Source organism: Sinohyriopsis cumingii, unplaced genomic scaffold, assembly GCF_028554795.1.
Source record: "Sinohyriopsis cumingii isolate HCF-2022 unplaced genomic scaffold, ASM2855479v2 utg000552l, whole genome shotgun sequence".
NCBI classification, from domain to species: domain Eukaryota; kingdom Metazoa; phylum Mollusca; class Bivalvia; order Unionida; family Unionidae; genus Sinohyriopsis; species Sinohyriopsis cumingii.
In genome coordinates, this window is record NW_028315908.1 from 1,017,407 (window position 1) to 1,077,746 (window position 60,340).

The following is a 60,340-nucleotide window of genomic DNA, read 5'->3' on the forward strand; positions in this document are numbered from 1 at the left end:
TTCGAGGTTGACAGAAACAATGTCAGAAACGCTTAAAGTGCGATATATTCCAGTTCATATTCTTGGTAACGAAGCTAAAATAACCCACCCATCCCAATGTAAATCATGTCGAACTATGATTAAGGTTGCTGTGATAACGGGGGTACTAGGAGGGATTCTACTTACAATACATAATTCATTATGAAATTAATTAACCATGGGATAAGAAAGCAGAAATATATTCATAAAAACATAGATGCAAACATTCTTGTTGCTTTATTGATGAAATTATAACATAAAAAAGGTGTATTATGAATGAGAGATAGAGAGACAAAGAGTTGCCAGATACAGAAAACATATGAAGAGAGTAAGATGTATTAAAATGTAGATCCATATAATACTTTTAAAAATGTTTCTTAGTAAAATTCATAAATAAACATTACTGACAGGCAAACAGCAGTTAAAGTAAAATAAAAGTTTAACTCATTCGTGAAGAATATATCCTTTTCTTCCGTTTCTGTTGTCTGGTTCTGTTGAGTGTTTGCACCGGCTTTGCGTCGTAGGAACCTATTAATAAGAAGTCAAAGGTTTAAGCCAATAATCGGGATAAGGTAGGGAACAAATGTCATATCCACACCCACCGCCACCGTTCTTGAGTGTCTGATAAAAGTCACGATGTCATCCCTTCGCCAGCATCTACTTAATTGTACTTGATTGTTATACCGTTACAATAATATTCAGTGTCGTCCGATTACTATTATCAGTATTTGGAGTGAGAATTGTCGTGTAAGCATTTTTCAACCTTTATTTTACCATTAATGTTTTAATCAGTACATGATTTTGTATTTTGTTCATAATCAGATGCGTACTAAGTGTAAATGGCGCCCGGGGCGACGACGATGGTCAAAAGAGGTTTGGGCGCCCCCATATCTCTGGCGCCCCCACCCATTAGTACGCTACTGTCCATAATTACAATGTAGTCAATGTATATTTTTCAACCTCCCTTCTAAGGTCCCTTGAATGTTTAGAAATATCGCAATCATGATTAATATTTTATTTAACCAACAATTACCTTATAGAAGTTATATAGTTAAGGTATCCGTAAGATTACTGGTTTGCTTGTTTGTTTGGTTTTTCTTTTGTTTTGTTTTGTTGTTGTTTTTTTGTTGTTGTTTTTTATCTTCTGGGTTTTTTGTTATTGTTTTTGCTTTTTTTACTTTTATAACATACCTGACCGAAATCCAACGACGGAGAGACGATTTTCTGGAATCTTTATAAAAGCAGGAGAGCGGCCCGCAGATGATCGTCACAGCTATTGTTAAGACAAATAACTCCGGAGATGATTCTATATACACACCTGATGTTATCTGTACCAATAAGTATATTAGGACAGCGAGTTTAGTCGACACCTTATCAATTAGAAACACTAAAATTGTTAGGCAGACGAAGAACGAAAGTGCGTCTGAAAATGTCATGACTTTAAAAGCCGTTGTACATAGAGCAATGTGGCTCATTGCACATATACAAAAGGGAAAGAATTGACACCGTGTTCTACACTTGAGAAAAACAGGAAACAACACTATCGTTGCTAGTATAATGTAGGTGAAGATATCTGTCTGATGCACTTTCACAAATTCGTCGACGTCGTGCCATATATAAGACAATGTTGGACTTATAAATGTCCTGTATACAACCATCTCACCAAAAGCCAGAGCAAAAGTTACGACAAATGCATTCTGAAAAGATAAGGATATATTATAATCAGTTGGTATGATACATTTTGAGATCATAATGCATTTTGTATATACATTAAAGGACCGACCATTCGTGGTGGGGGAAAGGGGATTAGATGATGAGGGCCGGAGTTCTCTTTCTGACCCGGATACTTATATTTTATCTCAAGATTTCATTTTCAGCTACGATGATGGATAGAATTAGTTCTTTATTTCTACAAAACAGCGCAAGAGTATACTTTTCAGGCTATACTTCCTATATTTAAGATGGTTTGTATGGATGTACCCACCCCACCCGATATATTTACTGCTCGGGTTTTTCTAGTACATTAAATATTACATTTTCTTCAATAGGTGTCTATAAGCGTCGAGATGTATTTTGTAGCTGGACAAAACCATTTGCTGATTAACAATCTCACGGTGCTCAAGCATCGAAAAACAAATGAAAACAAGACAGCTGAATAGTAAATAGTGAACGTCCCGTTGTCGCAGCTGCTCGATCCACTCGAAGAACTGTGATTTTCGTTTAAGTCGGGGTATTTTTAATATTATGACTCAATATATTGGTTTTTAACTAATATAATCAATAAAATAGGTTGTTTTTCTATAAAAAAAGAACAAGAATATCATTTCCTGTGGGTAGGAAATATTTTTGTCCAAACAAATTCCCCGCCCACTCCCGCCAGAAACAAGATAAACAAATTAAAAATATGATAAGCGAGTGAATAGCGTGAACGTTAGGGAAGAATGATTGTCGTTAGGTGACACCGTACGAATTCAATCTTGTCATGGAATCTGGAATTCCCAGGGAAAATAACAGGTATGTGGGTGGGTTGATGGCTGTACGTCCATTAAACTACGGTGTATGGTATTGTTAAGCAGAACTTGTTCCGTCTTATTTCTAAAGGGTCCAGCTGTTGCGTTCAGCCAAGATGGAGAAAAATGAGAAAAGTGCACAGCTAAGCAGGGTTGTTGGTAAACGTATTTTTCGGTCTCACTTCTAAAGGCTGATATTGTAGTTTATCCATCAGGGATATATATATATATATATATATATATATATATATATATATATATATATATATATATATATATATATATATATATATATATATAGTGTTACGTGTTTAGGCTCGAATAAACAGTAACACAGAGTGAAAACAACAAGCTTTTTAAAATTTAACAAATAATTTATTTCCCTGGAAAAATTCTGTAAAAATGAAAAAATAAGAACTTACGGCTTCAACAATTAAATCCAAAAATAATCCAAGAATAACCCACGAATTAAATTGCAAAAGTCCTAGTAATAAATGTTCTAATAATGTCAAGTCTGAATCCTGATGGAAAAGCCAAGATGGATGACGATGACGTATGATGTAGTCAGTACTGTGCTTATCTACAGTTCCTTGTAGAAATACAAATAATGGCACTCCGGTGTTGGAAATCCAAATTAAATTTGTAAGCATTGTCTTTCCAAAATATCTGTGTGAGCACTCCTCAAAATATTTCCAGAGAATAAAGGATTAATCGTTTTGAAATCCAAATGATCTGAAGATAATTAAAACTATAAATATGGCTACAGCAAAGTAACTTGATACCAAGTGTAACAGCCCGAAAACTGAGAAATCTCTCTCTACACATCTCTATTAAAACTAACAAATGCGTAGTTATGGAAAAAACAGAATTGCGAAATCAAAAGGGGGGTCACGTGATTATGTTTATGTCACGTACACCAAAAATTACCCTGACGAAAACCAATCATTTTCTCAAAGAAATAAAAAAATAAAAAAGTTGTTTACATCTTAAACCCAAAGTACCATCATGACCTTGACAACAACCAATCATTTTAAAATAAAAATAGAACTTTGTTTACTAATTTTGAATCAAGGTCAGCATCCAGGCCAACACCTGGTGTTTATGAAAAGAATGAATCAGGTCAACCAATTTTCTGGAAAAATATCATCTCCAGTGAATAAATATACAATACAATAGCATCTAAGAAAACTAAAATAAAATTTAAAACTGACAAACAAACTAAATTAAAATAAATATACATTAAATCAGATATACGTAAATATATATATATATATATATATATATATATATATATATATATATATATATATATATATATATATATATATATATATACTTTCGAACCTGTTGTGCAGAAATGAACTTAATTCAATATTAATGTTTGTTAAAGGCCTATTTCAAAGTTTGAAGCAATAATATTTTACGATAATTTCCTAAATTTTTATAATTTTATAGTCTACCGATTTTAGGTTTATTAAGATAGGAATAAATGAAATATCATGTTCCAATCGACGCCTTGATATAATTATAAATAAAGATGCAAAGCAGCGTGCAAGTGATGCTTGGCGTTTGCTGAAAATAGACTGTCATATCAAGATGTGTGTTAGAATTACTCGTGTTGAACAACAGAATAGTTGAATATTTAATGTATTTTTAACTCCAGTGAACTGAACAATTTTATAGGTATAATTATTTTTTCTGTACTTTTTATTTGCTAGCTGCACACTGTGGCAATATATCTTTTTTGCATATTTTATTTGTTCCATGAATGATAAATACTCTTTTGTATCTATCGAACGGTTACAAAGCACATTTTAAAACATGTTGTTTTGGAGATGGTTATAGATCTTCTTAAATGGTCAAGTTACGGATGCTTTAGGTCTTTTGCAATACTTGTATAAGTAAATTTAGATAGAGACTGCACAAAGACAATCTGCACGTATTTCGCACATATCAAGAACTACTAGGCAGAGTTTCTTCTAGTCGTCGCAACAACTGCGTATGCACATTTCATCCTCGCAAAGCTATTAGTCGTTAATACCTTACACTACTTATACAGAATATGTACAGTTTGACAAAGATATAGCTATCTACAGATTATAAAAATAGAACTTTTGTCACTTATAGCAGACGGTCTTCAAGCATACAATTGTAATAACAATTACATTTTTCCGTTTAAACGAGTCCATTCTAACCTATCGAATCACTACAAGCAATATTACAACAAAAAAAAAATGGGAATATATCTTCAACATTATGCAAAATTCATTATTTAAATATAAAGTGTCCATGCAAAACAAGAAGACTTAAATTGCATTATTTGATGAATATATATATATATATATATATATATATATATATATATATATATATATATATATATATATATATATATATATATATATATATATATATATATATATATTAATATGAATACAGTGTCATGACATTTATATGTAGGAATGCGCTGTGTTCAGGTTTATTTACTAAACTTTTCAATCAAACGTTCATATAGTGTTTTGTTTAAATTGTGTTATTCTTATGATATAACATTATGATTTATATGTTTGTTTTAGGTGTATAATAAAACTATTATTGACTAAGTATTGAAAACAAGCTATGTCCTCGTTCACGTTCCGTATAATGCCATCTCAAGTTTAGTCATCCTGCGCCATATGACATTGGGCTAAATAATTTTTAATACTCGATTAATAACCAGTATGCATGTAGTAGATGGTAGCTCCTTTGTATAGATACAAAGAGAGAGGTGTGGCTGGAACACGTCTTGAGCAGTCAGTCGTGGAAAATGTGAACATTGGCTCTAGAAACCAGCTAAAGAGTTTCATTACTACAAGAAAATAGTTACAAGATGATCAGGATCTTGTATAGGTAACTGTTTAAGACATGTGGTTGCTTAATGTACGTGACCTTTAATGAATGAGATTTTCTGACTGTTGTCATAGACAACAAAGCGTATAGTAATGTACCTAAATTATTGTGCATAGATGTCAAAAAGACTTTTTTTAAAAATGAAGGTAAACAGATGCCCCGTTTTCAGCTTTTATTCCTAGAAATCTATATATAAGGATGTGTCTGCGCAATAACATTGTTTGACACACATGAAAACAAGCTGGAAAGCGTTGAGATATTTATTTTAAAAAAAATTTGTACGATGACCTTGTGGCAAACATACAGCTCTAAATATGCTTTTTTATATTAAAATCCGTTAAGAATGTACATATATTTAAACTTTAAATTACATTTACCTTTCTCCAGGCTAGAAGCAAAACGTAAAAGGCCAATAATCCAGGAAATAAAGTCAGATTACCAAAGAAGAAAAGTCCTTGTACTACTCTGACCCTGAAATGAGATTCGTCGAGCGATATCAAATTTAAAGATCTCAATACACAATCGCGACACAAAATATTGACACATCTTCAATCATCTTGATAAAACGGCCCTTATGCAAAATCAAAATGCAAAGCTATCATTTTATTTTTTAATGCAGAAACGTTTATTTCGGACTAATCAAACGTAAAATGTCTGAGGCAGCAAAATCCAAGATAAATTACATGGTAGCTTGGATGTTGCTGTTAAGATACAGTTAATTTGGAACAGCTATAGGCCTAATGAAAGAATGCTAGTTGGATAGTTGCTATAAGTTTGCTGGTGATACGTGTAATGTTTTGAAACGATTGGCCAAATGTACAAGTGTAGCTATGATGGCTGGTACACATGGCTTTTTATACAGTTGATTTTTGACAGCCATCTGTCTGATTGTATCGTAAATGGAGTATTGGTATAATGCCCATGATACAGCTGATTTTGGATAGCCATTCGTTTGACTGTATCTATACTATTTGGGGCGATGCTATTAGTTTGCCCACTATGCAGTTCATAGGTGGTAACCCTTAGTCTGAGTATAGGCACATTAGTTTGGATACTATATAAGCTTACCGATGATACAATTGATTTTGAGCAACCATACGTGCGATAAAGCCACATATTTGGTGTGATGTCTAATGTTTATTGATCATATAGCTGATTTCTGGCAGCAGCATTTGCCCGATACAGCCATGCATTTTGATTTAGAAAAAGTTTGATATCGGCTAGCCATCTTCCCGATATATCTAAGGCAGCTTGATCGTTGCCAGAAATATGCCGATTGTAAAGCTGATCTCGGTCAACCGTGAGACTGATGTAGCTATGCTTGTTGGGTTGATGCAGCAACGTTTCTGATGATACAACTGAATGTTGTAGCTATGTGCCCAATGCAACCCTGCTTATCTCAGTTAATGCTTATAGAGACTGACCATAGTTTTCCGGTGATACAATTGATGTCGCGTTGCCAATGCCTTGATGTGACCATATGAACTAGACTGATGCTACAAATTTATCGATTATAACATCTGCTTTATTACAGTTATGGACTCTACGCATTCATATGTATTTGGATGAATACATTCTCTGAGTATTCCGAAGATATAGATTGTTTCAAACAGCCACTAATACGCTGTAGCCGTGTTAGATGAGTTGAGGTTATAAGTTTGCCTATGACAGTTAATTTCGGGCAGCTATAGGCCCGATTTAACCATGATAACTAGATTGATAGCACATTTCAATTCTGGAAGACAGAGGCCTTACAAAATTTAATGCACCTTTAACTAATCAGTGTATGATATTATCAAGGTGTTACTACCACTAAGTGTATCAATCACCATTCGTATAAGTCATCAAAGATTGTCAAAGACGTAAAGCCTAATTGATATAGCAAGAACAATTTCTTTATGACCCATGAGGAATACAAATTTTTCTACAGACAGATAGTGATAATAAACCTTATTAAAGTATTTCTTTCTTAAATGGTTGTTATCTGGACAAATACAAACGAAATGTAACTCATCTTCTACCAAATAAACGTTATTTTTCCGGCTTAAGTAATATTCTCTATTATTCCCATCAATCTTAATAAGCGTACCCGTCTCCTTTCAGCATGTGCTTTTAACACCTGAATTTAGCGAACAACTTCCTTAATACATATGATTATCGACATAATAAGTATTTTTCCGGTTTAAGTTCAGTTTTATACATACTAAAATACACAAATTTATATGAATTGTTATTATCGCTTTGCCAGTTTTCGAAACCCGAATCCTCAGTTTTTTGCGAAATAGTGAGAAAAATTGTTTTTTGCCTGCAACGTCTTGATTTAGCCAGACACCCAAAACCGAGGCGAAATAACGTGCCTTTAACTTCGATGGCCCAGTTGGTTTCATCTAATCCTTTCAACATTAAGCAACGTTGGCATGGGTAGCGAGTTGGAGGCATTCTTATAAACTTCAGTCAGTATTTAATGCATCGTAAGCATACAAGGTACAAAGTGGGTATCTTCCTCACCCCCACCCCCGTGAAACAATCAAGTTATTGATAGTTTTAGGAAAACTGTTAGGAAGCCAGACGACTGTCTGGAAAATTTTGCATTGCTCAGTTTCAATATCTCTTCTAAATTCATATCCCCAAATTTCTGATCCATAGCATGCAATTGCTTTTATCACAGAATATAAAACTGTGAAAATATCCTCTGCTCTCAAACAGCCAAATCGCTGTTGATAATAGTATCTAATTTGTATCTGTCCAAGCTAACTTTAGGGTGAAAGAGCCCATATACTTGTAGTAAGGCACACATTCAATATATCTTTCTTCGAACAACAAACCTCATTTTGCTTATGATATCCCCATTTCTGAAAACAATGATTGTTGCTGTAATGAGATTGACCATCATACCAGTTTTATCACAGAAACGTTCCAGCAAGTTGTCTGTTGCTGCTAGAGCCCAACCGTATCAGCACAGCTAGGAACATCATCAGCGTAAAGCACTGCATAAATATCATCAAGATCCTTTTTGACGAATACGCTACTGTTCCATTCGAGCTTAAGCTTTGTAATCAAATCATTAATAAAAAGGGAAAACGTGACAGACATTAAGTTGCAACATTGTCTTGTACCTAATGTACGTTCGAAATCGATAGTTAAACTTTTGGGTCTTCGGACACAGCTTTCCAGGTTTCTATACAATCTACTAAAATGTTTACTGTTTCATCATTCATACCATTTCGTATCAATAACCATAATTTATCAACTGTACTTTATCAAACATGTTTTTGAAATCTACCACCACCAGCAACAAACACTAAAATCGTCCTTATCTTTTAGAGATATGTTTATGCTCTAAAGTCTGCATGCTAAACACATTGTCATATGCAGAATATATGTTTTCATAAACCCTGCTTATGCTTCCTCCATCAGACCATTATCTTTCTCCCACGTGTATGTATGTACGAGTATTCAATATATCAGTAAAGATCTTGCATGGAGTATCAATAATGGAGATGCCTCTGTAATTGTTTGGATCGATCGTGTCACCGCACTTATATATAGGACATATTATGATCTCCCACTATTTAAGAAAATAGCCGGAATCAAAGATTTTGTTAAAAAGAGGAGCGTTAATGAATGGTAAGATTGTTTCAGCCATGCACTTATATAAACGAAGGCTTAAATATGATTAGATATGAAAAACAAATTCCAAAACTATAAGACAGATGCTGGAAAACATCTTGAAACAGCATGAAACGGTACGGTAGGATGCTAAAGGGACATTTATAGACGGATAGAAGCGATGCGAAGAGAGAACACTACGGTAAGCGATTGAAAATAAAAAGTAAAGAAATTGTACTCGTTTAAAGCTAAATGTTTGCCAATAAGACATTATTTGTTTTTATTGGTGCGTGTATTATGAATAATGAATTCTTTGGGATAATACAAAATCTAAACTTTGTTCTGGTAAACGATAAAATCCGAGAGACCAAATATCAGAACCAGATTTATCTGTAACTCCATCTATTGGGAAGATAACTGACTATGCTAGTTGATTTTGAGAAACCAAAATTCCACCGCTGCAATTGGACCAGTATAATACGTTTGTAGTTGTATGAATAGATGACTGTTAAGTTAATGAAAGGGTTCATTTTGAGTTGTCACACGGGTGTCAAAATATGCATTGAAATGTTTTTTTGTTTTTAATATTAAAAGTTGTTGATTTTAAAGGTTCCTATGGCAAACTGATATAGTTATTATCACTGTAGCCAGAATATAAATATTTTGCAACAGTTCTTAATAGCTTTTGCAGTCAAGACGATCAAGATATGCGTGCTTCGAAATTGGTAATATAATTGTGCAATTCTAGTCCCAGTTAGAAAGGAATGAATTGTCTTACCTACTGAGATATTTTGAAAATAGGCACAAAGAAGATAGACCTGAAAATATACATTGATATATCTTAGAATATCAAATGTTGATATTCAGATACATACATACATACATACATACATAAGTACGTACATACATACATACATACATACATACATACATACATTCGGTACTACAATATTTCGCCTAATAACCTGCCGCCAGCCATCTTGCTTGTTGAAAACATTCTCTGCACGATTGTTATTTAAACTGAGCCAGTTCACTTGCTTTTATTTTGTAGTTGTCAATGTCGCAATCATAAACTGATAAATATGTTTCGAAAGCAATTTCGTTTATATCAGATGCATGCCAGCGACTCATATTTTTGGTCTACTATTTGTATCGAGATCTGATTATTAAGAATGCATGCCCATCGAAGCAAACTCGTCCTATAAAACAAATTCATATTTGCACAATATCGTAAATATGTTACGCTCTACAACAAAAAGCACGGATTTTTACGCAGTCTCCATTAAATAAAGTAATAGCATTTTTTAGGAATCGATATTAACTGTCATCACAATCATAATCAACTTAAGACGATGGATAAATTTGGGATAGATTCATTTAGTGTTGATAGCGAACAGAAACTAAGTGACAGTCAAAATTCGGGTGGAACCGCTGTTATCTAACTAGACTGCAAACCTGCCAGGATCATACAGTTCATGTTTAATTGTAGAAATAAAGAAAAAAAGGAACAAAATCCTTATAGTTGAACATAGCAATCATGGTAAAAATTGATACACTCTGAAGTTTGTAGTATAAAACCGATCGGTGATATTTCTACCTAAAATTAATATCACCTTATTTTTGATGACAACAGTTATTATTTTTTTGTTAAAAAATAACACAATTCTAAGTATTATATGAATGAGCTAAGTTTGAGAAATGTCCATGTTCTAAAATTATTATTAAACTTCGGAAATCCAATGTATCGCTGAAGTAATGCAATACTACTTGCAATGGAACTGAATGGAGAAAAGTACATGCAAAAAAAACTACCTTTGTCAGTAGGTACTGTATAAGGAAATATTCCACCTGTGAAGTGGAAACATTTTTATTGTCAAGAGTGATAATAAATGCTTTCACGTAACTCGTGAATGATGTCCTTATATCTGGTCAGGAAACGTGAATATCCTCTACATATTTAATGACGTTTTAGTCGTCTTCCATTTTATCATTGCAAAACAAAATTTTAAGCCTATTGTATCTTCCTATCTCAAACACATAAGTGACATACACTTATTTTGTATAGTATGTGCACCATCGTAGTACTTCTTAGGACCAGTAGGTACAAATATTCTTTCAATTTAATTTTGCTCGTCTTGTCTAACGCACGTCACATTTTTATTATTGATTGAGCAGTTAAACCCAATAAAGAGTCTACCTATCCTACAATCGATCTTCATGAGTTTTGAATAAATTATCTAACGATATACATATGTGCCAAAACCTTACGATTAGTTTTTCAAAGATAAAATGTATTACTTGTATTTAATATGTATAATTATATCATGCAAATAAACTACAAGTTTACCACAGCTTCCTCCAATATTATAGATGCCTGTGTATTTTATTGACATCAGGCATTTATTTATTCAGAGACAAGTATTAAAAAGTATTCTAAAACCCTTTTATCGTATCTTACTCTGTTCACTGAGACAGTGTCCTGTACAGAGTACCATAAAATGTAAGACTGAGATTCAATGAATTTTCTTTTTTTTCAAGAAAAGCAAATAATTTTATTTGTAAAGATGAGAATAATTGAAATTGGAAATAGTACATATACCAATTGTTGACACATCTCTGAAGAAACGAAACCTACCTTTGATAGACTCTTTAATGATATATTCTGCCTGCCTTCCCATTTAGTGTATGGCTATGTCATAACAAACAAAGTTAAAGCATGCAAAACCATTACTAATTTCTCTCTTACCAAGGATATTGAAGAAAGCTCTGATTGATCTAGCAGAGAAACTGTTCTTTAGGTCCCACCAATTCCTTTTGTCAAACGTTTTGTATTTTGCTTCCCTTCTTATGTGTTTTAAATTACTGACTGCATTTTCAAGTTTAGACAAAAATATTGGGACCTCAAATACGGCATTTATGAACAGTCGGACTGAAAAGAAAAAGAAGGAAACATACGTCATAGTTAAGGAATATAAATTCAAAGACAATAACAAAGGGATGTAATGCCGAAGACAATCCCCTGCCAACACTATATCATAATATGTAACGATGAGATTAACGATCCTCATCGGTTTCTCTCGATCGATCGAAATTAATGCATTTAATGTTGAATACGTTTCCTATTTTGTTGAAGCCGAACACATCAATTCACCTCCTGGATAATAGATATTCAGTGAAAAAATGGAAACGAAAAATCATTCCTAATCAAAACATAAAAGTAATCTAAGAATTTTCCACTCTTGTTGTCATTTGGTTCATTGATGGAAGATTTCACTTGAATTATTATTATGGTATTCTTTCGTGATATAGAAAATAAGTTACATCGTCTTTTCTTGACCAGATACGAAGGAAAAGTTATTGTGATATTTATAGAAACCACACAATTTGGAAAAAACTTTCTGTGTAAGCTAGCATTTGTTTAAACTTTAAGAAGAATAATAACTGTGGTGCAGGTTGGGTGAATGTAAGCAAATATTCCTGTCCAAAGAAATTTGAATCAACAACGTTTTTTTGAAGAATATTAAGTATTATGGTATGGTTTGAGATAGGAGATGGGATCTTGGAGAAATGTACGAGTTAACAAAACCAGGAACGTTTCATTTATCGGTCTAATTTATATATATATATATATAAATATATATATATATATATATATATATATATATATATATATATATATATATATATATATATATATATATATATATATGAACATCGATAAATTTTCAGCAAAACTGTACTCTATTGTTGTGTCAGTCGCTTTGTTTCTGTTAACACAAATATTAAATAACCGATAATCTATTCATATTTGTTCTTGTAAAGATTATTTATAATAATTTGAATAAATATAACAACATTTTCCCTGTCGTAACATTTATTTCTGTAATATATACTTACTAATGCAAGTGTCAATTTATCCAAAACCACGTGATAATATAGCGAGATAAAACGAAAGAGTCGAAAGAGACGAAGTTAAATAGTTATAAGTACAAATTCGATTCTTGAAAACAGAAACTGATATTGTAAAAATGATAATTATAATAAGCCTCGATACAATTTTGCAACATAACTCTACATATACACACGTACATTAGAGTTCAATTAAGATTTCTTCTGTTCGGGGATAATGCAACTTAACACTCAGTCCTATGGTACAAACGTCGGAATGTTACTCATTGAGCTGTAGGTGCAGCTATGTGGGTATAACCTATGAATGAACAGACGGTCGAGAAAAAATGAATCCTAAAATGTGCGCCCACTTTTCAAAACGGATCCGAACTTCTAAATTTTGGATTACCATTCCGCCGCAGTAGTTCTGGGTAATTATTGATTTCATACCGGACATGCAAATAATTCGGTAAGTTACTGTGAAATCTAATCGGCACATCACAACCCAAAAATACAAAATAACTTGCGTGGCTGCAGAATTTTACAGATATTAACTGGTTCAATCGATGAAACTAAAAATAGTTGTTATAAATGTAGATAATCGTGAATATTTGTCCAGAAAAAGACAGTTACAATGAAACTTTACTTACATGTAAACAGTTCATATTGAAGAAGAAAGTCTTTTGACTTTTCAGCTATCCTCCTCTGCTGCTCACTCTGCCTTAATGAAATGGTTAATTCATTACATGCACTTAACAATGCACCCCACCAGGATTTGTAAATTCCAGCCTCCGGATTATTTCTGTTATATATCTCTCTTGTAACACCGTTGCTAAGCACTTCGTATGCTTCCCTTATAGCTATGAATCGCTCTGATCCACCCCAAGACTGAAAAAAAAATTAAATTCGGACCGAGAGTAGAGAATACCTTTGCTCATTCATATGTAACCCGAAATACCTATACTGTACGGATTCCGATTTTTGTGCAGCAGTTCACTCAAACACCAATTTCAATCACCTATACAACTGGTATTGGCTTTACAAAATGAAATTAACATGCATAAATATAAATTCTTCCCTTAGTAATGTAACACTTTTATTTTGCTGGTGTTTCAATTAACACATATTTTGTTATTGTTCATTTATTTCCCATGTCAATCAGAGCACAACCCATTCCACCAACGAGAACAGTGGATCCTGCGGATGCTAAGTCTAGTCTTTAACTATAAAGCATTCCACATATCTCTCGCCGATAATATGCAATGTTATGTTCTCCTATGTGGGTGGGCTTAGATTAAATCCCGCATATACGTATAATACAGTAGGAATATGTCCAGCCAATCTTTTTGTCTCGCTGTGAAAGGTTTTTATTAGTTGTAAATGGTAGAGTTACCTATAAAAAATTTTAGTAAGCAGACATTTCAATTTATACCAGTGATTAAAATTTTTCACTACAAACAACATACCTAAGCTCTTTTCGTATGCTTAATGTCCGACATCATCATTACACCACATGTAACAGGGCGAGATATGAACAACTTTATGATCTGCATTTATATGCACGGTGCTTGTTCAGGACAACACATTTGCAACGCTTCTAACAGTGTATAGAAATACAGCTTCTTGAACTGTAGCAAGCTTAGCCTATCAGATACTTGTTTAATTCATTTGTATGCGAACATCTCGCTTACAACGAGACTCATCCGGTGTATTCATAGTTTGAGACTATATATCAAGTTTGATCAAAATTTGATAGAAAGGAGAGTTTCCAAATGGCTGAAAGTTCAACGGATCAAAGACTCAATCGCCTTAATAACGTGCTTACAAATCGCTCATAATGTAACTCTTCAGACATACATATTTATTTATAATAATAAGCCTGTGTACCGAAGTTGGAGATTAACATCGTCATCAATAACGCCTTTAGACTCATAGTATTTACAGTATCAAACAATTCAGAACACTTCATTAACACGCGCAGATCTCATCTATGCTCACATTTATTATACATTTGATAATAAAATGTTGGTTGGAGGAAATTTATCTCGACATCGTGGTGATATCACTTTTGGAACTACTTTCTTTTACCATTTAGGAAATGTATCTACCGTTATGAATGTTATTCAAATCTTCATTTAATTTTGTATGCCTATTTCATTTTCTTTCTTCTTCAGCTCCTCTCTCTCTCTCTCTCTCTCTCTCGCACGATGAACAGAATTTAAAATGTGTCAGAAAGGTAGACTCTGCAGTATCCATTAATTTAATCAGTAAGCAGGCGCCATCACAAGATGTGCAAAAATGAACTCCACACAACACAAAGTACTGTTGCTATTGATATTCTGTCATCTATGAATCATCACGTGTCTTCTATTTTCTACGACAGACGGTCACATTTTAGTTAAATAAAGTAATACAATTGTTTAAGTAGCGATTGTAACTCTCAACACAACCATAATCATGTTTGTAAACGATGGAGAAATCCGCCAGTGATAAGTATTGATTGCAACCGAAATTAAGTGACAATCGAAATTTGGGTGCTATGTCCGTTACCGAATTTTACTGCAAACGTGCCAAGGCCAAAACTTCGCGTTTGAACCCAAATTCACATAAGTAAACTCACACTCGTTAAAATTATTTGATTGAAGATGTTACACTCTGCAATATGTCGGATGTGACCGCTCTGTGATGTTTCTACAGTACCTCCATCTCAACAATGCTCACAGTATCGATCAGCGTAATAAAAATGTGATAACGAAAATAAAATTATCTTCATGTCCGTTTGAAAATAGTCATTAATTTGACAAAATACACACTTTGACGTATTATTTATGCAAGTTAGATTTGTAAAAAGGCTCTGTCTTCAATTGTTGTAAATTTCGGAACCTTTTATTAATATATTAATGCAGCCGTTAATTGCATTGGCACAAAATGGAGATAGAAATATCAATGCAAATCGAGTGAATTTGCCATAAAAATATTTTGAAAAAACAAGACGTATGATTTTTGAGTAGGTATAAGGAAATATTTTACTCTTGAAGTGAAAAAATACAATGTTTTTAATTTCATTCGCGAAATATTTATTTACATATACTATAAAACAAGACGTAGATATCATCATTTCGCAAAGATCTTGAAGTAAGATTGCATACCCAAAACATATCTGATGAGAATTTTTATAGTCTCTAGAATGGTTAAAAAGTCAACTAATTAAATGCCAGGCAGCGCATTGACATGTGTAGATTTCGCTTATAATCGGTCTTAGATGTTTCTATTCTCCTGAAAGTCCTATTTGATGGAATTCTGATCAGAAAATGTCAAACTAAGCTTAGAAAATCTGATGCATAGATCTCGCTTATAATTTAACTCATTGAAAATCTTACCAATATAAGCCTAATGTACTTTATTTGATCAAACGCTAAAAAGACCAGACGTTTAAATGAAAGACCAACTCATCGGTGTCCGTATATCTCTCTCATAATCAAGATAAATTAACTATAGATCGTGTAAGGCTACTCAAAAAATTTCATCCAATTTGATTGGAAATTAAGCCATTACATTGTCTATAAACTCAGCCAGTCAACTGAAAGTCACCTCATCACTATGCATAACTCACGCACATAATTATGCTGGTTCCGTATCATTCTAACATAAACCATATACCAAAATCTGCTCAGAAATACATCCTCTAGAGTGGTAACAAACTCGGACAAACAAACGTTAGGCCATGTCATCGAAAGTCGTAGATCAGACTCAAACTCATGTTCCAATGATATTAGTAATGCCGATTTTCACGGTGGAAACACCAGTAAAATACCGTTTATAGTTTTCATATGGAATGTTCTATTAGTCCGTTGCCACCTAATAGAAAAAAAATGTTGTAAATATGGTGCGCATTGAATAACGTATCGTACAATAACCAAATATCGTATAGAAAGCTTTATGTGGAAAGCGAATAACCGAGTTATTTGTTATGGGTGGTCAAAGTATGGTGTGTGTGTGTGTGAGAGAGAGAGAGAGAGAGAACGAGAAAAATTTGGATATTTTAAGTAGCTTTAACAATCTTTCAGTCATATCGCAACGATGTCTGGAGTTCAGCAGTTTAGAATGATGTCTAGTACTGGGGGGCTTCATTCTGCATACATGTAGCATCATGTCCCACTCAGTCACATTATTCTGACACCAGCCTGAGCAGTCTTAACGCTAACCTCCTAATGCTGGGCGACAAGGGAGGCAGCTTAAGTACCATTTTTATAAGTCTTTGGTAGGACCAGGCCGGGGTTCGAACCCACGACGTCCCGCATCCGCAGCTTACGCTCAAATCACTTAGGCCACAAAGTACATTTAATGTAAACACAATCATTATATTTAACTTTATCTTGGCTTAATACATTTATCATAAGCCAAACCCCCTGAAAACATAACTGTTCTTACATAGTAGATTCTTACTTATGTTATCTTTTTGTCACTGACAATAGCTTTATTTGCTCCTTTGCAAGGTATAGGATCACATCGTAGCTAATCAACTATGGACTTCTTGTAATGTAAATTGGCAAGTTTAGAGTAAGGGATGCAACATTTCAGCTTCACTTTTATATGAACAGTACATTAAGATTTAGATGAGCTTTGGTGTTACTTTACTTCGGTTAATTTTGCTAGCGCGGTGCCTTTATTGAGAAGAAGTCATCTTGCAAATATGTATGCCTACTGTATGTTTACACGTGTCCAGAACATGGAATTATCCCTTCATCTAAAGAACCAAAACATTACAGTTGTGTTCGCTGTTGAGTGCAGTATTTGTTCAAAAACAATGATGTTACGGAGGACGGTGGAAAGAATGAATGAAAGTTATAAGTTATGGAAAGAATATATTTTTAATCTACATTCGAGATGTGGCAGGAGGTTAGTTTGAGATTTAGCATCGGATATCATTCATCATAGAAGAAGCCTGAACACAGTACTTCAATGACGGCCATCAAGGTAGTAATGATCTGTTGTGCATTTGGACAATTATCTTTTGAGAACTGTTAGGGCGTCATCATTCTAGTAACGGCCTTAATAATATTATGAAGCAAACAGCAAGATATTGAGTTTGATTTTAGTCTCAGTTAGACGGCGGTTGTGGTCGTGGGGCAAGCGTTACACTACACATACCTCGATCCCATCCATTTTATCTGGGTGCCATATTTTGGCAAGACTCTTGAATGCAGAGCGGATTTCTGTCTCATCAGCATGTCTCGGTACACCTAGAATCGCATAATAATCCACAGTCTTCGAAAATACAGGTACAACACAAGATACAAGTAGCATAGCGACTCTCAAATCCATTTTCTAAAGTGAAATTTACCGTAGTGTATAGCTTTTGCAACGTAGAGATCAATCCTACAGATCATACTCCGAATGTATGCCGATATCTGCATTAGGGCCACGTCAGTTATTTACGAATGTAACTATTTTTATTTTCATTCGTAACTTCTAGGTCGATCCTACAGTTAGTCAAATCGTAGAAATAGCCAAGGTAGTCCGAACAGATTGTGGTTTATTACTTTGACCAAAACAGCTGAGGATATTCAGACTGCGTACTATTCATGTTTCGATAGATTTTACTACCTACATGGCAAAATATGTTAGCTGATGTCACAAGAGAAAAGGAAATGGCATGATTGTGATTTTGTTAGTTTAACGGCATTTTAAACACATCATTGGCCATATAGAGCCCAGTAAATGGAAGTTACTTGCCTTTCCCAAGGACACACTGAGACAGCGAACCCAAACTGGCCTGGGCGGGTATAGAACCCGCACCACTTGGATTAGGAGTCGGACATTCTACCAAATGAGCTGCCGCAGCTCCGCGACGAAGAGGTGTGTGTGTGTGTGTGTGTGTGTGTGTGTGTAAATACATAGAAAGATGCTGGTATGAATAGGTAATTATTAATTTGATTCATTCTAGATGACATTTGTTTTGTAATATTACAATCGTAGAAGTTGGTTCACTTGTTGGAAGATTGGAAAGTTTTGGTGAAAACACCTGTACGCGCTTCTAGCTAATACTTATTCTAAATCGTCTTTATTATTTAACCGTAAATCCCCAAAATTAATTTCTCACAAATTTAAGTGTTTTTCTATGCAGCTTATGTTTTAATTTTAATGTTAATTGTCAGCAGAATTGTCATGTCGATTGACGGTAGTTGAAATTCTATAACAAAAGTGACTTGCTTGGGGTGTAGCTTTTTATAGATTAAGAACATCCAAAGCCCCTTTGTGGTCCTCAGGTATTAATAGCTGTGCATAATACTAGGAAGAGAAAACGAAAGTATAAACCTTTGCTATAGTCTGATATAGCTGATCTAAGAGAACAGTTCAAGATCCTAAAATCAGATATCGTTAGAAACAACAACAACGTTACTTTTAGTGTAGTGTATGAAAAACGAAAGTGTAATACGCATTTTGACACTTCGTGTTCACTTACTATCTACGCTTTATATTAAGTTGTGACTGGTGTCGTCCTCTATTCATGAAAAAGCACCGATTGACATGTTACAGATCTATTATATTTTACTTATGTCATAAACATTTTATTAAGAGGATCTCTGTAGGTTCTTGGCCAAATTCTACCCGAGTAGTCTTCCTCTCAATCCTATGTATTCACTTTGCTCCATTTCACATCAGCTCAAACGTTAAGGATCAGTTCCCTTTTCTCTTGAACATGGATTCTTTGTGAGAACTCATTATATAGAGTTCAAGTATTTTTGGCAAGCTGTGCATGGTTGCAAGGTAGAAGGCTGTCGGTTGATCCTAATTTACTCAAAGAAATAAAGGAACATTCAATCGACAGCCGACATATGCATTTACCACTATCTCTCCCTCTATTGTAGGAAAGAAGGATCATAATTATTCCGATTAGGTTTGCCAAATTGTTATGTTTTGGATTTCTTATTAATATAATTTATGATAATATATTTAGTGTCGAGAACAGGTGTTAACAAGGGCGGGGATTGGAATAGGAGGTGGGGATGAGCCGTTGCAGTGCCCTATACCCCTCAAAAACAAATGAGAGCGAGACAACCGGAACTTGTTTATTTACAGTAAGTTTCTTTACAGTTAGATGGTTAAAACTACGCCCTGGAAACGCCATCCATCATGCGTTCTATCCCACATAAAGCCCCTGTGTTTCTTATTTTATGATTAAATGTTGAGTGTGAGTATTTCATTTGAACCAAACGCCCTTCTTCCAATAAGTAAACTCTGTTTCCTCACTTTTCTTTTTACTTATCTCTATATGCAATTTAACCCTTTGTATCGAATGATCCATTAAGTTACATCTAATCGATTCATGGCTGGTGTATACAAAATAGGTAAGTTTGTTTAATTGCTCTGTCCCGTACATGCGGCTATTATCAACACTGACTTCATTAAAAAAGGTGACATACGCGATCCTTATCTATGAAAGATGGCCAAATTTAAGAACTTGATCACTTTGCGGTTTATATCATTGACAAACCTGTAAAAAAGAAAAGAGAGCTACCAATGTTTTGAGTTCCCTACCGAACATGAAGTGTGCGCATTCTTGGGTCATTATTAAATGATTATTTGTTTTTAATTTTTGTATACTACTACTGGAGCAACTATCTGACTTTTAAACATGAGCAGAACGCGTTGTAACTGATTTAAACGATACACGTGGTACAAATTATTTACTTTGTCAAACCATGGTGTATCGCCGAATATTCAATGGGTCACTGAGAAAATGAAAACGTTTAAATGTCTGAAGCCTCCGCCCCCGCTCTCTCTCTCTCTCTCTCTCTCTCTCTCTTTCTCTCTCTCTCTCTCTCTCTCTCTCTGACACACACACACACATTGTCAGAGATCCTGACACAAACAGAGAGAGAGAAAGAGATTAGAAACGATATATCAACAGTTTTTAACAACTAGAAATCACTCTATGTGTGATGCACTTCCCTCTACCTATGTTTGTATATATCACAATAACTTCCCGCAGTTAAAATGACTGATGATTACTTACAAATTCTTTATATGGCACTTTTAACTCAAAATACTAAATCCAGAGTTGCGTTTCGCAGTCTTTAAAATACTTAAATTGAAAATGTTACAACATTAGAAGAAATCCTAACTTCATAAAGGCAAAATTCGTTAGTTTAACAATGTAGCAAATAATTTCACTCTAAAAGGTCAAATCAGTGATTAGGATAGCATATTTGTAACATTTGTAAGATACTTATGAATGATAATTTGCCTGCCTTAGCACTGAATAATTTTTTAATGTAATTTCCTGACATTAAAGATCCTTTTAGCAAGAGATTTACATCAACGTCTTTACAAGAGAAGAAATACTGTAATATAGTCGGATGCACCAAATTCAATCATGTTAGATTGTAAGAAGGATTGGATTCCAATAGTGTGTTGTGCGCATTTCCACCTAGTATGGTCAGTAGACGAGTGCGCGATGGTCGGTTGAATAGTAAGTGTAGTTTTTACATTACAGAAGCTAAAGAGACCCAATCATATTAAACCTATGACGTAATGTTAATCCTGTTAAAAGTTGCATTATTCCGTTTGAAGTCAACCACTTTAGACAATGATGTGCTCTCGACGGAACAAATGTCAACTAGAGATTCATAATGTTGAACCTACGAACAATTTTAACATTTGATTCCCATCTTGACGCCCAAGTGCTGCATCATGTTTAACCGATGGACATTTTTAACATCGGATTTCCCCTTGTCCAGAGAATAATAAAAAAAAACTGTTACCTAATGTTAATTTCCCATTACTCTTTTAATTAACCGGGATGGTATACCCACCGGTGGATTTTCATCATATTTAGGATGAAATATTATAGGAAATCAGACATGTAATTTTATGGACTCGTCGTTCCCTTAATCCTGAGGGAGTTCTTGAAGCAAGAGCCGGAAGAGCGAGGGTTTCAGCAAACCCGAGGGATTTGGCAAACGTTGATACCAGATTAGACAAAGGAAAAAAAAGCAAGCAAGACAAAAACCACGCATGATCTCTATTCTTATATTTTTTAATGGTTTCAAATCCAATTGAAAGCTTCCATGGTTATGGCACCCATCAGGTTTGCTTGCTATACTTATTTCTTTTTAGTTGCATCGCGTCCATGATCAGCTGATGTAAAACTGTTACTATTCATGAGCATTTAAAACAGAAACAACTTCACACATCTATTGAGAAATAAACACTTTTGCAAATCGATAAGCATAATATCTGTCCATTCTAAAGAATAAAAACAATTGCCAGAATTCTGGCAGGTAAATACGTGCAATAATGAAGATTCTCGGTCATATTTTGACACACACACACACATGAGAATACTCATCGGTTATCTTGGAGTAAATAAGTTTGCGTACATCATTATTTCAGTCGCTCTGAGTGAATGGGATATTTTAGGACAAGAGAACACACATTATTTCTCTTACCGGGATTTTTTTTCTCTTCTTTGCGACTGGAAAACGCAGCAGAATTGCATTTGTTTCAGTACGGACATACATGCACCCATAGCAGGAATTCGCATCCTTTGACGAAATTTGCTTTACCCTGCATGTATATAGGATTATGAGTATGAAAAATGATTGAGGTCTGGAATATGTGCTAAAATGTTATGTGATTTAGGAGCCATTGCAGTTGCTCTAGTTTGATTTATCATAAGAAACCGAATACACTGAATTAAAAAGAACATTTTTCAAAACAAATTGCACAGAAGGTTTCAAAATACGCTTAAGCTAAAAAAAAAGAATAAGAAACTTGAGTAAATATCTTGCATGATTCTGGAATCAAATTCATACATCAGCAAATGCCTAACATATGACAATAGAAATGGACTGCTGACCAATAATATCGATAGTAAGTCGAGATATATGACATAAATTACAAGCACATTGACGTAATGTTGTAATAGCTTGGGTCTCATCTCCGACAGCTCGACGACGGTCATCTTAAAATTTCAACCAAATTTAAAACCTCATAGAACAAACTCTCCGTAAGTTTAGGATTGTCAGGATAGACTCAGTTTAAAAGTATTTTATGGGGTGGTGGGTTGTTGGGAGATTGCTAAAATTACCAATTCAAAAGCTGTGCGATACGCTATGCTAATGTGTAGGCATGGCTGTCATTGCTACTGCGATAATTCAATCGACGAGTACAATATGGCAAAAGAATTTAAGAATTGCCATTTTTTCAAAGCCGATATAGGAATCAAGCATCATTCAAAGTTTGTGCCGAGCCTACACATTTAGTCTTGGTAGCATCGCTTAGAATATGTACGCCTGATGGCTTGAAAATATGATTTTTCTTTCGACACAATTTCACAGTAATTATTTATGATTTGTGTTACATCGCTATAAGTAAATTCCATATCAAAATTTCATCGCAGATGTGGATGTAACCATGTCAACGTTTAATCTTTGTCTTTCTAGTTTAAGAAGAGGTATTCCGCTAATGTGAATTCCACCTCTTCGATACCTTGCAAGCAGCATGGCTAATAATTTAATGATAATATTTCACTACCTTTTAGTAATGTAACCAATTCCATGGCTGTCGACCTGCTTAATTAGAGTTGTTTTTGTTACACTTTAATATAAACAAGTAGTTGTACTCTGAATATACCTTACTTCCTTGTTGAATTTAGCCCCTCATGACTTTGTCTTTAGAAAGTGATGAAAATAAACTTGGGTCGATGACTGAGAAAAACGAAATAAAAAATTGCTATGCTGTAGGTAGCTGATGCTGTCGCCTTTCTTAACCCGGTTCCAGCAGTTTCTGGCTAGAGAGTATCATACTGAAGTAACTGAATCAGACAGTATTTACAAAAGCCAACAAACGAGAATATGTCTCTTCTATCATACGTCAAAAATACAAAGGAAAACAGTCACACTTACGTCAAACAGCAGAACAAAATATTGAATCATACGTTATTTTGCATGCTTTTAATGTGCTGTAGTGACAAATAAAATATTTAAATTCATAGTTTGATTTTGGTTTTGCTGTATATTCAAATTGTATTTAGTTGTCTTTCATTAACAAGGGAAGTTATGTCACTGTAAGGGTTAATATTTTCATATCCAGTTTGAAAAGTTCTTTGAAGCGTTTGTTATTACCTCTTCAGTAAAAATGTGTCCTTGTTGCAAGAAAACAAAATCATGTTATATAATCAATGACTCCAAGCTTTATCAAGATAATGCATAGGGATTATGCAGAACATTGAGTCACTGTGTCATAAAACAGGATATAAATTTTGGTGATTTACATTTTATAGACGACAGACGTATGGGGAGGAGACGATCGTGAGATAAATACTGGTATTTTCTACTCACAGTAATAGTCTTTATGGCCAAAGTTACACATGACTACAAGTTAGTGTATTGAGAACGCAAGGGGGACAAAATGGGTTATCACCATTTAAACGAGCGAAAATTCAGGAAACAAAAATAATGTAATTGGAATATGAAATTTTATTAAATCACTATGTTGCTCCATTAGAAAAAAAGATAATAGTACAATGATATTAAATGAGTCTGAACTGTTGCATTCTTTTCTTGTAACATCCTGACAACGATCAATGAATTATATATCATCACCGTGAAGCCATCTTATTTGTGTATTATCAGTTGTTATACCAGTACCGAAGGTAAGGTACCCATTGAAGGGAAGACACAAATACTTCTGACACTGTCTGTTGTAACTGTTTTCTCATTTTGTCTTATTCTGAGACCAAATATTAAAATAAAGCCTTTAATGTTAATTACAATAAGAACTGTTTCATCTTGTTTTCTTTCAAAGTTTCAAGAAACAATACAACGTTCGACCACATTTATTTTAGCGGATACGAAATTGTGCAGAACTAATTTTTTCGATCTCTTTGCTTCCAGTTCTGCTTCCTCTTTATAATTTATTTTATTTTATGTTATTTGATAGGTGAATATATGTTCCATTCAAAAGTCTGTCCGATCGATGTCAAAGTATTGGTTAAATCACCGCACAGTGTTGAAAACAAGAGAGACGACAGACTGGCTAAGCTCGTGTCAGTGTTAGTCAATACGTTTAATTTGTAATGAACGGAGAAACAATATTTTATAATAGTACATGACGATACGCTTTTTAGGTGTTATTGTGTCACTTTTCTGTTAGAATGCTAGCAATGTATCTTCTAAGATTACCAATGCTTCTCTGTTTGAACCATCATAAATATTTCCAGGCTGATGTGAACTATTCAGAATGTCATGAACTTATTGACATCACAATAATTACTTTGCAGATTTGTCTAGTTATTGGTAACAATAGTTTTTATTTATGTAATACTCTCTGGCTCTAAGGGAGCTAAATGAGAAACAAATACAGTTCCGATCATACCTTGAATAATTCCCTTTTGATATCATTTGTAGACGAAACAACTTTGCGCATGCCTTGTTAGCTTTAAGTGACGAATGGAAAAAGTTCAAGAATTTGATGTTCTTAGAATATATCTGTTATATTCATCCAATGCGAATATCATCTTACACAGGAAAGGTGATTCGGTACAAGGCTTGTCCAGAAAATAACTGAAATGGGTTGTCAAAAATTCATACCCATACGAACGATACCAGAACGGCCGCCAAGCTCTACGCAAATTTATATTGTTTCATGCCCTAAACACTATGTGCGTATACATCTATCTGAATCTCTTTGGCATATGCTAGCATAGATAAAGACTGCAATTCCGGCTAACGATGACAATTAGTGCAGAAAGTAAAGAACTCAACGGACACGTAAAGAAAAACCTGTTTTGTTGTTGGCTAGTATATTCTGGTTCTTTCTAAGATGAGTCACAATTTTTGTGTACATAGCGTTTGTGGTCTTTTTTATAATAACAAAGCGATTTAATGGATAGGGAGTTGAACTTACCAACGATGAACAAGTAGAACAGTACGAATTATGACCGGGAGAGTCACTGTAAAGATGCTAATCAAACCTTTTTAAAAAAAATAAGATAATAAACTCCCGTACTGCCCAATGCATCTGCTTTTTTTTTAGCCATACAACTTTTGTTTCTAAATTAAAGATAGTATATATATATTTATACCAACCAATATAAGCACACATACTTGTCTGTGATTCAAAATAATGTGCGTAACCCAATTCAAAATAAGTTCATGTACCCCTAACTAAAATGTTTTATCTGTGCATGCTGTATGCTCTCATAATCAAATGTTGCTTCTATTTTCAACCGCCCTCATTTTGAAAGCCGCATCTCCAAAGCAGGAGCAAATTTTGCGTATCCCTGAGTCATATGTTATGTAGGCGTATGTCCCACAACCCGTGCATAACTTCTGCATGTCAATTGTACAACAACTTACCGATGCATGACCTTTATCCTGACTCCTGGACTATTTTGACTTACTACTGTGAGCATAGTGTACACAAAGCAGCATACTTCCCATTTTCAACCATCACATTATCACTCTTCAACGATAATGAAGATAAACATGAACTGAAACACATTAACTCACAAAAATGAGCAGTAACAGGTCGTTTCGTACTGATCGACCTAGCTACTTGTATGGCTTCTTTTGTATATTTCGATTATAAAATAAGAAGTTTTTGTAATTGCAATTTTTAAAATTCATATTCTCCTTATTATTTTTGATGGATAAATCAATTATACATCAAAGTTGAATCGCGACTATTCATGATTTTGTTTTGTCTGTCTCGACTAATCTTATTGACAAACGTGAACGAGATTTTTCGACCTGTTCATATTTGTATCATTGCGCAAGCTATCCGCAGTACACAATTCAGAGCTGTATAGTGTCTCTGACGCCCGAGATTGGATCTTACCTATAAACACCGACGCATATTCTGTTATTTAATGTTAATGGGGTAACCTCTAGCTGTGGGTCTATGAATTGGGAACTGTTTTGCATAAATTTGAAATAACCCCCAAATTATGAGATCAACATGTTGAAATGATTCCCAAATTATGAGACCAACATATTTGAGAATTGGCGTGTGATTACCAACCCAAGAGTCAAAATATATCACATGGAAGGCGGGAGAGGTAGAATGAGACCTACGGGTCATGCCCCAAGGGCATACAGTTGCGGTTGGGTCACAACCTAAAACGCATTGAAATTCCAAGATCAAAACTATAATTGGGTCATGTAAAAAGTGTAAAGGTCCTCATCCTATTTAATTTATACACTTAGTGGGCATACAAAGACAAATATATATACTTCCAACCTTTAGAGGGCCGAGTATCCGTCCCTATCCACAGGGACTTCATCTCTATGTCATTACTTGGAAACTATTGAGATCCCTAGCCTACAAGCAAACATGAATACACTTAATAGGCTTGAAAGGAAAACTGTTTAGATAGTTTTTTCCCTACTTGTCCACAACGTCATACATTTCAAACCTGTCCTTATTACCAAATAATACACGTTTATTTTCCAGTCCATGAAACAATTAAGATACGCAGCTAGAATAGGCCCATGGGTCTCAACTTTACAGACGTACAATGTGGGGATGGGGGGATGAAGCAAGGCAGGAGATTACTGAGAAATATGTTCTGCAACCACTTTACTTTGAGTGGAGTGTGACAGTCTTGTACAACAAATGCAAAGTTTAAAGTTTTATTTACAAAAATGTTGATTGCAGAACAAGTAGTGCCAAAGTATACTATACGATCTCAACAGCTCAAATCTTATTGTAATGCTTTTGGGTGGAAGAAAAAGGTGAACCCAGAAAAAATCGCTGATTTCAGTTTATGCGCAACTATATATAGTCTTGCACCTTAAGAGATTCCAAGGGAAATTCCCACACCCCAAACTACCTGTATCGAGCTAAATTTAAAGAATAAAAACCCTCTCCCATCTTGATCATTATAATGGGACAGAAGTACATACAAAATGCCCCCGGCAGCTTATCCAAGGTGCAACATCATATAACCCTGTACATAATGGAACTAGCGATCAATATACGGTTTGTAATGTTGTAAACAGGCTAGACGATGTGCTGTCCATTTCGTCTGAAAAAAGTAAATCTATTTTCATTACATTTTTTTTAACCGCATTTCCAACTTTCTAGAAAAAAGAGACATATATGATGATGCAGTTCGTGTTCAAAGATCATACCAAACAACTCGATCGGTGTAACCAACTCGAAAAGTTTATCTAAACACAAAACCAGCCATATTTTCAAAACCAGGGCTTGGTTCCAGGCCAGTTCCAATGGCCAAACCAAGTGTTATGCTTACACCAAATGGACCCACCAATCAAAAAAGACTAATTTGATAATTTCAGATGCATTCGAAACTGATGATCACAAAAATAATGAGACACCACCGTCACCAGGCCCCAAACAAAATATGCAAAAGGGGACAAAGCCGAAAGTAACAGATTTTTCACCATTAAATTACCTAGTGAAGACGAATAAAAACTCCTGGATGGATTAATACTCCTGTATGGTTTAATAAAAATACAAACTTTAGATGTAAAAACCAACATTTTTTTTAAACAAACAAAATAAATGAACCAGCAACATCGTCACTGTTCTCAGGTACCCTATAAAGTTCTAATATGAATTAAACTGGCTGAATATGAACATATTATAATATCATTCAAGATCCAAATGCATACATCTTAGAACTATTTGTACGGCTTAAGATCAAACACCTTCCTTCTCATGACAGATCTCACTTTACAAACAATACGATTAGTATTTGAAACGTTCTGAATATGTCACCAATTTTCTTGTTTCCTTGAACCTGTCAATAAATTTATTGTCCATCGATAGACCAAAACAACGTTCTATACAATTATCTGCATCTGCACGTTCGGCACGCTGGACACCTGCAGATATATGCGCGGGATGCAACATAAACAAATGACAGTGTCGTACAAATGTCTGAGAAGGTGAGCAATTCTACCACAGACGAAAGAGAATACTGCAAAAATCTGGAACGTTCTAAATAAACCCCCATGATGATTATTATTCAGAGTGAAATGACGCTTTCATTATGAGATAAAAGGTTGAATAATCAGTTAAATAATCGCAATCAAATAAATATTGACAGATAATGTCCTACTCAAATATTAAATTGCAGAAGATATTATTTTGAAATAATAAGAGGTAGACAGATTACCACCAATGTGGGGGCACCTATAACTCAAAGAAACCGCAATCACCTACAAACGGAAGCCAAGGGTACATGGACTCGGGTTATAATAATACTTTTGAGTCGGTACCCACGAATGTATTCCCTATTTTTTTTTTTTTTTTTTGGAGCATGTTTTCTTCTCATTTTAATAATGATGCACATGTTATATTTTAGCAGCAGAGAGGGTGAACAGACCACTTGCTTTAAAATCCATTGATGAACATAACACCTCATACGAAAAATGAATATAAAAGATCAATAACGTCAAACCGAGGTCTCTAACTTACCGAGAGTTTCTCTAATTGGGTTACTTTATCTTTGTCGTTTGTGATTTTCAAAATTTGTGTTTGCCCGTCGAGACATTCATTTGTGGTCGTGCCCTCTCTGCTGCTGTAATTAAATCATTATTATATCAATAATGGAATCATACACTAGTCGATTAGCTAGAAAAAGATTAGAAGCAATCAAGATCTATTCCTGGTCGTGATGCTCTCAAACAAAAACTGCAAGAACGCCAAGAAGAACACGTTGATTACGCAGAAGATAAAGAACGATTTTTTAAACCTGTTACAAAGGTAACTGAAAGAGTTGCAGAAACCACTGAAGGTCTTCTTCCAACGTTAAAACAAACTGCTCAGCAAACTGAAAAGAGAGCAAGAAGAACCAAACAGACAGAAATGAGTCTAAGAGATCTTCCAGCTGGAATAGATGCCGTTCACCCTCCTGGCAAGGAAGAAGATATACTTGAAGGTATTGGTGAAATGAAAAAAGATCTTGAACCAATACTAAAACCTAAAGTAAAAATAAAAACTATTGCATTGATTAAAAAGTTTAGAGAAGGTGCTGTTGAAGCACTTAGAAAAGTTAAGGAAAAAGATTTACCTAATGCTGCAATGGTAGCTTTTCTTAAAACAATACGCTTTTAAAACCTGAGTATACTAGTGTAAATATTGATAAAACATTTTAAATGGGTACATATCATATATTACAAAAAAGAAAAAGTTAGAGATTATGATATAATGTATCATACATATATTACAGATAAATAGATTGTATGCAGTGTCACTAAAACAACAACCTCCTGAACCTAAAATAAAAAATCTAAACATGAAGTTTCTCTTCAAGATAAATTGACGAAGTAAGGTTTTAATGTTATCACAAATGCAAAAGCAGAAGAATTTTATGATATTGCTGCAAAATATCAAAATATAGGTTAATATGCAAGAAGCAAACATGTTAAATCAAGAACAAAAGATGATTGGATTAGAGATGTTTATCTAATTTTTACTACATAACTTTCTTTCAAAGCTGATGATTCAGATTTTAAGGAATTTCAAGAAGAAGTAAGAAAAAGATAACAACCTAAACAATCACAATTTGTAACTGAAGCTCTCAAACTCCTCAAGCAGGACAATATAAAAGCCAACGACAAGAAAAAGAACAGCAACTAATTCAGTTTAGAAGTAAATTTACACCTGAGGTTTTAGATTAATCAAGATTTACCCCTTGTAATACACTAATAGATGTTGCAGGACAATTTGATGAAAGAGATAAATATTTAAAACTTAACATGTTGGATCTATATCAGAAGATGATTGGATTAAAAGTGTACTTGTTCCTAATAATGGAGGTAAAACTTTTAAAGTGTTTTATGATGATGTAATAAAAAGAAAACAAGAATTACAACAGGAAGAAGAATATGTTCTTGGCTAGTTTGATCGTCCCGAACCGAAAACAGGAAGTGGATATAGAATTTGTCCATGAAACTGTTGTTGCCGACGTGGAACGACTACAAATTTTTATCGGAGGAAAACGCGCAGGAAATAATTCTCCAGAAATTATTAATGAAATATCTGATATTTGTCGAAGATTATTTACAAGCAGTGTTATGGATCGTAATGTTTATCATTCTTTCATTGATGAAATTGTTGATGATTATTACAGCGACCGAAAATAATTAATTAATCAGCATGTAATTCAAAAAATGATTATACACAATGCTCAACGCGCGCCTGAAATGATCCGAATAGTAAATTCACGATTACCAACGTCTAATGTGATTTACGGAGATGGACTTGGTGATGTTGTTCAAGGTTTATTCAAGAGGATAGCTCCAAACACAGTAACAACTGCAAAACAATTAGGAATGAAAGCTATTGACGCTTTTCGCGATAAAGGTATCAGTAACGTTGGTAATGTTACCGGTAAAGCATTTTCAGCAATCAAAGAAAGATTAGCCCGATTAGTACGAAGAAAACCACAGCAATGAAGATGCTCCTACAAAATTCACCAATGAAATTATGCCGGCAATTTTTTTTTTAATTTCAGTAAGGAAGTGTTCTTCGTGTTGGACGAAGATATTTATAATAAAATGTTTAAACGTATATCCGATCCAGCATTTCATATGGACGCACCAGTTCTTAAAGATGAATCTGTTCGAGATTATCAATATTATTCTTATGATGCACGTATACCAGATCAACGTGGTCGAATAGAACTACAGGTTCATGATACAAGCAGATATTTCTTGCCTGCTGAAGCATTTATCGAAGTAGAAAGAGAAATTATAAAAAAGATGATACACCATATGGAGATAATATTCAAGTTGGTTTTGTTAATAATGGTATTATGGCTTTATTTGACAGCGCTATGTACATTATTGACGGAAGAAATATTGAAACAATTCAAAAGGACGTGATGTTCTACAACGATAATAAATTTAGCAAAATATTTGGATGATTATACAAGATCAGCTGGTCCGTCAATGATGTTTGCTAAAGATAACACTGATTATCCTGAAAGTGTTCAGTACGAAATAAAATGACCAAGAGACTTCACTAACGCTAATGACACTGATATGTGGCCGATGGTTCATGGAAACAAATTAAATAACAACTTAGGCTTTGCTGTACGTAGATCAATGTTGGAAGGTAATCGTAAAAGATTTGCATGCGCAATTCCATTATCTCATATGTTTGCATTTTGTAGAAATGTCAGAAAAGTTATCTTCGGAGCTAAACATATAGTTGTACTTGTTAGAAAAGCTACTGATGATGACGCACTATGACATCAATTAGGAGCTGATGATGGTGCAACTGCAGCACTCCATGGAAAAGCAATATTAACAAAACTTTCGTTGTGGATGCCAGTAATGACTCCAACAATTGCTGAAGAAGAAAAGTTAATTAGTTTTATGAATTCAGGCGGAAAATCATTGTTATCATGATTGACAATGACTACAGATAGCATTGAAAGTAATCTTAATGGGTTATTTATATGGCATGTCGCATCACAACAAGAAGTTTCTGCACCAAGGCATATCGTTATTGCTTTACAAAGTGCTGGGCTAGTAAATTCACAAATACATAGCCATATGATATTTGACAAACTAGGAGTTAGTGAAGTTTCCTTCAGGATAAATGGACATCAAGAACCAACTGAAGATATATTGCTAAATTTTGAACTAAATCATGTAGCACGTGCATATCATCGATTAATGACATTTATAGGGAGTAATCAAAATACAGACATTGGTTTACAAATATCACAGTTAGATTTTAGAAAACATTCTGTCGTTGATATTCACTTCCTAGTTCGTGTAAATAAGGGAGCTATTTCTAATTATAGAGCAATTGCAGTTATACTCAACGATAAAGCAATGATACTTGAAGGCACTGGCGGGCGAATGCGAGTTGTTGATGCACCGATAGAAAACATGTCATTAAATCACTCACCATATTTATAATATCATATCATCATGTCAGTGTCAGTCTGATTCCTAGTCAGATTTTTTAAAAACTTCAACCAAATTCAGCAAAGAACTGTAGAATAAAAATATCACTAAATAAAGATCAGATCACAGGTGGTCAAAAAAACTGTCATTGTCAGAACGTCACCTCAGGCATTTCAATGATGCCAAACAATCAAAAACAGGCGTTAAACTCAATCTTTCTTCTGGTGCAGTTAAAGACTTAATTAAAACAGATGTATATTTCTACTTCTTGCAGCTATATCAGCCTTAATAGCCTCAGAAACCCCAGCTGTTGCAAAAGCAGCTGGATTTGGTGCTGTTGGAGCTGCTGGTGGATTAGCAGCAAAACAAATGAATAACAGGAAAAGGAATTTAAAAAAGGGGAAGGGGTCTAAGATTACCAGGAACTCCCTATCGATATGGAGAAGGTCTGAGACTTCCAGGTACACTTCGTTAATCTTTCCAATGTCAAATTTTGGTTTACTTAATGCTGCTAAAAAATAAACATCAAAACTGTTAGAGTAGCTGTTATGCGTGATCAATTACCAATACAACCAAACAATATTGAAACTCGTATCATTAATGTAGATAATAGTTCTACTCCTGGTACTCATTGGGTGGTATACGCAACTAATCCACGTGGAATTATTTATTTTGATTCGTATGGGTTTTCTCCACCAAAAGAATTTATAAATTACGTAAACACAATAAAAACTCCAGTATGGTATTCAACATTACCAACACAAACAATAACCGATCCGCCAATATGTGGCCGTGAAGTAATTTCTGTACTCGCCGCTGTGTCATCATCAACATTACCATATCATACAGTCGTGCACGATTATACAAGTAGACGCGTCGTTTTAAACAGATCTTAAAGTATTATTGATTTACTTAATGATGCTAAAAATTAAACATCAAAAATATATCCCATTATGGTAGATATTTACGGCAGATCGTCATCTAAACAAAAACAAGAAACCGACGTAATAACTCATGAAAATATAAGCACACATATTAGTGGTGAAATATATGAATTATTAAATCTTGCAAATGTAGATCCAAACGACGTGGTTGTATTTCAAGATAAACAAGAAAAATTAAAAACCAGCAATCTTTCATTAAAAGATATTATCGTTAAAATTAATGGAGCAACTGAAAATAGCATAGCTATATTTGATAGTAATGGAAAAATTAAACCGGGTGTTATTATGTCAACGATATTAGATAGTGTTCTCGGTCGAGTACAAGAAAATCCGATGATACAATGACTGGTTCTCTTAATATGTCTAATAATAAAATTACTACTCTTGGAGAACCAGAATCAAACAATGACGCTGTAACGAAAACATACATCCTTTCAATGATCAGCTCGTTAGTTTCAGTTAATAACGAAATGAGTTCATTTAGAACTGATTGTACTACTTATGTGAACACATTTTTAGGTTTTCGTAAAAAAAAAAAAAAAATGGAATTTTGATGATTTTTTGTAAAACCACCAACTGACGATATTAAACTCTCCGACATAAAAAAATATTACCTACAGTGTAGTATATACAGTAGCGTCTGGACAAGCATTGTGTCACCACTTAATAAATCTATGGTTACCGCTATATACAGGCTCTCAGTAATTGGCGTTGTTACATTTACAATATCTACCACAATTTCACGACTTTTTCCACTGACTCAATCAGGTGGATCTCCTGGATTTATGTTATTGATGTTGGAGCACAAAGACGAGGAACCATTTACTGTGGAACCCGAAAAAAAAACCGGCTTGATTCATTATTGGTGTCTTGAATTAGTCGCCAAATTCCCACCTAATTAAAATATTATGAGCATTCCAATCGACGTGCAAGGTGCAGCGCAACGTTACAGATATAACAAGCACGTGAATGGGGAAAAAATATCGGTGACGAATATATAGCAAAAATAAAAAATATCGCAGACGTGTAGTTGTTGTTGTCATATTGTTTATTCAGTGCCTGTTGTTTTTGCTGGAACTGGTGTATTATCATCAGCAATAACACCATCGCTATTGATGGCACCAGCAGTTGTAACAATTTGTGTTTCAGCTGCAACAACAATTACTGGCCTTCTTATGATTGACTGATTGATTGATTGATTGATTGATTGATTGATTGATTGATTGATTGATTCAATTTTTAACGGCCCATCAGCACTGTAAGGCTTTTTAGCGCCAAACAAAATGTTATATGTATAATCTTTTAAAATTTTTTTAAAAAAATCAAATAGTTCAAATTAAGATGGTTGTATGGTAATGGTGCAAAATAAAGCTTCCCGATCAACGGGTGATGTAAATGTTGTATCTTAATGAAAAATGATGAAAAGTTATTAAAAAGGGACGGTAGCTGGCCTTTTTAATATCATCGCAAAAACATATGCACGTGTACAAACACAAAATTACATGAGCACACAGTAAAACTGTGTGCAGCAACATTAGCGTACTCCAAATTATCCTTCTTATTGTCATCAAGCCTTAGTGATGGAAAAATATCAGATTTTAAGTTCACGGAGATGATTAAAATCTACAAGGAAGCAACGACTGTGATAGAAACCGCGCCTGATTTAGAAAATCAGGATTTAAATAATGTCGACCCCGAAAAAATTGCTACAACAGATTGTCGTTAATACAACTCCGTCAAAAAAACAACGATGATATCGGTAAGCTCAACTAATCCTGATTTTAATGTCAACATTCCAACTGCATTTCCAGCGAATACTTATAGCGCTAGCAAATTACAAGTGTATTAAAGCTGGCCAAATATCAGATCAAAATCATTTGGTGGATTACCAGCAAATAATTCGCTCATATTTTCGTATAAAAATAAAGATTATGGAACTCCTAATTGGCAAGTTGTAGGAATTCCAACAGGTAATTATCAGCTTTGACAAATCAATGCTGAATTCCAGCGCAAAAACAAATGCAAAACAGAAAGAATCACAAATAGCTATCACCGTTCACGAACCACCTTTATCAGCTGCGATAGAAACATATTGACCAGATTATGTTGTATATATGTATCACTCATCAATCCGATCTGTTTTACGTTGGCCTGAGGTTCCTCCAGAATATAATAAACCACCAGAACCAAACTTAAATGAATTCCTCACAAATGAAAAAAAAACTTTTTTATAACAATTCCAAAATATCGAGAAGAAGAATCTTCATTACACCCTACTCTTCAATATCTCTATCCTTCTTCTATGGTCAGATCAGTAGAAGGCATTTATTCTGTTAATGAAGAAATATTCAAATCGTTAACTAATAAAACTATAAATGAACATATAACTATGTCTGCATCATTAGTAAATCTTTTTAAAAATTATATTCTGGAGTATCCTAATGATAACCAAAAAAAGACAAATATTGAAACAAAACAACCTAAGTTGTATCAGACCTTAACTATATTAATCAAACAAGTATTAAGCATATAACTAAGGCAGAGTTTGCAATACCACAATATAATAGAAAAGAAACTTATAGTGAAATATTTCTCGATTATTACAGATTAACTGAAGCAGGATTACCAACGTTTGTAGTACCATGATTTGAAACCGACGGACTAAAAAGAAAACTCAACATCATTATCAATGAATATTTTCAACAAATTGTTGAGTCAGTGAAATAAAACACCTCCACCGTCAGTAATTCTGAAACATAATAATAATCCGCCCGGTGAAGTTCGTCATATTTCATCAGGAATCGATAATATAACTTCAACAATCGCGATCAATCTTCTATGCGATGTAATTGATGACAGCTATAAAACAGATCTTGAAAAATCTAATCTGGCTCAGCAAGGATATATTTTATATACATTTACACCTCAGGTACCTCCAGCATATTTGATCGCACAAGAGCCTATTAATCCTGCTTATATACGTTGTCATAATCAGTTATTATCAAGTATAAATTTCAATTTTATTGACACAAATAGCCATTTACTTGAATAAGACAAGAAAGTCTTAACATAAATCTCTATGTAAAATCATCAAAACATTACACTAGGTATTATATATATATATATATATATATATATATATATATATATATATATATATATATATATATATATATATATATATATATATATATATATATCTGCCTTTCACAAAGTCAGGTTTAAAATACACATATTTATGTACTGTATATCAGAAATTGCTGGAAATTACAAGGCGGGATATTTATTTTTTTCAATAGAGACGAAATTATTTGGGACAAAAATTAAAACGTTAACAATTTGAACTATTGCAAAATTATATTACTTCACTGATACTAATTATCACACAAATGGTTAAATTATTGTATATTTGTATACAATTAGATTACAATGACAAAAAATGTAACAGTCACGCAGTAACAAGCGGATAAGAGCTTTCCTTGACAGAGTTATCTTCCTTAATCGCTAGTTAGTCACGCAGTAACAAGCGAGATAACTACTTAATTATTCTACCGGAGAGAGCTTAGCTTGACAGAGCTATCTTCCAAAATATGGAGTGTTTGCAGATAACACAATCAGGAGATCACGAAATATTATCTTCTGTTTGTATTTCTTCGAATACGCTGATTTGCTTATCTTATTTGCTACAAGGTATATTCAATACCTGCAAGTATCAAAATATGTATATGTCGATTGAAATTCTATTTTTATCGCCTGTCTCTACATTTGTAGATACAACTACTTTAACTATCTTATCATTACAGCCAGACTTACCAAATTTACAGTTTTCGATCTGTGTAATTACTCATAAATTATGTAATGAATTATCGAGTTGTTTCCTGTTAATATGATTCATCATAAAACCGTCTTCGATTACCCCCAAAAACATTCGTACACGAATTTATGACAAAGATATATTTTATTCTCGCCTGTATTAAATAGAACATACCCAGTATTAGTGACAGTACCGACTGGTTATACGATCACGAGATGCCTTGTAATTCTTGATGATAGGATGCTTCACAAATTCTTTTCGCTCCATTTCTTTTAATGTTATTTGTCTAAATTATTATTTTGAAAGTCAAATGATATAATATTCTGCATTTCTTATAATGTTTTCATTATTATCAGTGTTATTCTTTTAATCATAATTTCTTTTCAGTTCTCTGTATTTTCACCACCACATTGCACACACAACCTCGTGTTTTCTCTAACCCTAACACTACATTTTAAACACGGTTTAGGTCTTAAACTCCCTCTCTGTACACTTTGTAAGTGAAGTCCACAGAATGTGTTTACACAAGCTTTGATACAAGGAGTTGCAGAACGTATCATAAGCCATTTGCGTTTATTCTTTATTTGAATCAATTTCAATTTAAATATATATTTGTCTTAATTATAGTATGGAAGAATTATTATTCACGATTAATATTAAACCTGAATATAGATTCGATCTTCATAGAAGAATCCCTGAAGCACAAAGACGAGCTCTGGCTGATCCCACGGAAACTCTGATTAAAAGTATTCGTAATGCTCAAAAAGAATTTCGCATGGATGGCGCAACTCATGTGTGGTCAACATTTAAATCATCCGCAACTACGAAGTCATCGATGCTACAATGAACGACCAACGAGCGGTAATTATTAATTATCTCGACAATCAAAGATATTTTTCAGCGTAAAGTTTATTAAAGATTTAGATGATACTTGGATTATCAGTGACAAACGTGACCTTATCATTCATCATGAAACAATTGCCGTATTAAGTACAGATTCCAAACCAAGAATGTTGACTGGTATTGACAAACCGTAGTATGAATTAGCGTATCCTGTAACCGCGGTTATTTATGGAATTTATCCGCTGAATTGTAAACCCAGCGTTCATGATCTAAAACCGATGAAATATTCGAAAATAAATTGTGTAGCCGAACGAGTAACTGAACCTTTTACAAACGCGATACGTGGAAATAAACTAGCAGAACATCGACATGAATAAATAAACAAATGGACTGAATCAGTCATGGATAAAGGAGCTACAATAAAGTATGTAGCTGAATTAGGAAAGAAATTAAAATTCCCAGTGATAGTAAGAACGCTAACCGGGGATATGTTGTACGAATCATAGGATAAATCGAAAGGAGCTTCAATTGAAATTATTGTTCATAATGCGCATGCGTGGACTAATGCAGTAACAATATTTCCACGAAATCGATTTGCTAAATTTTACCAAGAAGATAAATTTGATTTTATTAACAAAATAAGTAAGAATGATCCTGTATCCGTGTGGCTGTTTCAAAGTTCAGATAATGGAAGCTATGATCAGTTTGTACGGCTTAATGGAGATATTTATCGGACAGAATCTCTCCACAAAGAAATGAAAGATATTGCTTTGAAATATACTCATGTCGATGTGAACAATTACTGAGTAATTGTTTTACCGTTCAGTCAGTTGCTGCTCATTTTGCTAGAGAGAACAATTCGTGGAAACCAACACGATTGGATTTTCTTGAAGAAATACAACGCAGTTGTGTCGAATAAGGACACGGTGGATTATGGAATAACAGATACGATTATATGGATGTTATTTAGGTTGATAAGGTTGCATGTTATCCAGGACGTTTTCTTGGTATGGGAGAGTTTCTAAGTATATTGAGCGATATGGACATCCAACACACGAGATAACCAGAATATCGCTAAACGGACCATTACCAGATTTTGATTTGACTGGATTCGCTTGTATCGAGTCATTTACGTTTGCTGAAAATCTTCATCCGATTTGTTATGTCTGGTTTGGCAAACACTTTTCAGAAAAAAAATGTGGGCACCAACAGTATTATTACGATATATTCTCAATATAAAAATATTGTTAACAGTATGTGAAGCAATTATATCCTATTCTCCGCAGAAAGAAGTTTGGTTACCACAACGAAAGAAATATTCTGATGATGAAAATCCTGATATGAAAATAGGATTGCAAAAGATCTTGGCAGAAAAATAATCGGTAAATTCACCCAAGGAGGATCATATGATCATAAACGATACTGTACAAGATTAATCATAGATGATTCTGAAATAGAGTTTATAATTGATGATACAACAAATAGAAACACATTTATAATATTAATTTAACAGACGGAAATAAGTTAGGTACATTTGTGAGTTATAGTGATGGTGAGTCACCGCAGTTTTCTCATTTAAGATTTTCAATGCTCGCGTACGTTTTGATAAATCTATTATCGATGATAAGTGGAGTTTCTGAGTTTGCTGTCACAGTCGCTACGGATTCATTGTATATCAATAAAAAATACAGGATTGCTAGAATAACTACATATTGGCACTTATGCATCAATGGGGCGAATGGAGAATAAAAGAAGAAAATATACTTAATTATTTTGAATCCGCGACGTTGAAATCAAGAATATTTATTACCAAAAAAATCAAATATCAAAATTGTTATCAGTACCATTGGTATATGACCCTGTAGTTAGACATAAAATCGTGTATCTCAATGTGCCTAAAGGTTGTGGTAAAACAACTCGTGTAATTAAATTATTCTTGAACAATTGTTCAGAAATAGTTGTATTAAAACCTACACACAAACTCGGAAGCTAATTTAAAGAAAAAAAGATTAAATCATGCACTTTTCACAATTTTCTTCGATGGAAGAGAGATAAATGGACTCCTGAACAATTGGGAGAGAAATATATTCCAAGTATTTTTGATTGGGATGAAATATGTACTAGACAAAAAATACTACTGTAATAATGTGCGGCGATCATGGTCATCCACTGCCTTTTGTTGGATTGTCTCCACATAAATGGCTGAGGAATTTTGTAGATTATTATGAAGAAATACCTAATGATCATAGATCGCTTGATCAAGAATTAAGAGAGTTTAAGAAATTAATCAGACTACAACCGAATAAAATTCAATGTGAAATAATGCATGACGTAATTTCAAAAAGACCTATTAACAATTATTGGAATTTATGGAGGCCAAATGACTCGATAGTGGCAAGTAGAAAGATAGTTCGTGATGAACGTCAACAACAACTATTTATGTTACATAAAGAAAACATTTCAAATCTACCGGTACCATTGTGTTATCGACCAGCAGATACATGACGACAAAATATTGACGATGATATATCAGGATCGTCAGAGAAATCAAATTCTTGTATTAAATGATATTGTTTCAGTTCCTGTCAATGTTGTTAAAAACGCGTTAACTATGGACAAAACTCCATGGACGCTAGGATACGCAATGACAATTCATTCATCACAAGGATCGTCGATGATCATGTCGAATGGTCAAACTTAGTTTATCTCGCAGTGTCTCGAGTCAGAAAAGTATCTCAGCTGCGGATAATGTCATACACTTCACAAAAAATAATGTTCAAATTCAGGAAACTAACGATGATATAGTAAGAAGAAAATTAGTTAGTTATAAACAATGTGACCAAAAAAATAAGCGCGACATTGTTGATGGGTTTCATGGCAGTTGTTTGAGTAATTTCATTATTTAACGCAGGTATCAGGCTTGGTAATCTTGCAACCTATTCGTAAGATCTCATATCTTTCTGAATTATTTCCTTCGCATATTGATATCCAAACAATCTCTCAGCAAGTGTTCGATTGAATCGTTCAACAATTTCCTGATCACGATCAATTGCAGTATGTTCTCGTCTGATTTTGACGTTATGTTTTTTCATTAGAGTTGATATTGCACCACGAAATTCTTTGCCAGGATCAACCTGTAGTAACTGTGGCCATCGCAAGGGTTCTTGCTGACAAATTCGTTCAAAAACAGATACAACTTCAGCTGATGTTTTAGTTGATAGTAGTTCTGCTTCTTTATACCTACTTGCAACGTCAACGACAGTCAAGGCGTCTGTACGTGATTGACGTCTACCAATTTTAATAGTATTGTGTGGTAAAAATAAAATATATGCTTGATGAACTTCATTAGGTGTGCTGACATCAAAATGTGCATGAAGAATTTTTTTAGGTGGTGGTAAGTAAATTTGCCATATTGCATGTCGTGCTAACCAATTTGCAGCAACAGAACGTGTAAATTTGCTGCATTAGCGAGTTTACTAATCGCTGCTATACCCCTCCAATAACCGCTTGGGCTATAATAAACTGATTCCATTAGTTTATAATAATCGGTTGATTAATTACCGACTCCTAATACTAGTTTACATTTCATCGCGGATCTTATCAACCAATGAGTTATTGATTCTCTTAAAGATTTATTTTTTATGGAATTTAAAGAGTAAATCAACTTCACATCTGCAATATGGCGTTGTTGTAAATCTGGATTTTTATACGCGACATCATGAACGTGACATGCTTGTACAATAGCATTTATTAGATACACTCCAGGTCTTGGTTGATCTCGCTCGTCAAATCGGATATCAAGTCGGGTTCCAGGACCACATAAATCATATAGTGGAATATGTTTTTCTCCTGGGTATTTAGCCCATGGAGTTTCTGGTAATTTTCCTAATAAAGTAACGATATTACCACCTGTCTGCATACGAGAGGAAATAAATTTGTATTTATTTGTACCACATTTCGCACATTTGCCAGTAAGTGCACACTTTTCATTTTCTGTTATTATTGTTGTTAATCCACTTGTGGGGGGGGGTGGATGCTTTACATCGAACACAGTTTAAATCCATATTATTTATTATATTTGTATAACATGGATGTCCTTGATTTCTCAGCGACACGAAAGCAAACGCCATTCAAGCATCATCCAGCGCTACGAAATTCGATCACAGCAATTATCATAGGTCCATCTGGGTCTGGTAAGACGCATTTACTACTTAATGTGATAATGAGATGGCTCAAATGGGATAAGTTATATTTAGTGGCTCCATCAGTTGCTGATCAGAGATGTTACGATGCCCTTAAAGATTTTAATGAAAATGCAAGATTGTTGGACGAAGATGGTAATGATATTATTGGTTTTATAACCGATATTGATGAAGCCCCATCTATAGATGACCTCGATGAATTTATTAATAATTTAGTCGTGTATGACTACGTAATGCTGGACAAACAATCAAATCCAGCAAGAATATTTTCTCGAGGCATACACAAAAACACAGACGTGATTTATGTTATTCAACGATATACACAAATACCTAAAGTTATCAGAGATAACAATGATATTTTAGTTGTGTTTCATGGATTCGATACACATATTCTGCGAAATATTCATCAGACTTGGTGTTCAGGAGACATGGACATGATTAAGTTCAAAAACTCCTTTCACAATCTGCTCCACGCGGATTTATAACAATAAATTTACATGATCCTCGATCGGGATATCGTATAGGTCTTGATAAAAATCTTTGGATAAAAAGACAGCAGCAGAGAGGGTGCGACCACAAATGAGTGTCCCGACGGGTAAACATAAATTTTTAAAAACACAAACGACAAATATTAAGCAACCCAATTAGAGAAACTCTCGGAAAGTTTGAGGCTTAGTTTTGACGTTACTGGCCTTTTATTTTCAGGTTTTTTTTGTATGAGGTTTTATGTTCATAAATGGACTTTAAAGCAAGTGGTCTGTTCACCCTCTCTGCTGCTATTTAGGCATTCATGGTATTGATTTTAAAGAAATGGTTATCTGTTCAGTATATGAGCATTATGGGTGTGAATGTCTGAGTCGTTTGGCAACAGTTCTCAGTGTGTAATGAAGCACTGGTGCTGTCCACCACTGCACGGCGTTTGTTTATAGTTCAATCCCTCCAAAAATGCCGGTTATTCCATTAAAGGAACTTCACTGTGAGTTCATCTTGAAAGATGTTTTAGATTAATCTGTGATATAATAAGATTTGGACACAATGCGACAAACAAATGAAGGGACTAAATGGTAAAAAGTAATTCTGATCCTACTCCACATCAGACATACTGTTAACTGAGTGCGACCGTCAAGCAACAGCGATTCTTAATTGAACCTTGCTTGGCCTTGAATTCACTTATTTAAATCTCAGTCAGCTGACGTATGCGTGCCTAACAGCAATTTGTTTAGGTCGGCAAGAAAGTTTTGGACTTTCATTAAAAACAAAAACAAAAAACAAAGCTTGGTAAATAAATAAAATATTGTCGTATTCATCCACGACACATACTGGAAACACACGAAACAATTGCTCCAGACAAAAAACGCCGATAACATGATGCATGCTCAAAATAACAATTTTCCAATGATCTTGACCATCGCTAATATTTCATACAAGGACCCATGAAAATGGTATTTTTGGCGCTATAACCAGAAATAAATTAGTTCACTTTCAGTTTGTGGTTTGGGCGTTTTGGCAACCTTGTTTAAGATGAAAGAAGACGTATTCATATTCTGAGTTTGGCGGAAACAATGTCACAACATTTCAGTGGGATTTATTCTCAGCCATATTTCTAGTAACAATGACAAAAAGTCTGCATGTAAGTTTTGTCGAAATATATTAAAAGTTGCTGTAATATAAGGGGTACTACGATGAACATTTATTGACAATGTATAATGAAAATACAAACATAGGATAAGGATGTAGACATCCATATAAACAAAGATGCATACAGTTTTCGTTTATTGTATTGCTGTCACTAATAATGAAAATGGTACAGCATAAAAGGCAGATAAAACAACAAATAAACACTCAAAGAAAACACGTAAGCATAGAGTAAGATTTATTATCATACAGATCCATTGTATTTCTTTTCAAAAAGGTTCATCAGTAAAAATTCATAAATGAACATCACGGACAAGCAAACAGCGGTTAGAATAAAATATTATTGTAACTATTTTGTGAAGGACAGACCATTGTCTTCATTTTCTACTGTCTGATTCCGACAAGTGTCTGTTACACGATCTGTACGTCTTTGGAATCTATTAATAATAAGTAAAAGGTTCATCAATCAATTGAGTATAAGCCAGTCATCCGGCAACGGTATAGAGATAAAGGTCATATCCACACCAACCTAACCGCCACAGTTCTACCGTGGCTGAAAAAAATCACGATGTAAGGTCTTCGCCAGTACCTATACAATTGCATTAGATTATTGTGCTGTGAAAATTATCTTCGATGTCGTAATATTACTGTTCTCAGCATTTGTAATGAAATTATCGTGAATGCTTTTATACCGTTGTTGCATAATTTAACCCTTCATCAGAACTTGGTTTTGTATTTTGTCCATAAGTGCTTAGTATTTATTGTATTCAACAGATTATTTCACAGATGTATATTCTTCCAAATTGCGTTATAAACCACCTTGAATGCTTCAAAACATCCCAGTTATGGTTGATATCTTATTTAGGCAACTATTACTGTATTAAAGTCCTGAAAAGTTAAGGTATCTGTAAGATTAGTTTTTGCAGCTTACCAGAATAAATTCCAATGACGAAGAGAAGATTTTCTGGCATCTTTATAAAAACAGGAAAGCGGCCAGCAGATGATCTTCACCGCTGTTGTTAAGGCAAATGCATGTGGAGATGAATATATATACATTCCTTGTGTTATCTGTACCGATACGTATATTTGGACAGATAGTTTAATCGATATTTTATCAATAAGAAACACTAAAATTGTTCGGCAGACGAAAAACGAAACTGCGTCTGTAAATATCATACTTTTGAAAGTACATACAGCAATGTGGCTCACTGCACATAAGCAAAAGGGAAAAAACTCAGACCTTGTTCTATACTTGAGGAAAACAGGAAATGACAATATCGTGGCCACCACACACACTGTAGACGATGATCCCTGTCTGATGCACTTTCAAAACTGCGTCAGCGTTGTGCAAGATATCAGATATCTTTAGGCTTACAAATGACCTGTATACAACCATTTCACCAAACGCCAAAAGCAAACGTCACTAAAACAAATGCTGGAAAAATACGAATAAATGAATTGGTATGGTTTAATTTAAGATACTATTGCATTTGTACAGATAATAAGAGACCGACCATTCAGTCTTTTGGGGTTTGTCATATGAAGCCAGGGATGTTATTTCATACCAATATAATTTGTTCTTCTCTTTGCAAATCATACTATGATTACTTTTTTTTGTGAGTAAGAATTTCCTTTAATAAATCACAACCCCCAATATAATTTATTGACCCGTAATAGAAGTACATGACCATCATTTCATATTTTAAAATTAAAAGATAAATGGCACAATGGTTCCAAGTGGGTGGACTGGTGGAATAACTTCCAGTATTTAAGATATTATGCATGGATGTGCTGTCTTTATGAGTTCACTGTTCAGCTTCTGTGGTACGTTAAATATGTATATTTTTTTCAATTCTGGGCACAAAGTATGATCTCTATGTATATAAAATGCCTTATTTAACTTGACAGACTCAGTTGATTTGTATGAGTGTCAAGGTGTACATGCACTGGAATAAAAACAGATGGTAAATAGTAAAGATCAGTTTTCCTCATCTACTGAATCCATCAGAAGAGTCAAGGGAAGAGTATATGATAGAGCTTGGAATAGTGTGTGTGTGTGTGTGTGTGTGTGTGTGTGTGTGTGAGAGAGAGAGAGAGAGATACGTGGGTAGTAAAAGGTAGTTTTAAATATTTGTAAAATAATGCTTGTTGACATTTGCATTTAAAGATCTGAGAGTTAAACTCTCGGCAACAACTAAAAGCGAGTGAATTGCATGACCTTATTTTTCGAGGTAAGAATGATTGAATGTAAATGCCGTTGATTTATCTTGGCCATCAAGAATCCAGTATTCTGATGGTATATTGTATTTCCAGACCAAAGTATCACGTTGATGTGTGGATCGATCCATTTAACTAATTCATTTTGCTTGTACATAGCTACAAAAGCTATAGCTTGGTGACATTATTATTTGTTAGAAACATGCATATATTTAAACCCTTAAATTATATGTACCTTCCTCCAGGCTAGGAGCATGACCATGACCAATTACCCAGGAAATATGAAAGATTAAGAAGAAGAAAAACAGAAGTCTTTGTACGACCTTGAGTCTGAAATAAAATTCGTCACGTGATTTCATTTGTAAAAGTCTTGGTACAAATATTTACATAAAATCTTGACATATTTTAAAGAATTTGATACAAAAGATCTTTATACAAAATCGCAATTCAAACTATCATTTTATTTTTGTTACTCCCGAAACGTCCTGTAAAACAGTAAGATTTTTCGAACATAAAAAACATTGAGGCAGCAAAATTATATATAAGCAGCTTGAAATCTGATGACATTGTGACTTGTATGTTGTGTTACACAGTCATAATTACGATAACATCTTTACAAAGTATAGCAATATATATGTCATTATCACAGGAATACGGGTTTGCGTACTTACTTTTGTATGTAGCCTTAGTGTCTTGGGATTTTTATGTTTGCCAATGATTCAGTCGATTTCGGACAGCCATGGACATGATGTAAGCATACTAGCTAGAGTGTTTATAAAGTTAGCCGATGATACATTTAATTTTCTGAAACGACTGGCAAGATGTACAATTGTAGCCACACTATATAGGATGATGTTTTAAGTTTGTTCAATATGCAGCGGATTTTGGACAGCCGTTGGCTTAAATGTATCCATGCTAGCTAATTAATTCTATTAACTTGCTCATTATGCAGTGGATTTTGGGCAGCCATTGGTCTGAATGTATCTATACTAGCTGCAGTATTGATGTTAGTGTGTTCATGATACAGTTGATTTTCAGCAGCCCTTGGTCTGAATGTTTCCATACTAGCTGGGGTAATGATATTAATTTGCTCAAGATACAGTGGATTTTGGGCAGCCGTTGGTCTTAATGTATACATTCTAGCTGGAGTATTGCTATTGATTTGTCCAAGATACAGTTGATTTCGGAAGCCGTTGGTCTGAATATTGCGATGGTGATGATATAAGCTTGCTGATGATAAAATCCATGTTATGCAATCATACGCACGATGCAACCATACGCACGATGCACGATGCAACTATATATCGGGGGTCATGTCTAAAGTTTGTTTATCATAGGAATGATTTGTGGCAGCCAGATTGGCCCGAAAAATCCATGCAAGTTTATCGATGATAAGACTGAATCGGGTAATCATCGACCCAAGTAACCGAATCCAGACGGATTGTTAAAAACAAATACCGTTTATAAAGTTTATTTCGGTCAACCGTTCGACTGATGTAGCCATGCTAGCTATGCTGATGCAATAAATTGTATGATAATACAATTGTTTGCAGGTGGCCAAAGCACCGATGCAGAAATGATTAGCTCAGCTACTGTTAATAGCCCGACTATAGTTTTCAGGTGAAAAAGTTGATGTCTCGTAGCCAATGACACGTTGTGGCCGTAACTTGCTTGGTTAATGCTACAAATTTCATTTGATTTCTGACAGTCATGGACTATAAACAGTTACACGTATTTGGATAAATAAAATATTCCGACGATATAGTTTGTTCCGGACAGCTATCGGCCCCATCTAGCCATATTTATAAGATAGGTAGCACTATATATTCGAAATCTAGAAGCCATGAACCTGACCAGTAATAGTACTTTTGATGTACTTTTAATGTGTTTTATTAGATAGGAAACGGTACAGTGCGCGCGGTACCTCGAAAGCGAGTGGATATGGCAAATAACAGATATTTATGTTATATCGGTTCAAAGTAACCGTGGTGCCTTTTTGTGTCTTTAAGTATCCCTACAGAACCTGTCAGCTGATATTGAATCATATTGTAGCCCATAAGAAAATCATTATTCTATTGTTTTTTGCTTATTCCTGGAAATGTAATAATCACTGAAGATTGTTACTTGTATTCAATAAAAATAAGAATTAAAACTTCACCAGAAAAGGAAACGTTTATCTAGCTCATCCTCGTGGCTTTTGTATACGATGACAAAACAAACCGATGTGAATTAGCAAGTTCTGGAGAGATCACTTGCCCTAAAAATCCATTTATTTCATTCAAAACCCTGATTGGTTAAGTGCATAACATAAGATTTGTTATTCTAAAATTATAGTTCGTGCACTGGATTTCATAACAAGAAATGTAACATCTTGATGAAAATGTATTAAATATTTTTAAATATTTTTATAATAAAGATGCCTTGAACAGCACAGAAGGCAAAATCCATGTTGGCCACATGGTATGCTTCCAAGTCATCCTAAATACATTCAGAACTAATTATTTATGCATTTAAACATACAAATGACAGAAGTAAATACATTATTTATAAAATGCATATAAAAGAAAGCAATGCTGAAAACTATAGCATTAACGTTGTAAATATGGAAAGCATCAGCTGCAGATAATGCTTTTTCTTACAAATGCACCTCCTATACACATAAGGTTGCACTGCTTCTAATTTATTCAAAAAATTAAATTATGCAAACAAAACTTAATTGTTTATCTGCGTTTTCTTTTCACATGCGGCACATCTGTAGTATGAATTGGGCACGTTCAGGTGATTTAGTTCTTCCAATCTGATGGGACAGATTTCCCACTTACATCAAATATTGCATAAATTACGCAAATTTGACCACAATAAAGCATGATATGCTCTCGCTTTGCTAATATTGACGCCGAAATCAAAACCACGCTAAATACGCCAGCAATGAGACAAATCATACCAAGTTAATTACACTTGCAACAAATGTTTCTAGTATTTACCAGCTTTGCCAATGGTCACGTGGATTTCTGTTATTTCCTTTATTCCATCAGCGATGGACATCCCTCAAGGCGAGTATTAAACAAACGATAATTAGCGATATTTTAGCTACCCAGCTCAGCTGTGATACTCTCAGTTAATTGATGTATCTCTTTAGACAAGTATTGGAGAAAGTCACATTTTAATACTTCCCTATTTGCATGCTACAACATTTCTGTATTATCTGCTTGCAGATATGTACCGTTTTATTATTCTGAGTATTCAATATGAGCTGCATAGACCGGCAGCAGCTCATTGTACAATTACAGATATAAGTCTACATCCTTGGCATTCGTGTGATTTCCTACACCCTTGGCAGTCGTGTGTGATTTCCTACACCCTTGGCAGTCGTGTGTGATTTCCTACACCCTTGGCAGTCGTGTGTGATTTCCTACATCCTTGGCAGTCGTGTGTAATTTCATGCATCTATGGCAGTCGTGTGTGATTTTCTACACCCTTGGCAGTCGTGTGTGATCTCCTACACCCTTGGCAGTCGTGTGATTCCCTACACCCTTGGCAGTCGTGTGTGATTTCCTACACCCTTGGCAGTCGTGTGTAATTTCCTACATCTTTGGCAGTCGTGTGTAATTTCCTGCATCTATGACAGTCGGGTGTGATTTTCTACCGTAGGAAATATGGTTCTGTATTACTCGGGCGCAGTAGTGTCAACCATTAGCAGAGACTCCTAAAACTCTGAATGCAACACCTGGTTTTAACAACTTAGGGGCCAGCTGACTCCTAATATGAAACTATTAGTGAGAGGTCTGACTGGACCATGGTATTTTCTTCAGATTACGGTACCATAACTGGTGTAACACTTTGTCCAAGCTGACAATCTGATATTTGAATTTCTGTAGAAAAGAACTTCTTCGGATCATTAAGAATGACAGTGCGAGTGAGAGGTTGTATAAGGCATATACTGGTCAGTTATGAGAAATATCTTAAATGTGTCTCCTTGAACGCACGCAATTAAAACAATTGCCATTCTTCTCATCAGTGGAAATATATTTTGACAATTTAAAATCAATATATTAATACATGTGTGTTTATGACACTCCTTTGGATTTTAGAGCGTTTATACTAATGTAAAATTAACTCATTTAAATGCAGTTTCGTATATCCAGAAATGACCCAAGAAACCTCAGACCTTTTCCTATTTCACATTCAGTACACAAGTGATATACTTTCTCCAGTTCCATTAATTGGGAGAACTGAAGTACCACTTTCAACTTTATGGGGGAGGGGGGGGTATTTTACTGCAATCGCAAAACTCTGGGTCGAACATTTAGGCTAAAAGTCTGTCATTTTCTTTTTCTTTTTTCTAAAGTTATATATTAAGACGTATACCCAAACTGAATAAAATATAGTTTATGTTGATGTGAGTAACAATTTTTACATAAAACAAAGTTAGAAGTTAAAATATATACCAAACATGTCCAATAAACCGATTCAAAATAAGTATATTTTTGTAAAGAGTTTTAAGTCAACCTAAGGAATGAATGTGAGGTCAAATTTGGGCTCTGTAGAGAAAATGTATTCATCTGAGTACATGTTCAGTATTGGACAGTTTAAAACGACAGATGCAAGCTGTTGTCAATATGAATTCACACATGTTACGGTATTGATACTCAAATGTCACCACTCAAATGGAATAGCCTTAAAATGATTTTGATGAGAACATTAAAACTATTTGAATTTTGGACATTATACTTCAATTCAACTTCAAATAAAGAAATTAATAAATGAAGACAATTTTTATTTGATCAGCAGTTATATAATTATGAACATTTACGGGTTCATTAATCATATTACTTCCACTGCAGTGTGTTCGTTTGCACAGCATTAATGTATACATAACTACGTAAAACAATAAGTCACCATTTGTCTGTACAGTGATGTGAAATTAAATGAGTCGATTAACATGAGCAATTAGTTAACAACACTATCGAGGTTTGTAAGTATTATTTAATTCAGAGTGGTCGAACTACAGGCATGAAGGCTCGAAATGGCCCATGACCATAAAAAATCAGTTCTGTACTTACAGTCTTGCTATGCCACTACTTTATGTATCCTCCGATCAGATGATCTTTATCCACACCCTGCTCTATCCATTTTGAAATGTCCACTCATACATCAAAATGTTCATTACCCGTTCGTGTATTTTGTGTGTGTTTGTGTACGATTTGGATTTTTAACGTATCTTTAACCATCTCTCAGTCATATCGCTACAATCTCTGCAGTGGGACAGATTATAGTGATATCCAGCACTGGGGCCTCATACCGCAGACATGTAGCATGATGTCCCACCCAGTCACATTATCCTGACACCAGGTCAACCAGTTCTAATACTAATCTCTTAATACTGAGCGTCAAGCGAGGCAGTTGTTCGTACCATTTTTGTAAGTATTTGGTATGACTAGGCCAGGGAGTGAACCCACAACCTCCCGCATCCGAGGCATATGCTGTAACCAATAAGGCCACCAGAGCGATCCGTCTATTTTGTTCAACAATGCAAGATTGTCAAATAGAATTACCTGCACAGTCAAAGATTACATCGATATATTAGAGTAAGTTTATCATTACTAATCATGTTTATAATGTGAATTTAGGTGAATTGAAGCACAAAGTTGTGTGTATATTTCACTCACTAGGTACGTTCCAACTGCATGGTTGTTTAGGATTGGCCAATCGATTGCGATGCCCACCAATCCATACTTTGTTTACCAGAACACTTACACATGCCACCATTTAAAGCAAATCACCATTCAAAACATGGAAAAGGCAGAGTTGCTGTTGTTGTTATGAGGTTTAGTGCCATTTTTCAGCACAATATAGGCTGTATGTGGCAGGCAGTATCAATGGTGGAGGAATAACCCGGGAAAATCCGGAAAAGATAAATGACCCACAAGACGCTACTGGCAAGCTTTCGCACGTACCCACATTGGCCGAGCCCAAGACTCAAACCCATGCAGACAGAGGTGTGATGTCAGTGATTGAGAGGGACATTTCTCACCCATGCGACAGAGAAATCTAGCTGTTTTGCTAACCTTACTTTTAGTTTTCTTATCTCAGTCTAATCATCTCAGACCAGTCGTCTCAGTCAAGGTGTCCACGCGCTCAGAACTACTTTTAAAAAAGAAACCCTTGTTGTCTTCTGCTCTGTCTGACGTAGTTGTACTAAAATCAAACAACAACAGCAACAAATCTATAACAAAAATATAGTAACTTAAGGTAAATCCATCTTTGAGAACACACCATAAAAAAACATTTCGAGAGAGACAAAGACATATTAAACGCATACGATGTCGAACTTTTTGGTATTATGCTATTTCGTTCCACACAGCATGGCCAATTTTATCTATATGCAGGCCTAGCTCAGTACATTTTTCAGGTCAGCGTCATTAAATGTAGCTAAAGCTACCTAACTAGTTTTAAATACTTTGTGTGAAACAAATTATATACTGCTAGCTAAATTTAATGACGCTGACCTGAAAAATGACTGTGATACAGATAGAAAAAAATTCTCAGCGCTGTGTGAAATTAACTATAACATAAACACTGATTCATGCACATAGACTATAGACTTATACACTTCATAGCCTCCCAAGTCTCTTAACAACTACGGAAGACTTAGTAACAGCCATAAAAGTGTTCTATAAAACATGCTTTCTCTAATTCTGTTAAGCATCACCATTGTGCCCCGGTTGAATCAAAAATATACCTACACTATTTAATAACAAATAACGCACTTACCAGCCAGAAGGAATCATTTATCCGTCAACACATTAATCCATAAGCAAATTTTACTGTAGCACTTGCCATATTTCCAGGACAGAAAAATAAATGTTCAAAGAATCCCTGAACTTGAAAGTTTAGCACATGGTTATCCGCTAGAGTCCGTTTTTGGAGCGTCTATTATACACCGGGGTAATTTTACAATCAATATTAAGGACAACAATAGTATGTCACACACAGTTTCACCTCCTCCAAAGAAAAGAATAGTTATATACGATAGTGACACAGATCTCTAATTACCCATGAATAATCTAAAGAAAGATGTTCCTCTTCGTTACAGATTTTACTAAGTATAACTACAGTAAAGCTGAGTAGCCAATATCGTATCATTATTTACAATATAACTTTTCAAAATTGGAACGGATGAAAATAAAACAGTTCCTTGTAACAAATATTAATTATTTATTGTCATTTTCATATAACATCCATATATTAAATGTGATAATACCTCATTATTATGCGACGTTTTATGTTGTTGTTATTCTTTGCTCACGCGTATAAACTGTGTACTTCGGACGCAACGGTCACACCATAGCCCTCATTAACATATTTATATTCATGAGCCGCATGTAAACATTGGACGTGAACACTAGTAAAGAATTATTTTTACTTTAAAGGAAAATATTCGGTGAGAAAAATAATCTATGCTGGGGGTTGGACCGAGACAAGGGAATCCCAGTCGCGGGTTTCTATTATATGTCTCCCCACTCGGGCAAGCCTAGTAGGGAGACAAATAATATAAATTTTCATATATAAAATTTTGTAGGTTATAAAGCTTGGAACCAAGAAGTCAAACTGTATTTTCTCATTATATAAGCAGAAAAACATTGTACATGCAAAGTTTGGTTTAGATATTTAGACTCAGAAACGAAACCACTTATTTCAATGTATTAAATTTGTCCACATTTTATTATTTACAAACATGCTGTGACTTTGTATGGAATAGGAATTTATGTAACGTTTCATATAATGGAGAAACACCCGATATGTTTGTATTTGCATGTATATTTTTGCGCTAAAAACTGAGTCAAGAGAATATTTCTCTTTATATAACGTCCAGAAAAAATAAGTATGAGAAAATATTGAATAAATCTGTCCAGAATTTGTATCTGTTTAACTTTGTATCCCTGTTGCTAGAGTCATTTGAACCCTTCTTAAAGCCAAACTAATTTTCCAGACTCCAATAATTTTACAGTATATAAAATAAGAGCACATCATACACACCAAAAAAAGTATATTCCATGATTGCATGGTTTCCTCTCACACTAATTATTTATAAAATTCATTTTTTCTTTGAGAAAAGTGTGCTTTAAAATTTCTTTATTTTTAGATTTCTTTCAAGAAAATATTCTGATATTTTCATATTCTGTTCATGAAATTTCAGAGACCTGTGTTCCACTAATGGATAGTTCTCAAGCAATTCCTGAGCGATATAACATTGGTTGTCCAGACTTAAAACTAAAACAAAAATGGACTATACCTGGACCACTTAACTTTACCATTTTGATACAAAATTACAAACTCAACCCAGACTTACATGTACATGTCATAAGACAAGGACAAATTGGCGTTATTTAACTATACAAATACACACAGCTTTTATCAAATTAAACATTTTCTGTATCTAATGAAATGCAAATACCTTGAACATTAGTATTAACATTTAACAGTGGCCAAATTTCACTGATAGGTGTTAGAACTCTGTTTGACTGTACAATTTCAGACCATGAAAAATATATCTTGTGAAAGAAATCATATCCTTATATATATATATATATATATATATATATATATATATATATATATATATATATATATATATATATATATATATATATATATATATATATATATATATATATATATAAAGCCTGTTGGTATATTGCATGCCTCTCATGTAACATGGGTATGGCCATCAATTACATTAAATTGTTTGAATTTGATTTTATCATATGTTTGAGTCTCAGCTCGGCCAGTGTGGGTATATGAGAGAGCTTGCCAGTAGCTTCCCATGAGCCAGTGGTTTTCTTCCCATGGTTTTCCTGGTTCTTCCTCAAGAAATATACTGATCACCATGTATGGCCTATCATGTGCTAAAAAAATGGCATTAAATCCACAAAGCGAACCAAACTTATTTAACACTGTTACTTGAATTATTCCTTTGAATTTTAGTTCATATCTAATAAGAATAACTTATAATGTGATTTCATACCATTAAAATGACGGGGGAGGTTGTATTAAAATATTGTGAGACTTATTGGAACAAGCGATTGCATAAGGTTTCCCGCGTATAATGTGGCTCACTTCAGTACCTTCTATGAACAACATTTGTGCAGATTCACATTATTTTTCTTTAATGGGCATGTCTTTGATATATTGCATATTTTCCATAGACCATTCAACAAAAGGTTTACCCATACCCAAACCTTCTGATGTTTGTGGAACACGTATGGGACAGTCTACTGGTAATCAGCCAACAGGAATTATGTATCAGAATGTACGAAAAAATCTCAGCCTTCCAGGATTGGAACGATACGACACAGTTGAGATATTCTATGAGTTATCATATGGAATCCAAGGGGTATGAATTCAAAAAATTATTTTGAGCGTATTCGGTATTTATAAGATATAAGCCACTCTTTATACTTAGCTAAGTGTGTAGCAAGGACACAAATATGAAAAAATCGTTGTGAATGGATTTGACTGGATTAAAGTGGATTTCATGATTTTCATCTAGCAATCTAAAATTTCTCCCATGTTTCAGTGATAACCCACCTTCTGATATCGGAATTATTTTTATTAAAAATAATTCTGTTAAATATAACTATAAAAAATATTTCAGTGCAAAAAGGTTCATGGATTTATCGTGCTTCTCAACAGACTGGTTTCTTTTTATCTGGTTCCAAAATATTTTGGATTAGCTACAGATCTTTGCTTTAAATATGCCTTGATTTTTTGTGTACTTTCATAAGTTGTTCTTACAGGAATAGGCAGTGTACATGTAGTAGATGTTTCTATCCTAGACCCTTCCTTCACCCTGACAAAAACCCAAAAAACTAATTTAAAGTCTTTTAAAATGACTTGGCTTAATGCTAAGTGAGATTATGGTGTGATTCTGCATTATTCCTCATGTGTTTTCTGCCATCCCTCCATATTTCCTATTTTAAATCTCTCAAACACTGAAGGAGCAATTTCACCAACGTTTGGCAGAAGGCATACTGGCTTTGTGCAAATGATGCTGAACCACCATCAAATATGACTGCTATAACTAAAAATATAAAGTAAACATAAGTGAGTTTTTCTTAAAAACCACTGATCAGAATTTGAAATTAAACTAAAAATGCCCTAAGATAAATGTTAGTACAAATGATGTCAATCTGCTAGTGTTCCTAAAATTATACATTTCTGTAAACAACTTCACAAAAATTATAAGATAGATAATGACTAAACTTCATGCAAAACATTCTGACATAAACAGAATTTAACATTTAAACAACTTCTCCACATAGTCTATTCAATAGATGTCAACCGAATTTGACAGAAGACACCTTAGCAAGAAGGTATTTTCAGTTTACATAGATATTTAGCAGTTCTAGAGCAGATGTAATTTGAAGTTGTTTCGTTTTCATCGTTAGATCTACATATCATCTGCGAGAAGATCTTATGGGATAGCCTGTTGTTTATTGTATGACCATCCATCCAGCATTGGTCCATTAGTATAAATTTGGTATCCTATGCAACTTCTCCTAAGCTAAATTGGGAACTGTCTTGAAACTTTACACAATCACACATTCATTCCAAAAGTTGGTCCTCAACAAAATGTCATGACTTAAACATCAAATTAGTCACCATGGTGGCCAGCCACAAAATCTTGTTACTGCTACTTCTCCTGAACAGATATGGGGTTTTCACTGATAGACTTGTATGATATCTGGTGAGTCCTACATGAAAAACCTACTGTTTTCACTTCTCCTGTCTCGATGGTATTATTGTCATCGAGTTTTCATATAAGACATGGTGCCTAGTTGGTCCTAAATGAAGATGATGCCTCTTAGACAACCAGTATAGTCACTTTGGTGGCCATCTTGAAAATCGTTTTGTTGCTATTCCTTCATATCAGATGGTCATATCAGCATGGGCAATTTGCTAAAGGACTTCTTATGATGTCTAGTTGATCCTAAATAAAAAAATTATGTTCATATTCTGATCATTGGTAGCTATCTTGGAAATATTTTTCTTGATGGGTTGGTTATATCAACAAGGGGTTTTCACTAAACCACTTATATATCTGTGTTGGGTAGTCCTAACTGAAAATAACGCCAATGTGACCAAAGATTTTAAAATCTCATGAAAGCTATACCTGTCGCTCAATAACTTGTACAAAACAGGGTCCAAAAGCAGAGTTTGCAATATAAGTGAGGCCACTGGTTACCGAGCGTCTTCAGAACTGAAGAATAGGATGCCGTCCCACTGGACATCAAGAAAAACTTGGGGAGGAAGGTAATGGTATTGTTAAAGGCTGAGTTTTTGTTTTATAATCACATTGGAAATAATTGTCTGTAAAGAGCTTTTTCTAATGAAGTTGTTAACTTTTTGTATAAAGTACCTTTATTTTCAAGATACCCAACGTCTCAAAGATCATTAACCAAATTTTCCAAGAGGTTTGAATAACCATCATGTGTATGCAAAAATATTGTGTATTACATCACTACTTTTTGTTGTTGCTACTTCACAACAAATCAAGATTCCATTTTTCAAACACTTTAGGAACAATTATTTCGTGAAACACCCATCCAATCAAAACTCAATTATTTTTTATTATTCTGTCAGTAAAATATTAATGCCATGATTTTATTGCGAGTAAAACTGAAACGCCTCATCTCAGGAATTTCAAGTTTGCTACAAACTTCGGAACTTGCTTCTCCATAATGAACCATAACTTGCATCTCCATTATGAACTGCATCTGTGAAACAATTAAGCTTGATATTTGCCAAAAACTTATTTCACTTGGCTGCCTTGCTGTCTTTGATCACATTTGTGATTGAGTGGGTTAGTGTGACAAAGTTTAATTATATTATTTACATAATATATATAATGGTGTTTGATTGATCAGTTGAAATGAGTTGATCTGACGTATGATCGTGACCGTTAGTTATTATGCATGTAGGAACTAGATGCATTTTAACTTCTTTTATTTGATAGAAAAGACATCATTAAACTTGATGATACAAAGCAGATCTTTTGTCTATTTGAGTGTATCAGATATCAAAACCAGGTCAGCACTTAATTAGGTTCTCCAAAAATGTTCGCGGACATGGCTTTAATGGTAGATTAAATTTTCATGTTTGAGTACAAGTGACCATATTACATTTATGATGATTACACTGAAACCAAATTAAAAGATATAACTAAAGGTCGAATTTCACTTGACAGAACGTGTTTAATTGGCGTTTGTTTTTTAAAGTGTTTCCTCCAATTGGTATTAGTGACATTTTCAATGATCACAATTTCAGTGAAGATTGTTATTTACGTAGTCCTGAGAATGTTATTTGGAAAGTAAATGTTAACAAACAATATGACTTATTAAAACTTGAACACTTTCCAATGTTGATCAAAATTTCTGGATACTATCCACCATTTTCGATGATACATCGGGTGATATACATGTATTAAGGTTTCACTTACCAATTTTGATCTCTATTTTCTTCACATTCAATAAGCAGGGGCCGGTGTTGGGGGTATTTTCTAATTTTAAATAATGGGAACTACTCCTTCCCTGCATTTTAAGTGGGTTTGTGAGCTATCTGGACATGAGTTATCGAGGGAATGATGTACTTCGACATAGTTGGCCATATCAATATTTAAAATAAAAACGTCTTCATTTCAGTATATAGTTATTCATTTTTACAGTGATGTTGATCCAGCCTTTAAAACTGGCACCTTGATGGCCATCCTGAAAATCTACATGTGGCAGCTTCTTTTAAATAAATGGACTTATTAACAATGGGTTTATCTAAAGCAGTTCATGACAATCATTTTAACACAGTACTGCAGGTTTTGACTGATTGTCATGAAACATGGCAACATTATGGCCAGGACCTGAAGACATTCATATACATACATCACTGTAACCCCAAATATTTTGTTAGAGTTATTGCCCTTTTTGTCTAATAGCCTTCATGCAGTGAATGATAAAAACTCATTAGTGTAACTCATGCCAATTTTTATGGGTTACCATAAAACTTGATGAATATTCTTGTCATCAACTAGAGATATACATATCAATAAATCACAGCACTCCCACAAATATTTCATGTATTGCTCTTTTGTGTAGTTTAAGGCATTGTATGACACTATCTTGCAACATCAACATATAAAAATTAACCTTGTTCCCACGCTTTTTGTTGAGTTTTGGTTTTGTAGTTTAATGCTTTACTGACACAATCTCATTAGTACAACTTGTCCTGCAGTCTCTGATGGATTGCTATGAAACTTGTTAAATATGATGCCAAGAAGATATGAATCCACAAATTGGTTTGCTACTGCTAATTGTGCTAGTCTAAGAGTTATTACCCTGTTTGACTTGGAATTTAATAAATTGTCTAACACAGCTTCATTAGCGCAACTTGACAGATTGCAGTCTGATATCAAATATGCAAGGCCATGATCACTGTCACTGGTATGAAGGACTGTTTGTGAAAATTATGTCTATGCCAAAAATATGTCTGTTACTCTAACTGGGAAACATTTTAAATTACTTTTTTTCAGAAAGCTCAACAGAACTGGACAACATTTCACACAAATCATCCTCACCATAATAATTACTTGTCAAAATTTATAATAGTTTAATTTCGGGAGAAGCCCAGTCAATATCATTATGCATCGTAAAGGTCTCCTCTCTCCTATCAGGTATAAGCAAAGATAAATCAATGTACGGATGAGTTATTGGCCTTTATAACGATAGCAGCTGTGATCTGAGTGGAAGCACTAACAAACTTGGATTGTATTTGACATGGCAGTGGCAACTGACTGGGAACATTTATAGGGGTGCAC

General features: G+C 34.2%; 1 protein-coding gene across 1 annotated transcript; it reads right to left on the bottom strand.

Moving 5' to 3' along the window:
* Window positions 1-256: 256 nt before the first annotated feature.
* Window positions 257-18,316, bottom strand: LOC149773819 (uncharacterized). Its single transcript, XM_089945982.1, has 7 exons — window positions 18,066-18,316; window positions 13,565-13,802; window positions 11,773-11,955; window positions 9,805-9,844; window positions 5,795-5,888; window positions 1,210-1,715; window positions 257-546 (listed from the first exon to the last, which is right to left on the bottom strand). The coding sequence occupies exons 1-7, from the start codon at window positions 18,237-18,239 to the stop codon at window positions 396-398; spliced, it is 1,386 nt and encodes a 461-aa protein (XP_089802108.1). The 5' UTR covers window positions 18,240-18,316; the 3' UTR covers window positions 257-395.
* Window positions 18,317-60,340: the final 42,024 nt, after the last annotated feature.

Excerpts from the sequence above, each read along its gene's own strand:
- LOC149773819 (XM_089945982.1), bottom strand. The coding sequence starts at position 18,239 with ATGGATTTGAGAGTCGCTATGCTACTTGTATCTTGTGTTGTACCTGTA. Across the intron at positions 13,803-18,065 it reads ATAAAATGGATGGGATCGAG|TCTTGGGGTGGATCAGAGCG; the intron begins GTATGTGTAGTG and ends TTTTTTTTTCAG. Across the intron at positions 5,889-9,804 it reads TTTTCAAAATATCTCAGTAG|GGTCAGAGTAGTACAAGGAC; the intron begins GTAAGACAATTC and ends ATCTCATTTCAG.